The 70,834-nt window shown below is 37.3% G+C and overlaps 2 protein-coding genes, 1 non-coding gene and 1 pseudogene across 6 annotated transcripts; 1 reads left to right on the top strand and 3 right to left on the bottom strand.

The window, feature by feature from the left end:
* Positions 1 to 51,403: 51,403 nt before the first annotated feature.
* On the top strand, positions 51,404 to 51,505 carry LOC136415335 (U6 spliceosomal RNA). The gene has a single exon (XR_010752601.1). It is a non-coding gene; the product is annotated as a U6 spliceosomal RNA (small nuclear RNA).
* Positions 51,480 to 51,579, bottom strand: LOC136415329 (U6 spliceosomal RNA; annotated as a pseudogene).
* A 1,929-nt stretch (positions 51,580 to 53,508) lies between these two features.
* Positions 53,509 to 55,684, bottom strand: LOC136412212 (uncharacterized). Of its 4 annotated transcripts, none has more exons than XM_066395212.1 (6): positions 55,380 to 55,684; positions 55,201 to 55,338; positions 55,044 to 55,148; positions 54,842 to 54,993; positions 53,989 to 54,789; positions 53,509 to 53,939 (listed from the first exon to the last, which is right to left on the bottom strand). In XM_066395212.1, exons 1-6 carry the CDS (start codon positions 55,408 to 55,410, stop codon positions 53,556 to 53,558), a joined length of 1,611 nt encoding a protein of 536 aa, XP_066251309.1. In that variant the 5' UTR covers positions 55,411 to 55,684; the 3' UTR covers positions 53,509 to 53,555. The 4 variants fall into 4 exon arrangements, with proteins under 4 accessions (XP_066251309.1, XP_066251334.1, XP_066251319.1 ...); XM_066395237.1 differs by having other exon boundaries at positions 54,842 to 54,927; XM_066395222.1 differs by having other exon boundaries at positions 55,201 to 55,329.
* Positions 55,685 to 57,343: 1,659 nt separating this feature from the next.
* LOC136409115 (glutamate receptor ionotropic, kainate 2-like) lies at positions 57,344 to 64,476 on the bottom strand. Its single transcript, XM_066390440.1, has 14 exons — positions 64,307 to 64,476; positions 63,940 to 64,230; positions 63,681 to 63,888; positions 63,432 to 63,630; positions 63,248 to 63,377; positions 63,075 to 63,199; positions 62,803 to 63,027; positions 62,548 to 62,751; positions 61,637 to 61,721; positions 58,568 to 58,844; positions 58,306 to 58,513; positions 58,029 to 58,251; positions 57,862 to 57,977; positions 57,344 to 57,811 (listed from the first exon to the last, which is right to left on the bottom strand). Exons 1-14 carry the CDS (start codon positions 64,380 to 64,382, stop codon positions 57,413 to 57,415), a joined length of 2,766 nt encoding a protein of 921 aa, XP_066246537.1. The 5' UTR covers positions 64,383 to 64,476; the 3' UTR covers positions 57,344 to 57,412.
* Positions 64,477 to 70,834: the final 6,358 nt, after the last annotated feature.

The following is a 70,834-nucleotide window of genomic DNA, read 5'->3' as shown; positions in this document are numbered from 1 at the left end:
TACGATGGTTTCATCACTAAATTTGCTCAAATCGACCGATGTGGCTTATTTAGGCCAAATCTGGTAAAACTTGATTCAAATAGAACCAAATAGATGAAAACGTGCAGAAATGACTAAAACAGGCAAAACCGAACGAAATCGGTCAGAAATGATGGTTTCATCACGGAATTTCCTCAAATCGACCGATTTGGCTTATTTTGGGCAAATCTTGTAAAACTTGATTCAAATACAACTAAATTGATGAAAACGTGCCAAAATGACTAAAGCAGGCAGAAACGAGCGAAATCGGTCAGAAGCGATGGTTTCATCACGGAATTTGCTCAATTCGACCGCTTTGGCTTAATTCGGCCAAATCTGGTAAAACTTGATTCAAATAGAACCAAATTGATGAAAACGTGAAAAAATGACTAAAACAAGCAGAAACGAGCAAAATCAGTCAGAAACGATGTTTTCATCACGCAATTTGCTCAATTCAACCGATTTGGTTTATTTCGGCGAAATCTGTCTATTTTGACTTCATATTGCATAAAATTGATGAAAATGTGCCAAAATGACTAAAACAGGCAGAGACGAGCGAAATCGGTCAGAAACGATGGTTTCATCACGGAAGTTGCTCAATTCAACCGATTTGGTTTATTTCGGCCAAATCGTTCTATTTTGACTTCATATTGCATCAAATTGATGAAAATGTGCCAAAACGACTAAAACAGGCAGAGACGAGCGAAATCGGTCAGAAACGATGGTTTCATCACGGAAGTTGCTCAAACCGTCCAATTTGGTTTATTTCGGCGAAATCTGGTAAAACATGATTCAAATAGAACCAAAATGATGAAAACGTGCAATAATGACTAAAACAAGCAGAAACGAGTGAAATCGGATAGAAACGATGGTTTCATCACTAAATTTGCTCAAATCGACCGATGTGGCTTATTTCGGCCAAATCTGGTAAAACTTGATTCAAATAGAACCAAATTGATGAAAACGTGCAATAATGACTAAAACAAGCAGAAACGAGTGAAATCGGATAGAAACGATGGTTTCATCACTAAATTTGCTCAAATCGACCGATGTGGCTTATTTCGGCCAAATCTGGTAAAACTTGATTCAAATAGAACCAAATAGATGAAAACGTGCAGAAATGACTAAAACAGGCAAAAACGAACGAAATCGGTCAGAAACGAAGGATTCATCACGGAATTTGCTCAAATCGGCCGATTTGGCTTATTTTGGGCAAATCTTGTAAAACTTGATTCAAATAGAACTAAATTGATGAAAACGTGCAAAATTGACTAAAACAGGCAAAAACGAACGAAATCGGTCAGAAACGAAGGATTCATCACGGAATTTGCTCAAATCGACCGATGTGGCTTATTTCGGCCAAATCTGGTAAAACTTGATTCAAATAGAACCAAATTGATGAAAACGTGCAGAAATGACTAAAACAAGCAGGAACGAACGAAATCGGCCAGAAACGATGGTTTCATCACGGAATTTACTCAAATCGGCCGATTTGGCTTATTTCGGCCAAATCTGTCTATTTTGGGTTCAAAATTGCACCAAATTGATGAAAATGTGTCAAAATGACTAAAACAGGCAGAATCGAGCGAAATCGGTCAGAAACGATGGTTTCATCACTAAATTTGCTCAAATCGGCCGATTTGGTTTATTTCGGCGAAATCTGGTAAAACTTGATTCAAATAGAACCAAAATGATGAAAACGTGCAATAATGACTAAAACAAGCAGAAACGAGTGAAATCGGATAGAAACGATGGTTTCATCACTAAATTTGCTCAAATCGACCGATGTGGCTTATTTCGGCCAAATCTGGTAAAACTTGATTCAAATAGAACCAAAATGATGAAAACGTGCAGTAATGACTAAAACAAGCAGAGACGAGTGAAATCGGATAGAAACGATGGTTTCATCACTAAATTTGCTCAAATCGGCCGATTTGGCTTATTTCGGGCAAATCTGTCTATTTTGGGTTCAAAATTGCACCAAATTGATGAAAATGTGTCAAAATGACTAAAACAGGCAGAATCGAGCGAAATCGGTCAGAAACGATGGTTTCATCACTAAATTTGCTCAAATCGGCCGATTTGGCTTATTACGGCCAAATCTGGTAAAACTTGATTCAAATAGAACCAAATTGATGAAAACGTGCAGAAATGACTAAAACAAGCAGGAACGAACGAAATCGGCCAGAAACGATGGTTTCATCACGGAATTTACTCAAATCGGCCGATTTGGCTTATTTCGGCCAAATCTGTCTATTTTGACTTCATATTGCATCAAATTGATGAAAACGTGCCAAAACGACTAAAACAGGCAGAGACGAGCGAAATCGGTCAGTAACGATGGTTTCATCACGGAATTTGCTCAAATCGGCCGATTTGGCTTATTTCGGCCAAATCTTGTAAAACTTGATTCAAATAGAACCAAATTGATGAAAACGTGCCAAATTGACTAAAACAAGCAGAAACGAGCGAAATCGGCCAGAAACGATGGTTTCATCACGGAATTTGCTCAAATCGGCCGATTTGGCTTATTTCTGTGAAATCTGTCTATTTTGACTTCATATTGCATCAAATTGATGAAAATGTGCCAAAATGACTAAAACAGGCAGAAACGAGCGAAATCGGTCAGAAACGATGGTTTTATCACGGAATTTGCTCAAATCGGCCGATTTGGCTTATTTCGGCCAAATCTTGTAAAACTTGATTCAAATAGAACCAAATTGATGAAAACGTACAAAAATTACTAAAACACGCAGAAACGAGCGAAATCGGCCAGAAACGATGGTTTCATCACGGAATTTGCTCGAATCGGCCGATTTGGCTTATTTCGGCCAAATCTGTCTATTTTGACTTCATATTGCATCAAATTGATGAAAACGTGCCAAAATGACTAAAACAGGCAGAAACGAGCGAAATCGGCCAGAAATGCTGGTTTCATCACGGAATTTGCTCAAATCGGCCGATTTGGCTTATTTCGGGCAAATCTGTCTATTTTGGCTTCATATTGCATAAAATTGATGAAAATGTGCCAAAATGACTAAAGCAGGCAGAAACGAGCGAAATCGGTCAGAAGCGATGGTTTCATCACGGAATTTGCTCAATTCGACCGCTTTGGCTTAATTCGGCCAAATCTGGTAAAACTTGATTCAAATAGAACCAAATTGATGAAAACGTGAAAAAATGACTAAAACAAGCAGAAACGAGCAAAATCAGTCAGAAACGATGTTTTCATCACGCAATTTGCTCAATTCAACCGATTTGGTTTATTTCGGCGAAATCTGTCTATTTTGACTTCATATTGCATAAAATTGATGAAAATGTGCCAAAATGACTAAAGCAGGCAGAAACGAGCGAAATCGGTCAGAAGCGATGGTTTCATCACGGAATTTGCTCAATTCGACCGCTTTGGCTTATTTCGGCCAAATCTGGTAAAACTTGATTCAAATAGAACCAAATTGATGAAAACGTGCAAAAATGATTAAAACAAGCAGAAACGAGCGAAATCGGCCAGAAACGATGGTTTCATCACGGAATTTTCTCAAATCGACCGATTTGGCTTATTTCGGCCAAATCTGGTACAACTTGAGTCAAATAGAACCAAATTGATAAAAACGTGCAGAAATGACTAAAACAAGCAGAAACGGGCGAAATCGGCCAGAAACGATGGTTTCATCACGGTATTTGCTCAAATCGGCCGATTTGGCTTATTTCGGTGAAATCTGTCTATTTTGACTTCATATTGCATCAAATTGATGAAAATGTGCCAAAACGACTAAAACAGGCAGAAACGAGCGAAATCGGCCAGAAACGATGGTTTCATCACGGAATTTGCTCAAATCGGCCGATTTGGCTTATTTCGGCCAAATCTGGTAAAACTTGATTCAAATAGAACCAAAATGATGAAAACGTGCAGTAATGACTAAAACAAGCAGAAACGAGCGAAATCGGTCAGTAACGATGGTTTCATCACGGAATTTGCTCAAATCGGCCGATTTGGCTTATTTCGGCCAAATCTGGTACTACTTGATTCAAATAGAACCAAATTGATGAAAACGTGCAAAAATGATTAAAACAAGCAGAAACGAGCGAAATCGGCCAGAAACGATGGTTTCATCAAAGGAATTTTCTCAAATCGACCGATTTGGCTTATTTCGGCCAAATCTGGTACAACTTGAGTCAAATAGAACCAAATTGATAAAAACGTGCAGAAATGACTAAAACAAGCAGAAACGGGCGAAATCGGCCAGAAACGATGGTTTCATCACGGAATGTTCTCAAATCGACCGATTTGGCTTATTTCGGCCAAATCTGGTACAACTTGAGTCAAATAGAACCAAATTGATAAAAACGTGCAGAAATGACTAAAACAAGCAGAAACGGGCGAAATCGGCCAGAAACTATGGTTTCATCACGGTATTTGCTCAAATCGGCCGATTTGGCTTATTTCGGTGAAATCTGTCTATTTTGACTTCATATTGCATCAAATTGATGAAAATGTGCCAAAACGACTAAAACAGGCAGAGACGAGCGAAATCGGCAGAAACGATGGTTTCATCACGGAATTTGCTCAAATCGTCCGATTTGGTTTATTTCGGCGAAATCTGGTAAAACTTGATTCAAATAGAACCAAATAGATGAAAACGTGCAGAAATGACTAAAACAGGCAAAATCGAACGAAATCGGTCAGAAATGATGGTTTCATCACGGAATTTGCTCAAATCGACCGATTTGGTTTATTTCGGCCAAATCTTTCTATTTTGACTTCATATTGCATCAAATTGATGAAAATGTGTCAAAACGACTAAAACAGGCAGAGACGAGCGAAATCGGTCAGAAACGATGGTTTCATCACGGAAGTTGCTCAAACCGTCCGATTTGGTTTATTTCGGCGAAATCTGGTAAAACTTGATTCAAATAGAACCAAAATGATGAAAACGTGCAATAATGACTAAAACAAGCAGAAACGAGTGAAATCGGATAGAAACGATGGTTTCATCACTAAATTTGCTCAAATCGACCGATGTGGCTTATTTAGGCCAAATCTGGTAAAACTTGATTCAAATAGAACCAAATAGATGAAAACGTGCAGAAATGACTAAAACAGGCAAAACCGAACGAAATCGGTCAGAAATGATGGTTTCATCACGGAATTTCCTCAAATCGACCGATTTGGCTTATTTTGGGCAAATCTTGTAAAACTTGATTCAAATACAACTAAATTGATGAAAACGTGCCAAATTGACTAAAACAAGCAGAAACGAGCGAAATCGGCCAGAAACGATGGTTTCATCACGGAATTTGCTCAAATCGGCCGATTTGGCTTATTTCGGGCAAATCTGTCTATTTTGGGTTCAAAATTGCACCAAATTGATGAAAATGTGTCAAAATGACTAAAACAGGCAGAATCGAGCGAAATCGGTCAGAAACGATGGTTTCATCACTAAATTTGCTCAAATCGGCCGATTTGGCTTATTTCGGGCAAATCTTGTAAAACTTGATTCACATAGAACCAAATTGATGAAAACGTGCAGAAATGACTAAAACAGGCAAAACCGAACGAAATCGGTAAGAAATGATGGTTTCATCACGGAATTTGCTCAAATCGACCGATTTGGTTTATTTCGGCCAAATCTTTCTATTTTGACTTCATATTGCATCAAATTGATGAAAATGTGCCAAAACGACTAAAACAGGCAGAGACGAGCGAAATCGGTCAGAAACGATGGTTTCATCACGGAAGTTGCTCAAACCGTCCGATTTGGTTTATTTCGGCGAAATCTGGTAAAACTTGATTCAAATAGAACCAAAATGATGAAAACGTGCAATAATGACTAAAACAAGCAGAAACGAGTGAAATCGGATAGAAACGATGGTTTCATCACTAAATTTGCTCAAATCGACCGATGTGGCTTATTTCGGCCAAATCTGGTAAAACTTGATTCAAATAGAACCAAATAGATGAAAACGTGCAGAAATGACTAAAACAGGCAAAAACGAACGAAATCGGTCAGAAACGAAGGATTCATCACGGAATTTGCTCAAATCGGCCGATTTGGCTTATTTTGGGCAAATCTTGTAAAACTTGATTCAAATAGAACTAAATTGATGAAAACGTGCAAAATTGACTAAAACAAGCAGAAACGAGCGAAATCGGCCAGAAACGATGGTTTCATCACGGAATTTGCTCAAATCGGCCGATTTGGCTTATTTCGGGCAAATCTGTCTATTTTGGGTTCAAAATTGCACCAAATTGATGAAAATGTGTCAAAATGACTAAAACAGGCAAAATCGAGCGAAATCGGTCAGAAACGATGGTTTCATCACTAAATTTGCTCAAATCGGCCGATTTGGCTTATTTCGGCCAAATCTGGTACAACTTGAGTCAAATAGAACCAAAATGATGAAAACGTGCAATAATGACTAAAACAAGCAGAAACGAGTGAAATCGGATAGAAACGATGGTTTCATCACTAAATTTGCTCAAATCGGCCGATTTGGCTTATTTCGGGCAAATCTTGTAAAACTTGATTCAAATAGAACCAAATTGATGAAAACGTGCCAAATTGACTAAAACAAGCAGAAACGAGCGAAATCGGCCAGAAACGATGGTTTCATCACGGAATTTGCTCAAATCGGCCGATTTGGCTTATTTCGGTGAAATCTGTCTATTTTGACTTCATATTGCATCAAATTGATGAAAATGTGCCAAAATGACTAAAACAGGCAGAAACGAGCGAAATCGGTCAGAAACGATGGTTTCATCACGGAATTTGCTCGAATCGGCCGATTTGGCTTATTTTGGCCAAATCTGTCTATTTTGACTTCATATTGCATCAAATTGATGAAAACGTGCCAAATTGACTAACACAGGCAGAGACGAGCGAAATCGGTCAGAAACGATGGATTCATCACGGAATTTGCTCAAATCGACCGATTTGGCTTATTTCGGCCAAATCTGGTAAAACTTTATTCATATAGAACCAAATTGATGAAAACGTGCCAAAATGACTAAAACAGGCAGAAACGAGCGAAATCGGCCAGAAATGCTGGTTTCATCACGGAATTTGCTCAAATCGGCCGATTTGGCTTATTTCGGGCAAATCTGTCTATTTTGGCTTCATATTGCATAAAATTGATGAAAATGTGCCAAAATGACTAAAGCAGGCAGAAACGAGCGAAATCGGTCAGAAGCGATGGTTTCATCACGGAATTTGCTCAATTCGACCGCTTTGGCTTATTTCGGCCAAATCTGGTAAAACTTGATTCAAATAGAACCAAATTGATGAAAACGTAAAAAAATGACTAAAACAAGCAGAAACGAGCAAAATCAGTCAGAAACGATGTTTTCATCACGCAATTTGCTCAATTCAACCGATTTGGTTTATTTCGGCGAAATCTGTCTATTTTGACTTCATATTGCATAAAATTGATGAAAATGTGCCAAAATGACTAAAGCAGGCAGAAACGAGCGAAATCGGTCAGAAGCGATGGTTTCATCACGGAATTTGCTCAATTCGACCGCTTTGGCTTATTTCGGCCAAATCTGGTAAAACTTTATTCATATAGAACCAAATTGATGAAAACGTGCCAAATTGACTAAAACAGGCAGACACGAGCGAAATCGGTCAGAAACGATGGTTTCATCACGGAATTTGCTCAAATCGACCGATTTGGCTTATTTCGGGCAAATCTGTCTATTTTGGCTTCATATTGCATCAAATTGATGAAAACGTGTCAAAATGACTAAAACAGGCAGAAACAAGCGAAATCGGTCAGAAGCGATGGTTTCATCACTAAATTTGCTCAAATCGGCCGATTTGGCTTATTTCGGCCAAATCTGGTAAAACTTGATTCAAATACAACCAAATTGATGAAAACGTGCCAAAATGACTAAAACAGGCAGATACGAGCGAAATCTGTCAGAAACGATGGTTTCATCACGGAATTTGCTCAATTCGACCGATTTGGTTAATTTCGGCGAAATCTGTCTATTTTGACTTCATATTGCATCAAATTGATGAAAATGTGCCAAAATGACTAAAACAGGCAGAGACGAGCGAAATCGGCCAGAAACGATGGTTCCATCACGGAATTTGCTCAAATCGGCCGATTTGGCTTATTTCGGCCAAATCTGGTACAACTTGATTCAAATAGAACCAAATTGATGAAAACTTGAAAAAATGACTAAAACAGGCATAAACGAGTGAAATCGGCCAGAAACTATGGTTTCATCACTAAATTTGCTCAAATCGACCGTTTTTGCTTATTTCGGCCAAATCTATCTATTTTGGCTTCACATTGCATCAAATTGATGAAAACATGCCAAAATGACTAAAACAGGCAGAAACGAGCGAAATCGGTCAGAAGCGATGGTTTCATCACTAAATTTGCTCAAATCGACTGATTTGGCTTATTTCAGCCAAATCTGTCTATTTTGGCTTCATATTGTTGGCAAAAAGAACCATGCAAGGTGTGAGTGACCAGAATGATACACGTTGATAGTATATAAACTATTAGTATATTAAACAAGGAAAAAAGAGCTTGGTTGAGGTGACTCCGTAACCTCTTACAGGCGACGACTAACTAACTTATTCAAAGAAGTAAAGGGTACATAGAACCCGAAAATAAAAACACAACCTAGCCAGGAAAGAATCAGACATAAACATAAACAGTCTCCCTAGACGAAAGGTAATTAATATCAAGTATTTATTACCGAGAAAAGGGAGACTGTTCCCATAAACCATCTTTAATATTGTGATTTCTAACACATATTGCATCAAATTGATGAAAACGTGCCAAAATGACTAAAACAGGCAGAAACGAGCGAAATCGGTCAGAAGCGATGGTTTTATCACTAAATTTGCTCAAATCGGCCGATTTGGCTTATTTCGGCCAAATCTGGTAAAACTTGATTCAAATAGAACCAAATTGATGAAAACGTGCCAAAATGAGTAAAACAGGCAGAAACGAGCTCAATCGAGCAGAAACAATGGTTTCATCACGGAATTTGATCAAATCGGCCGATTTGACTTATTTCGGCCAAATCTGTCTATTTTGGCTTCATATTGCATCAAATTGATGAAAACGTGCCAAAATGACTAAAAGATGCAGAAACGAGCGAAATCGGCCAGAAACGATTGTTTCATCACGGAGTTTGCTCAAATCGACCGATTTGGCTTATTTCCGCCAAATCTGTCTATTTTGGGTTCAAATTGCACCAAATTGATGAAAATGTGCCAAATTGACTAAAACAGGCAGAAACGAGCGAAATCGGTCAGAAACGATGGGTTCATCACAAAATTTGCTCATATCGACCGCTTTGGCTTATTTCGGCCAAATCTGGTAAAACTTGATTCAAATAGAATCAAATTGATGAAAACGTGCCAAAATGACTAAAACAGGCAGAAATGAGCGAAATCGGTCAGAAACGATGGTTTCATCACGGAATTTGCTCAAATAGACCGATTTGGTTTATTTCGGCCAAATCTTGTAAAACTTGATTCAAATAGAACCAAATTGATGAAAACGTGCCAAATTGACTAAAACAAGCAGAAACGGGTGAAATCGGCCAGAAACGATGGGTTCATCACGGAATTTGCTCAAATCGACCGATTTGGCTTATTTCGGGCAAATCTGTCTATTTTGGCTTCATATTGCATCAAATTGATGAAAATGTGCCAAAATGACTAAAACAAGCAGAAACGAGCGAATCGGTCAGAAACGATGGTTTCATCACGGAATTTGATAAAACTTGGATATCACGGAAACCACTTAGAGCTTTCCTTTTTTTTTCCCGTAATCTACTCGCTTAGTAGTTCACCAATATTTTTTTTTTTTGGTGCGGAAATGCTTTGTTCAAAAATTTGCTTTTCCACATTTATTTCAATACTTGACTCTCTTACGGGACCGTGGAGCTAACAGGGGTGCTGGGTGGGATAAATAAAAATAAATTGAGGTAAGTTGAGGTAAGCTGAAGTAAGTTAAGCTAAGTTTAGGTAAATTTAGGTACCCGTGGATTGAGAAATCTATCGGGCGCGTCCCCCGGGTGGCGGATAGGGGAACGGCCAGGACTTCTCGCGAGGTCACTGGTTAGTGGGAGTGATAAGTGATGGCTTCAGACTAAAAACTGCAAGTCCGGAACGAAAACTTCCGCCGTGGACCAGCTTAACAAACCGTAAACAGCTGATGGATCTCGGCAACGGGGGCAAGTATGTCTTCGGGGCCGGGGTGGATCAGGTGAACGGGGATCCCTTCGGGGGTCGAGTGGTGAGGCCACTACACCTCCCAATTCTCGTGGCATGGCGCGCGCCCAAGAGATGCAAGGATGGGGGGGAGCCCAGTCCTCAGCGGCCTCGAAGGGGTCCACACTGTGGATACGGGCTTGGCGAGCGCGCGGTACCTTAGCTGGAATTGTACTTACCTCACAGAGTGCAACTTCTCCCAACTTACCTGTCGTCTGGCCGCTGCTTCCGGTGCTGGGAGGGAGGCCACAGGGCGGGTGAATGCAAGGGGGAGGACCGCTCGCAGCTCTGCGCAAGGTGCGCGCAGGGGGGCCACAAGGCCGCCGCCTGTAGAGCGGAGCGGTACTGCCCCCTGTGCAAAAAGGGGGGGCATAGTGCCGGGGGACCTGGGTGCGAGCCCAAGCCCAAGGTAAAACCCAAGGCCAAGGGAGAACCCAAGGCTAAGGGTGAGCCCAAGGCCAAGGGGGAACCTAAGGCCAAGGGCGAGCCCAAAGCCAAGGGATAACCCAAGGCCAAGGGGGAACCCAAGGGCGAGGGGTCGGGAGACACCCCGAAGACAGGGCAGAGACCGGTGGCGGCCTCCACCCCTAGGACGGAGCAGGAGAGGGGCGACTCCCCACCAACCAGCCTCCTGAGGTCGCTGGTGGGAGATGGAGAGGGAGACGCCGAGGAAAGGACGGGGAAGGACTAGGAGTGGATACGGGTGAGTGTGTGTGAGTGTGTATGTTAGTATGGGTGTGTCTGGGGTCATGGCGTTGGACAGGGAACTGCGGTGCCTGCAGATTAACCTGGACAGGGGCCGTCTCGCGATGGACCTCATGTACCAGGTGATCAGAGAGCAGGGCATCCATGTGGTGCTTAGTCAGGAACCGTGCGTGGCTGAAGGGAGCTTAGTACGGGACAGGTGCGACGATGCTTTCATCTGGCTTGCGCCGGGTGTGAGCGTGCAGTTAATCCACCGAGACCGGGGGTTCGTTGCAGCGGAGCTGGATGGCATCACTCTCGTCTCCGCGTACTTCTCCCCAAATCGGACCACTGCCGCTTGTGAGGCGTGGCTTCGGCGGCTGGAGGGGTATGTCAGGGGGCGGGACGGCAGGAAGGTTCTCATTGCGGGGGACCTGAACGCCAAGAGTGGGCGGTTCGGCTCCTGGGTGACGAATGCCTACGGGCGGGTCCTGGAGGAGTTCCTGGATGCCGTGGAACTCGTCCCCATCAACACCGGGGGCGAGTGGACGTTCGGGAACCGAAACGGCAGGTCGTTGATTGACGTGACCATGGCAGGTGCGACTGTGCATGGTTGCGTGCGTGATTGGAATGTGGAGGTGGGAATGGAGAATGGGAGTGGCCACAGGTACATCTCCTATCGCTTGGCGAGAAGGGGAACTGTAACTGTTGGCGTGGACAGAAGCGAGAAGAAGGTAGGATGGAAAGTGAATGAGAAGGGGTTAGGGCGATTGAGCCAGTACGTGATGGTGAATGATGGTCTGGGCGAAGTGGAAACTCCCGAAGGAATAGTTCGGGAGATATGCGAAGCTTGCGACCGATGTTTAAGGAAGCGCGAGAATGGAAATTCGAAACGTGAGGTGTACTGGTGGAATGAAGAGGTCGCCGAAAGGCGGAAAGCATGTGTGAGAGCAAGAAGGACGTGGACGAGAGAGAGAGGAAGGGGGCGGCACCGGTCTAGATCCGAAACGGACGAGACCGAGGCAGCCGACAGGTATAAAAGAGAAAAGAAGGCTCTCAAGGCGTCCGTAAGGAAGGCCAAGAGAGATGAGTGGAATCGTGTGTGTGCGGAGCTGGAAACGGACGTCTGGGGACTCGGCTACAAGATTGTGGCCGGGAAACTTGGCCGACTGAGAAGTGGTCCCCTGCCCACGGCAGAAATGCACAGGCAGGTGGACACGCTGTTCCCGGTGAAGCCGCGGGTAATGTGGGAAAAGGTGCGGGTAGTGCCGGATGACGTGCCTCGGGTTACGGCGGAGGAGATCCGCGGGGCGGTCGGGGAACTCAAGAGCCGCAAGGCTCCGGGACTCGACGGAATACCGAACGAGGTCTTGAAGCTGTATCTTGGGGCAGTGCCCCAGGGTATGGTGGGTTGCGTGAATCGCATCTTGACCTCGGGCGAGTACCCTAAGGTCTGGAAGAGGACTCGACTCGTGCTGGTGGAGAAACCGAAGCGTGATCCGGGTGCGGAGGCCACGTACCGGCCCATATGCCTAGTGGACGGACTCGGGAAAGTGGCGGAAAAGGTGGTCAAGACCAGATTGCTGGAAGAAGCGACGAGGTATGGGATGATTGATGAGAGACAGTATGGGTTTGTTAAGGGCAGGAGCACCCTGGACGCCATGCGGTCTGTCATACAGGTCGTGGAGGGGATCAGGAGGAAAAGTTACACGCATGCGGGCTTCTGCGTCATGGTAACGATAGATGTGAAGAACGCTTTCAATAGTGCACCGTGGGACCTCATCATGAATGTGTTGAGGAGGTCCCAGGTGAGCGGGTACCTCTTGAACGTAGTTCAGTCGTACCTGCATGCTCGGGTTTTGGTGTTGCCAGACGGGGGGGTCCGAGAGTTGTCGTGTGGGGTGCCTCAGGGGTCTGTGCTGGGCCCCGTCTTGTGGAACCTCTACTACGACGGGATACTGACGGCCGGGTACCCGCGTGGAGTCACTCCGGTGGCTTACGCGGACGACCTGGCGTTGGTGGTCACGGCGGGGGACGGGGAAACCCTAGAGGCGCGGACTAGGCAGGCCATGGAACTGGTCGCCGATACGTTCGAACGCATGGGACTTAGCATGGCCACGGAAAAAACCGAGATGGTTCTCCTGGCCGGGCGAAGGAAAATAAGGAGTATGAGTCTGAGAGTGGACGACGTCTTGTACGAGACGAAAGAATGCGTGAAGGACCTGGGAGTGTGGTTCAGCAGAAATGCTCGCTTCGGTGAGCACGCGCGCCGGACCGCCGAAAAGGTATCAAGAGTAATAGGGAAGCTCGAAGGTATATTGCCTAGAGTCGGTGGATTGGGGTATGAGAGACGGAGGTTGATGGTGATGGCGGCATCGTCGGTTCTGCTGTACGCAGCTCCAGTCTGGAAGACGGAGATGACGTGCGGCAAGTACGTGGCCATCCTGGAGAGGGCAAATCGTTTGCTTGCGCTCCGGGTGGCCAGTGCCTATAGAACGGCACCCACAGAGGCGGTGCTGGCTTTAGCCAAGATACCTCCGGTGCGGATTAGAGTGTTAGAGCGAAGTATGCTGAGCGAAGGTAGGAGCGAGGCGAAAGAATGGGCGATGAGAGAATGGGAGAAGGACTGGGAGAAGTATGAGGGCTGGATCAAAACCTTCATACCCCGGATCCGGATCTGGTGCGAGTGCGAGTGGAGTAAGAGCGGGTATGCGCTGTCACAGATATTTACCGGGCACGGCGTGTTTGGTAAGTATCTGAAGCGCATCTGGGTGGAGAGGATTGCGCGTTGCTGGTTCTGCGATGCGAATGAGGACACACCGGAGCATACGCTCTGGGAATGTCCAGAATGGGAGGGCTATCGAGTGGAGGCCAGGGAGAGTGGACTCGACCTGGACCGAAACAAGATAGGAAACGAATTGGTGGAAAGTGTGAGGAAATGGGAAGCATTTGAGGGCCTGACGGAGAAAATCCTGAAGGCCAAGATTGCAAGGGAGAACGAGAGGAAGAAAAGTGGGGTGCGTGGCCGTGTCCCCACCTAGTCAGGAAGATCGAGGAAGCCCCGATGTAATGCCGAAAGGCGGTCCCGGGGCAGAAGAGGGGAGGTGGGTTTAGTGGGTAGGCGGGCGACGTAATGGTCGGTCGAATCCCACACTACCCGGCTGTGGACCAAGTCGGGTGTCTTAAGAAGATTCCCTCCTCCTCGCAAAAAAAAAAAAGGTAAATTTACGTAAATATATAGCAAAATAAACTTTGTTTTTTTGGATTAATCTATTTATTAACGGAAATCACCATATTCCAAACGAATTATATTTAATAAAGCTTCCATTGGGTCGATATTGATTTTCCGACTATAGCGACGCCAGAGTTCTTCACACAGAACATCAGCGAATTGACTTTCCGGTATAGATCGTCCTTTCAATTTTCGCTTCAATACGTTCCACTGAGATTCTATCCTTTGTGTATGTGTCCCATCCTCAACAACAAACTCTTTGCTGTGATTTACCGTATGATGACTGTAGCCCAAATTCTTAAGGCCATCATACGCCTTCCAACAATCTGTCCACACATCGGATCCTTCAACTACATGTTTCTGAATGATGGGCAGCAGAACCTCCGCACTACGCTTGTTGTCAGGACATAGTACACAACGCAAATCTTCCGATCCTTCCGCTATTATGCATAGAACCCAATGCCCATTAAGAATCCTTCCCCTGTTATATTTTCTATGACCAAACATAGACTCGTCAATCTAAAATGTAATACTATTTATTTACCAATGTATTTATGTAAAATTGAATGATAAAGAGATTCTGGAACTAACCCGAACTAACCTGAACTACAACACCTTGACCTCCAGTTTTAGTCATTTGTTCCTGCATTTTGGAGAAAACTTCTGTTACCATTTATTTTGCTACATACTTACCTAAATTTACCTAAACTTAGCTTAACTTACTTCAGCTTACCTAAACTTATCTCAATTTATTATTATTTATCCCACCCAGCACCCCTGTTCGCTCCACGGTCCCGTAAGAGAGTCAAGTATTGAAATAAATGTGGAAAAGCAAACTTTTGAACAAATCATTTCCGCACCAAAAAAAAACATATTGGTGAACTACTAAGCGAGTAGATTACGGCGGAAAAAAGTAACGCTTTAAGTGGTTTCCGTGATATCCAAGTTGATCCTTTTTTTCTCTGGAAATCATGAAAATAATCCTAAGACTGATCCCACCTTTGGATAGTGCTTGTGGAGGGGAACATTTTGAGTGGTCGAAGGTCTGAATCGGACCAGAAAATTACGAGCGCGGAGCGTGCAAATTTTTAATAATTACCCGGTATATTTGACGTATGTGAATTTTTTTCACCGGAAATCATCAAAATAGTCCTAGGACTGATCCCACCGATGATAGAGCTTGTCGAGAGGAACATTTTGAGTGGTCGAAGGTCTGAATCGGACCAGAAAATTACGAGCGCGGAGCGTGCAAACTTTTAATAATTACCCGGTATATTTGAAGCATGTGAATTTTTTTCTCCGGAAATCATCAAAATAGTTCATCAACTGATCCCACCGCTGGATAGACCTTGTTGAGGGGAACATTTTGAGTGGTCGTACGTCCGAATCGGACCAGAAAATTCCGAGCGCGGAGCGTGCAAACATTTAATAATTACCCCGTATATTTGACGTATGTGAATTTTTTTCTCCGGAAATCATCAAAATAGTCCAAGGACTGATCCCTCCGATGATACAACTTGTCGAGAGGAACATTTTGTGTGGTCGAAGGTCTGAATCGGACCAGAAATTTCCGAGCGCTGAGCGTGCAATCTTTTAATAATTACCAGGTATATTTGAGGTATGTGAATTTTTTTCTCTGGAAATCATAAAAATAATCCTAGGCCTGATCCCATTGTTGGATAGAGCTTGTGGAGGGAAATTTTAAAAACCTCTGAAATTTGAGTTTCTGATTAGCAATTCTTCCTATATGTATAACACAGCCAATGTCTCATAGACTTTTCGCTCAACTCGAGATGAAATTCTTGCCAGAAGTAACAATATAAACAAAAAAAACGTTCCCAAATTTAAACCAGTGATAAAGTTACCTTAATTGAAAAAAGACAATGTGATTACGTACCGTAATACTCAACTCACGACTAATTTCGGAAACATTGCACTCCTGTTCGTACAAAAGTACTACGAGCCCTAACCACTATATGTTGGGACAAGCCTCATACTTTCAAATAATATACGTTTACTATTGAATAGGTTATTTAATTAATTTAAGATTTTAGGTACTTATTTATACATGTAAGCAACATATTATTTAGGTTTTTACAAAATCAAAATGCCCTAACTTTTTTGTATATACCATTTTAATACATTTTCTGCATAAATATGTTGGCCACTATATGTTGGGACAGGTACAATTTATTTCTATACACGAGTAAGGGGATCATCAAAGTAGGCGTTGTAACAAATGCAATAAGTTAGTTTGACAGCTACTAACAGTTTATTATAATAGGTTATAGCTTATTTATTTGTATTGTTATAACTGGTGGTTTAATAAGTGAACTTATTGCAAAATGGGTCGAGGAAAAGTTACAAATCTAAAAATCCGTGAAATTATAGTCCAAAAATACCATCATGGTATACCAATGAGAGATATTGGTGAAGAATTAAGTTGTATAGCAAAAAGTACTGTTTATAACATTATTAAAAAATATGGCGAAACCTGCAATATTGAAGTACGTGGAAAAAATTCTGGAAAACCGAAACTAGTTTCGGAACGACATCTTAGAATGTTAGTAAAAATTTGCAAATCTGGGCGGAGAAACACCCTTAGAGAAATCACTACATTGTGGAATGCACAAACAGGTCTTAAAATTGGTCGAGAATGCTGTCGGCAATATATCCATAAATGTGGCATGAGTTTTTATAAAGTTTGTTTGCTATTCCTAGTGTAAATGTTAAAATAAGTGAGTTAATTTTAGGCAAAAGAAAAAGCACTACTAACCTGTGTACAAAAGGAAAAAAGATTAGTTTGGGCAAAATCAAAGCAAGCTTGGACGGAAAGAGATTGGAGTAAAATAATATTTAGCGATGAGTCAAAATTCGACGTTTGTGTGGGATATTATTGAAAACGGGTTATTCGGACAAAAGCAGAAGCGTTTCACAAGGACTACCTCAAACGAACTGTCAAGTTTCCACAAAGTATTACGGTGTGGGGATGTATGTCCGCTAACGGGTTGGGAACATTCACTTTTATAAATGGCACTGTAAATGCCATTAAATATCACGATATCCTCCAAAACTCGTTACTACCGAATATTAATAAACTATATCCCACAACTGACTGCATATTTCAGAAGGATGGCGCATCATGTCATACAGCAAAATCCACCAAAAATGGTTTGGAGAACATAACGTAAAGGTTTTGTCGCATCCTGCCAGCAGTCCAGACCTGAATGTTATCGAAATGCTCTGGCATAAAATGAAACAGCAATTGAGAAATCATCCTCAGCGAACGGTCCCAGAATTACGTGCGAAACTTCAAGAAATATGGAACAGTTTCACACCCGAGTTTTGCCATTCTCTTGTATATTCTATGCCTGCTAGAGTTCGTGCTGTTTTAAAAGCTAAAAGCGATGTGACTAGTTACTAAATTTAATTTTCTTGGTGTAAAGATTACTTGTCCCAACATATAGTGGTTAGCATATTTATGTATGAAGTTAATTAAAATTGTTTAGTGCGAATAGTGCAGCCTTTTCTTTGCTTTAAATGACTAAATCATATGTTATTAATATGTATATGTCGGGGTAACATTAGGAACGTTTTCCATGTTTAACGTTATAATATTTTAGAAAATAAAAGTAGAAAGGCAAACTAACGAATTCACTACTACTCGACCGCCCTTCTGCCCTTCTATCTCTTAACTGCTTGTTCCTTTCTTCTTCTTAACTTTCCCCGATCGGGTGGTCCTTCAGACCCAAAAGGGAGTACCTGCTAGTCCCTGTTTCGCGTGGACAAATCCCACATGTGGGCACTTAATTATGTCGGTAGTAGTGACCTCGTTTGACAATGCTTTATCTTCAAGATGGCTTTGTCAGTCTGCCCCTCATCTATTATCGGTTCTAATGGTACAATTCTAACTTAAGGACTAATAAATCTCCGACACGGCCTTCCTGACATTTCACTCGTCCTCGGGTGATTCTAAAAATTCGAATAACGAAAAATCAGTTTAATTCGAATTATGATTTTTTTTTTGTCAGACAAACCCCTTTCCAAAACACACCCCTTTTTTTTTCTTTTTTTTTTACATTAACATAAAAGAGAGAGCAGATCCTTTGGTAATGTCCACTTGACTACTCATTCTGACACATAACTCCTTCACATTGCCTTCTACACACTACGCCGTAAACAACACTCAATTGTTGTTACTTGCAGCTATAGTTAGACATATGTAAGTTCACTTTAGTGTCTTCCAACCACAACGTCTCTTGCAACGTTTTATTCGCTAACGTCTCTTTCAACGTTTTACTCATTAACGTCTCTTTCAACGTTTTATTCGCTAACGTCTCTTTCAACGTTTTACTCATTAACGTCTCTTTCAACGTTTTACTCACTAACGTCTCTTTCAACGTTTTCGAGGTCCATATGAACATTACTTTCAGGCATCCTTCTCAAACTTTCATGTGCGTATTTGTATGTTCGATTATTATTTAGCGACTTCAAAATATACCGATCGCCCTCCAATACTTCAACTATAAGGAAGGGTCCTTTGAATTTTGGATCGAGTTTTGTCTGATGTCTTTCCTCGTTCTTGAGTAACACGTAATCCCCAACCTTGTACTTAATTACTTTAGCCCTTGTTCGGTCAAATCTTAACTTATCATAATCGGCCACTTCCTGCATAGCTCCTATTGCCCTATTCCTAAGTTCCTCAATGTTACAAGTTAAATTATCGTCGTCTACACTATCTACTACTAACCCCAACGGTCGAGCAACCCTTCCAACTAATAATTCTAAGGGAGTAGCCTTTACAGAACGATTGACCGTGCAATTCAAAGCCAACTGGATATCCTTCAGTGCATCTTGCCAAGATCTATCACTAGTTTCAACAGCTGTCATCATATTTTTAAGCGTACTCATAACCCTTTCCACTTGTCCATTAGCCCTACTAGTACCAGTTGCTATCAAATGTAATTTTATATTTTGTAGAGAACAAAATTCACGAAACTCCTTGCTCGCAAAACACCTTTCTTGGTCAGCAATTATTCGCGCAGGTACACCAAACAAAGAAATAGCGAATTTTATGGCTTTGATAGAATTGCTAGAATCAATATTTAGGGTGTGATACAAAAGGGTGTATTTGGTAAAAGCATCTACTAAAACTATCACATATTCTTTCAAATCACTCTTCCCGCTTAATTTTCCCGTTATATCTACGTGAATAGTATGCCAGGGAATTGCTACCTTTGGGATAGGGTGAAGTTCTGACTGAATTTTACCTGAACTTGACTTTGACAATTTACACGTGACACAGTTATCGACGAATTTACGAACATACTTCACCATATGTTCAAACCAGTAATGTTCATAGATTTTGTCTAAAGTTTTGTCCCAACCCAAATGCATAATTGATTCGTGTACCTGGTTAATTACAGACCATCTAAAAGCGCGAGGAACAATAAGCAGACACTTAGTCCTTCCGTTTCGTTGAATTTTCCTATGTAATATTCCAACCCTCACCTCATATGTTTTCGCAACATTTTCAGGTAATTCATTATTTTGAATCTTAGCCACCAACGAGACTAGTTCTTCATCTTTGCGCTGTTCCGCTAACAACCAATTACTTGAGATTTCGGCAAGGTTTACCCGTTTTTCTACTACTCTACTATAAGATCTCTCCGGGTGGTTCTGACTTATCGGAATTTGGTTTCGCGAAAAGAAATCGGCATGAGCCATTCGTTTTCCCTCCCTATATTCAATATCAAAATCATAGGCTTGCAAAAATGCCCACCACCTATGTACTCTAGGTGTTAAATCAAGCTTATTTCGCGAAGATTTTAGTGAGTTACAATCAGTAAATACTGTAAATCTTCGACCTTGCAAATAATGCCTGAAGTATTTAATAGCATTCACCACAGCTAGAGTCTCCAATTCATAGGAATGGTATTTGGATTCCGTGGCTGAGGTTCTTTTACTAAAATACTCTACAACTCGCGATAAACTATCTACTCTTTGTATAAGTATTGCTCCATAACCCTCTGCACTAGCATCCGTATACAATTCAATAGGAAATTGTGGATCAAATATCATCAAAACGGGCTCATTAGTCAATAATGAAATCACTTGTTTGCGAACAGACTCGTGTTCAGGCTTCCACTGAAAGACCTTTTTACACGAAGTCATCGGATAAAGAGATTTCATTATATGTGAGAATCTAGGAATAAATTTTCTAAAATATGAAGATAATCCGATGAATTGTCTTAACTGGGTAACGGTTTGTGGAGGTGGTAAGGAGATTAATGCTTCAATTTTTCTCGCATTTGGTCGGACTTCGCCGTTGCTGACTTCATAACCAAGATATTGGACGGTACTTTTGAGGAAGGAACATTTCTTTATATTGAAAGAAAACCCGGCTTTTGTGAATCGTTCTAATACCGTTTTCATTCGCTCAATTGATTCATTCACAGTCGTTCCTAAAATCATGATATCATCCATGTACACTACGACGTATGAATATGCGAGCTCTCCCAAGGCGTTTATCACTGCTCGTTGAAAAACAGCCGGTGCATTTTTTAAGCCAAAAGGCATAGCTAACCACTCATACTGGCCCTCTGGAGTGACAAAAGCTGTTCGCTCAATTGAATCTTCATGCACAGGAATTTGATGAAATCCACTTGCCATGTCCAGACATGTAAAGTATTTTGAACCAGATAACCTAGCGATTTGATCAGAAATAAGCGGCAAGGGGAATTTATCAGAAACCGTATTTGCATTTAATTCGCGATAATCTACACATAAACGATGTGAGCCATCTTTCTTTTTGACGAGCAACATTGGACTTGAGAATGGGGAACAGCTAGACCGAATCACACCTGCACCTAACAGTTCCTTAATTTTATCCCTAACCATTTGTTTCTCATCTGGACTAAGGCGATACGCCCTTCTTTGAACCGTTTTGTTCTCATCAATAAGCCGAATTTTCAACTCACCAGTCGAAACTCGCGTACGTGGAATTTGCCTAATAAAATAATCAGAAAATTCAGATAATACGCTCGTTAAAAGAGATCTTTCTTCGCCAACCACATCGGTTTCTATCATGTTCAAATCGAATTTGTCATCATTTTCTTCCGCTCTACATGCATTAACAGTTAAAGATTTAAAAATATCGACTTTATCTTTTGTTATATTAACGTTAAAACCTTGGCTAAGAATTTCACGACCAATCATTATATTGTAGTTTAAATAAGCGTCTGGTATTACATAGAACAAAATCTCAATTAAGGTTCCGTTTATAGTAACTTCGGATAGGATTTGAATGGTATTAAACACAGTAGCATTACCTATGCCTTTCAATGTTACTATTTTCTCGAATCTTTTACCAGCGAATTTACCAGCTACTTTTTCTACAATCAATGAACAATCTGCCCCAGAATCAAAATAGAAATGGTACTTCTCACCCGAATGAGTCAAAATTCCAGTTGGTCCGGAGACATGGCAAATATTGATCCGCTTCACATTGGCCTCCTTCTTTCCAGAAGACGTTGATGCAGTCACTTCACGGTTAGCACATCTCGTTGAAATGTGTCCAACCTCGCCACATTTGAAGCAGGTTACTGAATCTTTATGTCTGAAGTCTGTCGATGTTCGCGTAGCTGAGCCACTCCTTTCTTGTCTTTTAAAACGACAATCGGCAATTTTATGGCCAAGTTTTCCACAGCGATGGCACTTGACGTTCCATAATCTTGCTTTTTTTGAATCCAATTCTGCCGTAAGTTCTGGTATCTTCCTCTTTCCATACGAAAAGGCTTTCAATTCTTGTTGCAACTGCGTTCTTGTCGTAATTTTTGTGGTAAACAACGTACGTTGCAATCGACCATCGAACTTTGCAATATGAGCCAAAACTGTGGCTATTGCAATTTCTTCGGCCTTCATGGATTTCCATTTAGCCATTAGCGAATTCATCAAACGTGTACCGTATATCGATAAACATTCTCCTTCTTTCGGTTTACTGTTCAGGATAGCCGTTAACGTTGCAGCCGGTGTTTCAACGCCTTCAAAACGTTCGATGAATAGGTCCTTGAATTGTGACCAAGTGATACCCGAAAAACATATTTCAGGGAGCCATTGCGACGCACTTCCTTCCAAGGCCTTACTAAGTGCGATAATTAGTTCGCTTCCTTCCAATGGATTTTCTCCCATACACATATCCGCTGCTGCACACCAGGATAATGGTTCGGCTTCAGATTTTTCCGGGTTAAACTTGGGTAGAGCCACATTCATATTTTTCGCGGGTTGCGCGGCTTTCATCGCGTTAATTAACTGCAACGTATTTTCTCTTTGTATGTCCAATAAGCTACGCCACTGTTCTTGTGAAATCACTAATTGCGCATCCGATCCCACTTCTGATGTCGGGGTAACATTAGGAACGTTTTCCATGTTTAACGTTATAATATTTTAGAAAATAAAAGTAGAAAGGCAAACTAACGAATTCACTACTACTCGACCGCCCTTCTGCCCTTCTATCTCTTAACTGCTTGTTCCTTTCTTCTTCTTAACTTTCCCCGATCGGGTGGTCCTTCAGACCCAAAAGGGAGTACCTGCTAGTCCCTGTTTCGCGTGGACAAATCCCACATGTGGGCACTTAATTATGTCGGTAGTAGTGACCTCGTTTGACAATGCTTTATCTTCAAGATGGCTTTGTCAGTCTGCCCCTCATCTATTATCGGTTCTAATGGTACAATTCTAACTTAAGGACTAATAAATCTCCGACATATACATGTTAGAGTAATTAAATATTTTACCAATAGAATTACACTGAGTTCCAAAAAAAGTGGCTCACCCTATGTTTTTGTCAAACTCAAAGCTTTATAACTTTTAAACCAGTTATCCGAATTCAATAATTTTTTTGATGCTTTGTAGCCTAGCCTATTGGCTATTAATGTAAATGGAAGAAATGGATTTTGTATCTATATTCGTGGAAATTAATGGAAAAATCTAGATTCATGTTCTTTATCATTTTTTTACATCACTCTACGGATGACTGCGGCACTTGTGTTAAAAATCTTTAAACGTTGTTGGAAAGTGCCCTTTTTAACAAAAATTTCGATTTTAAGTTCATTGTCTTATATTTAAAATTGTCGAAATGACAGCATTCTTATTGGAATCTTGCATTTAGCAAAGAATCCACTCTTACCAATACATTGCTGAATTCAAGTAGGCTGTGAAAAAACAATTGCCTCCATATTTGACGTTTGATAAACATTGTGGTGGTGTCGTTATTGCCACAAAAAGTAATTTTGCGATTGAAATTAAAAAAAATGCCTATTACACCTGAACAAACGGTGAAATTGGTTACTTTAGTGAATGATGGTCGTAGTAAACGATATGCTGCTCGTGCAGTAGGAGTTTCTTTTACCACAGCGCGTAGAGCTCTTCAAAAATATGAAGAAACTGGAAACGCAGCTCGAAGGGCGGGCTCTGGTCGCCCCCGAAAAACAACTCGTAGAGACGATCGCTTTGTGAGGTTACAGGTTTTACGTAATCGATTTAGCACCGCAGTAGAGGCGCAACAAAACCTCCGACAAATTCGAGGGACCACAGTTAGCAAACAAACTGTTTGTAGACGACTGCAGGAAATAAATCTTAAAGCAAGAAGGCCTGCCAAAGGTCCTAAATTATCTCGAGAGCACCGCACAGCGCGAAGAAACTTTGTTGCAACCTATGGACAATGGAACATTCCAGAATGGTTCTTTGTCTTATTCACGGATGAATCAAGGTTTTGTCTCAATATGGTAGATGGCCGGAAGCGAGTGTGGCGAAGATTGGGAGAAAGATTCAACCAAGAGTTGTTTATGGAGCACCAGAATTTTAATGGAGGCTCAGTCATGGTCTGGGGTGGAATTTCGATGAACGGACGTACACCGCTTCATGTTTTTCCTCCTAGGCAATCAATGACAGCACAAATCTACATTGATGACATTTTAGAACAGTATGTGCAACCGTATGCTGAGTTAGTTGATCCTAACTTTATCCTAATGCACGATAATGCCAGACCACATGTAGCAGAAATCGTTAGAAACTTCGTAGAAGCTGCTGGTATAAACACATTGCAATGGCCTGCGCAAAGTCCAGATATGAACCTAATAGAACATCTATGGGATGAATTAGGACGCAGGGTGCGTTCCCGTGATAGGCCTCCAGCAACTCTAGAAGAAATGCGTGATGCATTAGTTGAAGAGTGGAATATCATACCTGACCAAGTCATACGAAATTTAATTTCCAGTATGCTAAGAAGATTAGAATCTCTAAGACCTACTAGAGGTGGTAATACCCGCTACTGAGTTTATTTAATTTGGTGATTTTGCCTTGTTCACAACACAATTTTATAGTAAACATGTTAATTAAACTACTGCCTTTTGTATTCACAATACTTTGCCTTTGATAATGTTTAGGAAAGAAGAAAAATAATGGTTCCAGTAAAAATGCTGTGATTTAGGCAATTTTAAAGATAAAACAATGAACTTAAAATCAAAATGTTTGTTAAGAAGGGCACTTTCCAACGTTTAAAAATTTTTAACACAAGTGCCGCAGTCATCCACAGAATGATTTTAAAAAATGATAAAGAACATGAATTTAGGTTTTTCGATTAATTTCCATGAATAAAGAAACAAAATCCATTTCTTTCATTTACATTAGTAGCCAACAAGCTAGGCTATAAAGCATCAAAAAAATTATTGAATTCGGATAACTGCTTTAAGAGTTGTAAAGTTTCGAATTTGACAAAAAAATCGGGTGAGCCACTTTTTTTGGAACTTAGTGTATAAGTCGATCCTATTTTTTTTTCTGATTTAATACACTGGGTCGACGGCCTAGTGTAATCCGATATTAATGATGTTAACATAAACAAGGGCCTGAGTGTGGTTCTAGGGAAAAGAGGGAAGAGCAGTTAAAAGGATGATTTTGTTCGGGCCTCTTGGCTCCAGATGAGTTTTTCTCGGTTTTTGTTGGAAAGTGAAAATAAAAAGTGCTGTCTGCGGAATAAAGTGTCTCATTTTCAATCCACCTACTAACATACGTAAGTACTTTAAATTTAAACTTAATGGAATGAACCAATTCACAGAAAACATATGCTATTTGAAAAAATGCAGCCTGTCTCAACATATAGCGGTTAGGGCTCGTATATTATGTTTAATGTTATTGCTCAGATTTGAAGGCATTGCAGTTGAACGATGAACTGAGAAAATCCTAAAAAATAAAATTGTCTTAATGAATTGGGCTAGCAATACATGTTTGTGTGCAAAATATTGATGTACATACACAAAAAGGAGGATCCAACAAAAAGTAATTTAGGTCAAGTGTGACAAAAAAAGTTATCCGACCCATACTACAATTATATTTCTGATCGTGGAATGAACGTTTTAAAAAATTAAAACTTTATTCATTAGAGCGATACAAGATTCTTTTACAACAACTACATCTAGTTTGAATATCAACTTATAACTAACTGACGGTTTACATGGTTCTGCCTTTTACAGTAAATATCTGCTGATATGGCTAAACTTAATATTCATCATTTTGGCACATATAATAGACGATGAATCATTTTCAGATATTACGAAGTAAGGCAAAATAGCCATATAACTGTACCGCAAGTTATTTTGATTTGAAACTGGTCGGCCACTTTTGTGGTCGATAGTATATTATATGGTCGTATCTATGAAACTTCTAATATCTAGTAATTTCTCTTTTTACAAATTCTCCCAGTTTGCCATGCTATAAAAGATAACAATGAAAATTAATTGTTTGTAATTTGACGTCATTTAGGTGCCTGAATAGATCTATAAACGAACTCAACGTCATAAATTTGGGTGCGTTTATAGGGTTTTTAGCAAGCAACTTTTTACGAATTTTTTTGGTTAGCAATGGTGATGAAAAAATTTATGTGATAGAATTTGAATAAAATAAGAGGTAACTAAATAAAGTTTTATTTTTCAATTAAGGTTTTACTAACTATTATAAAAAATTCGTTAAGTAACTAAACTATTTTTTTAATTCAAAAATGCCATAAAAAGGGCAAATCACAAAAAATAGTATAAAAAACTTCTTTCATAACCACTTGTTTTTTAAATTTGAATTTGTGCTTTAAAAACTGTTTTACAAAGTTTGTCTTTCAATGTACTATTAATAATATTAATTTACATCAAAATCACGTTGACTTACCAGTTCTCTTTTCAAACTTAACATTTCGTAATATTTCTGGTTTTGTAATTGTGCTTCTTTTTTGGAGTTGGAGTTCCTGTTCTTTTTTTTGAAGTTGGTAATACATCTTTACTACAAATTTATCATTGTCATAAATTTTTTTTTCTTTTGGTCTAAAAGATCTACCTGAAAATACATTATACAGTGAGTAACTCATCATGCAGATATTTCAAAGGGTGGTAGTACACAGTAAAATATGAAGAAAATGTTAATATTCCTATAGTCAAAAACGCAGCATTTTTTATATTCAGAGTGATAAAGTTAGATTTTTTCATTTTTTGCTATTTTTTTTCATATGTCTAAAGATAACGATATGAAAATTTGTTTCCTTATGCTTTTTACGAACATATATAGGAAAATATCAAAATCATTGATGTCCATATATAGAGTTTTATGTTTTCCAAGGTCACATACTATTTTTTGCTTCTTAACTTTTTTTCGGAACACCCTGTATGAATTTTAATTTCACATTTAGATTTCTTCTTCACTTCTTTTTACTTTCTGATCTCCTGCATTTTTTTTGTATCATTCACCATATGTGAAAAATTTGCATAAGTAACTACCGATGCACATTATAAAAGGAGTAAAAGAAGCAATAAAAACTGAAGCATTTCTTAATAAAAACAAAACTATAGGAGTTGCTGAAAATGTCTCCTTAATAAGATGCAAGATTCCACTCTGTGCCTCATACACTGGCAGATTCTTTCAAAAACACTAGAAGTATTGCAAATAATTTCACATAATTCCTCCACTGTGTCAATTGGGATTCAACATACTAATAATTTAAGATGTTACCAGAAAAAAAAGTCCATGCCATTCAGGTCTGGGGACCTAAGAGGTCATGATTAAGGTTCCCTCAACCAATCAAATAGTTGTGACATTGTTGGTTTAGAAACTCCCTTACTTGCAGATTACAAGAATGAGTTGGTGCACCATCATACATGAACCACATTTGATTCCTTAAGAGAAGAGGTACCTCCTCTTTTTTTTCTTGAAATGGGCAATCTTAATCATCATCACTTAATAAACACCTAAAGAACACTTTGGAAACACCAAAAAACAAAATTAACCTCAAATTTAACTTAAACTTACCTCCAGCTTACTTAATTTTTTACCCTTAATATTTAATATGCTAGGTAGCTATTTATGCAAATGTTTCGTAAATGGTGAAAGATAAGAGAATAATGCAAGAGATCAAAAAGTTAAAAAAATAATGAAGGAATTTTAATTTGAAATCAGAATTCATACAGGATTTTCCAAAAAAAAGTTAGGAAGTAAAAAATAGCCTAAGACCCTGTATATGGACACTAATGGTTTTGACATTTTCTTGTAGAGGCTCTTAAAAACCATAGAGAAACGAAATTTCATTAAGTTGTCTTCAGGTAACGAAAGAAAATAACAAGAAATGAAAAAAAAATGAAACTACCACTCTGGATATTAGCGTTTTCTTCTTATTTTACCGAGTACTATCGCCCCCCGAAATATTTGCTTGATGATTTATTACATCTTGTATTATTTGTAATAGTTAAACAATTAAAGAATTTACCATTGTTATTAATGCATTCTGATGATGGATATTCTGGATAAATGTGGGAAAACAGCTCACGACAAGAAAATTTAGAACAGCTGATGAGACTGAATGGAACAGCAGGTGACAGATGTGACAGATTCTATCAAGAGTCACCAACATGAAAAATAAAATGGGTTGTAATATTGGTTGTATACCAACAAAACCAATCATTTTAATATACTAATAAATTATTATGGAATCGATAGATTTTACACCTTCAAATTATTTTGTATCTATCGGTGTTTATATTCTAAAAATGTATTATGTTTCTTTCTGAATGACATGTCTAAAAAACATGTGTCAAGTAATTTTTATTATAATATTTTTTGTCAAGAATTTATTTAAATATGACTCATTTTAATAATTCGAAAATTTATTAGTTTTGTATTTAAAAACTAAATTGTTCTTGTTGGATTTCTGATACAAGTGTTCCCGTCCAAAATTCAATAGTCTATGTTCTCAAATTTATTGTCTGTAAGAGTCAAGTTTGTTCAATTTATGACTCCTTTTCTTAAAACAGAAGAAAGAAGAAAGTATGGATTTTTGGATCTTTTGTTACTTGAAGTTAATATTTCATCCATGTAAAGACCAGATGACCGGGACAATAAATCAAGAGAATGGTTGCAGTGTTTGACCCTTTTGATACAGATGAGTAGTAAAAGTGTGAGCTTTTAGTAGTTAGTTCGTTACAGATCTTTTGACCGTTAACACGTGCCTTCTGAATGAAATAAAGAAATTACAGTTCTAACAGAAACGATCTGTCTCAGATTCTTTTATTTCTATACCCCATAATCCAATAGTTCTGAATATTGCCATATAGTACAAACTTAAAAACAGGACGAAAGGCCTTGAGATATTTGCTTTGTAAATATTCTGTAGGTACCCTTAAAAATAGAGTAAAATCCTTAAAAATGTGTTGTGTGCTGAAGGAGTGTTACTAATAATAACATGGTTCCATTGAAAAATATTTTATTATATTAAATGGATGATCCAGATCTATCGCAGTTAAACAAGTCATATGACTTTAAGAAATTATTTATCTTCAAAAGTAATCGGAATTTTCCAAAATACTTCAAAATTATTCAAAATAGCATCAAAAAGTGAGCTATATGGTAAGCTAAAATGACTAACCTAAAGGAATAACCTAAAACTAAAACAGACTTTGATAATGTGCTTGATTTGAACAATACAAGTACATTATTTATGTCACAAATCCGATGATTAGCCATGACAGTCATCCCCCCACCCTTTAAGTGTTATTCTCTAACAGTATGTGTTTTGTGTCGTTGTACTGACAGATTGCTAGGGATAGAAGCATTAGCTTTTAAGATTTCACCCTGGATTCGAAGGATCACAAACATAAATCGCAATAGTTTCGACAATTAGTCTGGTTCGAACTTACCTTCATCCGGGTGAATCCGATCACTGGTAGCAGGGAGGGTTCTTGTCTCTCTCTTCAATAGCTATAAAAATTACGTGGACAGGCAACGACGATACATTATTAGCGAAGTATGAGTGGTGCAATTTGACTGACTACACTAGTCGTTATCGAGTCGTGCCTTGGATGAGCGATAACGTAGAAGCGTCTTGAGAACGATATGGAGCATCAGAAGGTAGAAAAGGACAGTAGGACGCGCAGGAGCAAAAAAAAGGACAGCATTAAGGGGTCCAAAACAGAACATCAACGGCCCCTCTCTGACTACACTATCAGCCCCAAAAAGGAAACGCTCCGTGACGCAACAGTATGTATGTCATATTATCCCAGAGGTTTACAGGCAGACGCTGCATCAGCAGCCTGGATCAAAGGGTACCGCTTCGGCCATAAAACTGATAGCGGCGCAATAGAAGTACCAAAGACAATTAATCAGTTAGAAACTTTTTCCGTGTGAGATTCGTTAGATTTGCTCAAACTTTCAACCTGTTAACATCACAGCAATAAAGCCCAAAAATCCAAGAATTTTGAATCACTAATTCCCACCAACCAAAACCTACAATATTCGTTTAGTAAAACATAACTTGTATAGGTCGTTCCATTTCACATACGAATTTTCGAATTTTTTCAAAGCCACCTTCGATTTTTTTATGAATTGCAGAAGGTTACAAGACCTTCCATAGTCGTCTTAATTTGTGTCTTCAACAGAACGGAGGACATTTCGAACACATACTTTAGATGTGTAATGGTTGTAAGATAATTGTAATTATAAAATAAGTCCTATAAATAATTGTTTTGTTATAGCAACCGTAGTTTTTTAATCAATTTAATTACTATTGGAATAATTTTCCGCGAACAACTCTTGAAGTGTTAGGAATTGCGACAGACATGTAATTCGAAAAATGTTTGTTTTTGAATTCTACATCGAACTAAATTAAAATATACGGGGGTCCCAACTTAAAATTATTAGATTTATGTATCCCGCCAGTCTAGATCCAAAAGGAATAAATAATATTAGGTATCAATTAAAGCAAACGTCTAGACCCATTAAGAATATTGATGACTAGATAAAATAAATAAAATGTGAAATAGGACGTACATGCCCCATACAGAAGAGGTGTGTAAGTCAGTTAGTCTAAAGAGGGACGCTGCCCTTGCTTCTCATATATATATGAAAATAAAACGCTCTAGCTTGTATTGATATCTAGTGCTGTGTTTCATTGACACCCATTTTCCTATGAAAATCAAATAAAAATAAGAAAAATAAAACACTTTGAAGTTTGAAAAATGTGACACTAAATTTTGGAGACCCTGTACATTATCGATCATCGAAACTTTTTTAATAAAACTATTAAACCATGCTTAATAAGCATCTTGAGTAGTTTCTTTACATAGACATTATCTCTATTTTTTATTATTTTTTCAAGCTAGAGGCGCAAATGTAATTTTTTTCAGTTTTTAATTTTTTTCGCTGATATTATTTAACCGATTTCAACAAAATTTTAGGAATATGTAGACAATCATAGAAAGCATTTAAATGTGAAAAAAAAATAGGGTGTTCCATTAAAAAAAAAAGTTCGGTATCGTCACACTTTTTTGGGACACCCTGTATAATTAGAAATATTTTCCTGGAGTACGTCCTAAGACACAGGTAAAGTATACAAAATATCGAAATCCTACTGTCAATGATAACCGAGCTATAGGAGACGGGAGGTGAAGTGCGCCACCCTGTATACATAGCTACAATGTATATGGTGTAATTTACTTTAAGATATCACAATATCGAATAATAAGCGCTCTATGAAAAACATGTCTATTATGAAAGTTTAATTATTCCGCGGGGGAAATACATTGATGCTAAAATTACTGCCTCTCTGCTCCTCCTTGTGGGGGGATGGGGGGTAACTTTAATTTCTTAAATGGCATCCCCTATTTTTTATTGCAGATTCGGATTCTACGGAAAAAAAACATGTAGAATTTGTCTGGTACATTTTTTTCCATTGACGTTAGAGGCGTTATAATAAACGAAATTTAATTTTCCTTTCACTTAAGATTTACCAAAATATTTGATGAAATCTGCTTTAAAATCAATGCAAACAAAAAATTTTTTCAATTAGTTTTTAAAGTAAATGCTCAAAATAATTGCCTTCAATTTCAGTGCACTTATTAATTCGCATTTCGAACGACCAAACACAACTGAGAAGTTCGTCTTCTAGAATTTCAGCACAATCATTTCTGTTGCGAACAATCATATTCTCACGTGTTGTTGGTACTCGTTTATAAACTTTGTCTTTAAGATAGCCCCATAAAAAGGAATCTGGTGAAGTGAGATCTGGTGATCACGCAGGCCAGTTCACCGTGTTAGGGCTTGTGTAGAAGACAGAATATCCGATAATTATGCTCATCTATTAGTTCAATTATTTGTATTCTACATAAGCCTAGACTTAAATCTGTGATTAGTATTTAAGGAACCCGTGTGCTGCGCTTATGAACGTTACTCGTTTTTTAGTCACTCTTGTCCGTATGACCAGATGTTGGTACAGTTAAATTTGGGTTTATGCAAATTCGTTTTTTTCTTAAAACTTTATTACATATATTGAAGCGAGTACACTGAAGCAAACTTAATGATTAACTTGCATCTGGGCGATCTAGTATTTATAATTAAAGATACTGCTGAGCTAGATTCAGCTACATCGTACAAGATGAATCATAAAAAAATAACAAGGATCATGGAAGTGACCATATAACTGTACGCATTTCGTTTGAACTAAAAACTAAGTGTGTAATAAACCTTCTCGCCGTCCTTTTATGCGTACCAGAATTTAGGCACGTTCTCGTTTCTGGTGTCCATCGCCCTCCAATAAACCCTTAATTATGCTGTTAAAGATAGTTAAGGTACAAGGACAGATCTAGGAGAAGTACCGATGATGACCTCTTACTTTTTAGTACGCCTATGTACGCTTACCATTTACTCTAGTATTTAAACTTTTGCAAGAAGAAAAATTGCTCTCTTCTTGTGCGTCTTCGTCGACTCTTAACTCTGTACTTTGTGCATTACACGTACGCGAATGCTTTATTCACGGTTCTTACACACGTTTAATTAATATACTAGTTAACTTATCACGGAAAGTTGTTACTCCTTTTGCTAAATTGCTCGAAATTGTTGATAAACAATAAACCTTAATTACAGTTAATTTAATTTTTTGTTTTATTTTTATTATTATATAATTATAATTAATATAATTAAGTTTTTTGTTTTCTTCATTTGCACAAACACGGTGTCTCTGAGACCGCGAACTCAGGGTGGTCCTTCGCAATCATCCAGTCCATTGCTAACTAGACGTATTAAGAATTTGGCCACGTTTAATCAACATTTTATTACCATAAATCCATGAATAAATACGCCGGGCTAGCTCTATCGATCCAACGATCACTGAATACATCATTAAGGACTTCTCGTGCTACCATTGAATTGTATACTGAACAACTATTATGCTGAAACCATGTGATGTACCTCACTTCTAAACTCAAGTCTTCAAAAAAATCTATAAATCAATATTCATAATTTAGATAAATCTAACTGAGTAAAATTAGTTGTTTCTTCAAGTTATTCCTTTTTTTATACGTTTAAATCAAAAACGCAAAGAAATAAAAATGTGTTATTTTTATTTATCCCCGACAACACGTGAAAATAAGATTTTTTAACCCTCCGTTAGTCGCATGAGTATTAATAACATCGTAAGTCGTGCTGTATCTTATAGATACATGTAGGTTTTTTTCCGTTGTCTAGGGGTTTATGATTTGGAGAGTTTCGGTAATGGTGTGTTAGGGATAGTTATTGACCTTTCAATGATAGCCGCGTTAACTTAACGATACGAATATATTGTATAAAACTTAGCACACATTTACAAAAGCGCGGGCACGACTCCTGAGTCTTCAGTCCACGAGGAAGCCAGGAAAAAGAGAGCGATCCGCCTTCTCCCTAACCTTAAGTATTAACATCCATAGTCGTAAACCATGAGCGTACCATGTCTAAACAATACTTAAAGGCATCAGGACAGCCCTCCGCATGGAGCCGTTGCGTCCACATCTGGCACCCAGCCCTTGGCGAAGACTTCGCCAAAGGGAATCAGCATTGCACTTCCCATGCCAACAGAGCGTCGTGGAAAAAATTTAGGGTACCGGATGACGCCAATCATGGGCGTATCTTAAGGGTAAATCGCCCTCGTGCCCCATTTCTTAATCCTAACTTACAGAATAATATTAACAAGCTATGTACAACTAAGCGGTCTGATAAGCGGATCCCACATACATGTAACAAATTATTGTTTTTATTGGACATATTTACTTAAAAAGTCAATAAATAGGTTTTATTTACACATTTTTATTAATATAAATTCATAACATTCATTAACTAAATTAATTCAAAACATGTTATATAAGATAGAGATTAAAAAAAAACTACTCATTGTCAGGAATATCACTATATACTTCCATATTCAAACAGTTGTGGCATATTGTGTTTGCATGTAATTTTAAACACAAATGCACGCCACATTTTTGACGGCTATCAAAGTAAGTGAATTTTTTTAATTTAAATAACAAGACTGACATCTTTTTTTTTTTGTTTATGTCAGTTGATGTGTTAGCCTCGAGTAAAGCTTCTCTTGCTACTGGAGGTGTTTTGGACTGCATGTATTCTTGAAACATATTTTTGATGTTCCTTGGCAAATTTGTCATCTATGCTCTTCTTCTTAGTTGTTGATCTAACAGTACTAAGCCCAATTTTTATTGATATTCTCACCGAGAACAAAATTCGTTTTGATTTCTCAAAAAAATTACTCTAAATATACCTAGATACTTGCAACATGGACCACATGAAAAAATATCACCACGGGCTACCTCTTAGTAGATCTCTCAACGTTGTATGTAACACAAAGTTTGTCTACGACATCGACTCAAGACTTTGTTGAATTGTAAAATTTAATGATTTCAGATTTTTTGTCCGTATCGCGTGCAACTTCACTGAAACCAATGTGCACACTGGAAAGAAAAGCAACTGTTTTTCCTCTCTTTGGAACATATGAAACTAAAGTTTAGTTTTTTTGGTAGCCAAAAATACTTTCAAATTGTTGACATCCCGAGGCAGACACAAATGCACTCGAAATTTCTCTTTTGTTTTTCCTAATTGTTCCGACAAACGAAAGTTTTTTTCTTTTCTAAGTTTCTTACTAATTATAAACTTGTGAACCAATTGTTAGCTGTTATATTGCGACCAGATCCAAAAATTGGCTCTGCCAGTCTCATAACCACATCAGCCGAAGAATTGCTCTGTCTAAATGCTCCCTTTGGTTGTTGCCACAATAAATCTCCATATTTGCGGTTTAAAATAATTTTGCATCACTTAGACAGAATATCTTTATGACATATTTATTAAGTTTTGAAGGTATGTACTGTCTAAAGTCACACCTTCCACGAAATCCAGGTAGCATTTCATCTATTGTGACATTCTGTCCAAGATAATAATGTATTTTACAATTTTCAATAAAATGGGTAAAGAGATTTCTAACCGCTACAAATTTATCAGTGGCACGTCGTTGTTCTCTAGTCTGCTTATTGTCAAATCTTAGATATCTCATTAAGAATCTATGTAAATCATTTTTCAGACATTACCGTTCTAAAAATATCAATTTCTAGTCCATTAGAATCGCAGAAATCGCCTAATGTCGATATCCTCCTCGAAAGACTCTTGCTAAGTATAGTCGCCCTAAAAATGCTTGAATTTCTATAATATCTGTTGGCGGACAATTTCCAATTTTTTTGTATTTTGTCTTTTGTCTTTGTAAAATCTATATAATGATTTGTATACTCCACTATTGTAGTTAGTATATATATTGTTACTAAAAAAGAGATTCCAACATTCAATTTCTGTTTTGGACTTCAATGCGATTTGGTCAATAATTCCCGGTACTTTTACCATAATATTATGTCGACACATACGTATTGGTTTGAAAGAAATTTTATTCCACTACGTCCCATCTTTACTTAGAATTATAAACAATCCTCATAAATATAATACATACAAAAATATTTTTTATTTACCAAGAAAATAGTCTCCTTGTTGATTTTCTGGTTCATATTAATCGGTAATGATCTCATGATCTATCTCAGAATCTATTGATCTAGTTTCTATGTAGTCCCCTATTTCGGAATCGTCGGATTCGTCAAAGTCTTCTTGAAGGAATTTGATCGGGTCCTTTCTCGTCAACAAAAGCTAGGCGATTCAGATTTTCAACGTACTGTGCATCATTTAGGTCAAATATTCTTTTACTCATCTTTATCACTTGTAGAAATAATAAGTAAAGTCACTTATTCGGGGCGTCCTCAAACGTACGATACAAATTTTTTGGTGAAAGTTGTAATGGATCTTTTGAACACTAACTCAAGAATAACTTATAAAGTGTTGTGGATATGCCTGTCATAGAATCTATAGGTCTCAAATAATCGCAATTTTTATAAAAGCTAAAGAAAAATATTCGTTACAGGGTACCGTCTAGTGTTTTTCAGGATTTTAATGTAAATTCTTGTTAATTTAAGGTAGTTACGCATAGGATAATTTAGAATTAAAACGTGTAATCGTCGAGCACAACATCCTCGTGATACGCCTATGAGTGTCACTAGTTCGAAAGTAACTCCTGCTAAGTACAAGGTTTTTTCACCCATTATCCTTGGATAATAGATGAGTTAAGTGATGGAATTTACAGCGGTTTCTTTGTCGGGACTAGTACTAGGTTGCAATCACGATTACCTAAAGACCCAAAAAAGGGCAAATCGCGCCTCCCAAGCGTTAAGCTTTAACGCGGCAAGTAGTTATTGAACCAATAACTACCCCATAGTCTAAGTACGCCTATGGTTGTTCTCCAGTAGATGAGGTATTTAAGAATTTGCAACAGGAGACAGAGCTCTCTTGCAATCTTGCACCCCCGAGTCTTAGGGCCTTGCTCTTGGTTCTCAATTATCGGCTCACGTGTCCTCTTACTTGTTAAGTGTCTTCCGTAAATGAATCAGTGAAGTGGTTCTCGGAGGGCCGAGCGGAAATCCCGGAGGAAGTATCTGATTCCGACTGGTTGGTCTCAAGACGGACTCTTCGAAAGTATACAGTTGACACGCCGTAAAACAGTGAGTTTGGGAAGTGTTAGTGCTACATCCGGCAACAGAAAAGAGACACACAGGTTAGTTGTAGTTTACCTAACATAAGAACGGTATTGTACGATTAGTCTTAGGTTGTAGAGTGTGTTTATTCGTGAATCGTGGTACCAAGATGTTGATTAGACGTGGCCTAATTCTTGATACGTCTAGTTAGCAATGGACTGGATGCTTGCGAAGGACCACCCTGAGTTCGCGGTCTCAGAGACACCGTGTTCGTGAAAATAAAGAAAACAAAAACCCTTTTTTAACGGTAACGAAGGTTTATTGTTCACCAACAATTTCGAGTAATTTAGCAAAGAAATAACAACTTTTCGTGACAAGTTAACTAGTGTACTAATTAACCGTGTATAGGAACCGTGAGTAAAGTAATCGCGTACGAGTAACGTGCAAAGTACGGAGTTAAGAGTCGACGGAGACGCACAAGAAGAGCACGAATTTTCTTCTTGCAAAATCTTAAATACTAAAGTTAATGGTAAGCGTACATAGGCGTACCAGAAACTAAGAGGCCATCATCGGCACTTCTAGATTTGTCCTTGTGACTTGCCTAACTTTAACAATATAATTGGGTTTTATTGGAGGGCGTTTATGACCAGCATCAAGAACGTGTCTAAATTCTAGTACACACAAAAGGTCGGCGAGGAGTTTTATTACATAGTTAGTCTAAGATCAAACGAAATGCGAATCAACATCTGGTCATACGGGCAAAGTGGCAAGAGAAACGAGTAATGTCCATAGGCGTAGTACACGGGTTCCTTACATACTAGTCACAGATTTTATACTAGGCTTATGAAGAATACAACTTATGGGACTAATAAATTAAATTAATTATCGGATATTCTGTCCTCTACACAAGCCCTAACAGAGTGTTCTGTAGAGAATTTTCTTCCTTGTAATCCGGTTAATTTCGAAAGTTTCCTAGGTTAAGCTGTAAAAGTACGGTTAAGGGATCTTTTAGAAAAACAGGTGGTACCCCTTGATAAACAAAAATTATACGTGATACATTTTTTTCTATCATAAATAAATTCATTATACAGTAAAGAATGGCCTACGATAATTCAAGAAGCAACAAGCAAGGTTTTTTCGATTCGTTAAGAAGCGAAGGGGATGACTTTCCAAGTACCATTGAGGAAAGGGTAAGTGTGGCCGACAAGGCAGGAACAAGATTGGCCCAGACGACATTGGTGCCCTGCCCGCGACTTTCAAATGATTCCAAATTCCACAATAGAAAATCGCAATACGTCAACGCAAGGCTTTTTTCATGATATGCAACTCGGCGTGTCAATTAATGATAGTTATTCTTTAAAGTACTTGGGCCACGGCGACTCGAGTTAACGCAGTTCAAATATTTGGAAAGTGCAAGAGAATAGGTACCAAAGTGATAATATAACTTGTGAATTTCACAATATCTCAACACGGGGATTGCGGCATGTTTTAGAGCTTGGCGAGTCGATTAATGATAGTTATTTTTTTAGGTACTTCAGCCATGTCTGACCGAGTTAACGCAGTTCAAGTATTTGGAAAGTGCAGAAGAATGAGTAATAAAGTAATGATTTAACTTGTGAAGGTCACAATATGGCAACACAAGGTTTGCGGCATCTTATAGAGCTCGGCGTGTCTATTAATGAGAGTTATTCTTTTAAGTAATCGAGCCGCGTCGGCTCGAGTTATCGTAGTTTAAGAATTAGGAAAGTGCAAAATAATAAGTTATGATGTACCTCGAAAACTCCACAATATGTCAACATCAGGTTTGATGAATGTTATAGGGTTCGTCGTGTCGATTAATGGTAGTTATTCTTTTAGGTATTTGAGCCACGTTTGCCCGAGTTTTAACCATGCCAATGGCTATCCTGCGGTGCTCGCGCTCAGGGTGGCCAGTGCCTACAGAACGGCACCGACCGCAGCGGCATTGGCCAAAATACCTCCGATGCGAATTAGAATAGTGGAGAGGAGTATGATGTGCGAAGGTTGAGGCGATGTGAAGGAATGGGTAATGAGAGAATGGGAGAAGGATTGGGAAGGGTATGAGGGCTGAGTTAAAACCTTCATCCCCCGAATCCGGATTTGGTATGAGTGTGAGTGGAGTAAGAGCGGGTATGCGTTGTTGCAGGTATTTACCGGGCACGGTGTGTTCGGGAAATACTTGAAGCGCATCGACGTGGAGTGAAGTGCTTCCTGCTGGTTCTGCGATGCGGAAGAGGATACTCCGGAGCACATGCTTTGGGACTGTTCAGAATGGGAGGACTATCGTACGGAGGCTAGGGAGAGGGGACTCGACCTGAACCGAAACACGACAGGGAATGAATTGGTGAAAAGTGAGGGAAAGTGGGTAGAGTTTGAGGGCTTGATAAAGCAAATCTTGAAGGTTAAGATTGCGAGGGAGAACGAGAGGAAGAAGAGTAGGGTGCGAGGCCGTATCCGCACATAGTCCGGAGAGCAAGGAAGCCCCGATGTAATGCCGTAAGGCGGTTCCGGTGCAGAAGAAGGGAGATGGGTTTAGTGGACAGGCAGGCGACATCATGGTCAGTTGAATCCCACACTACCCGGCTGAGGAACAAGTCGGGTGTCTTAAGAAGATTACCACCTCCTCGCGAAAAAACAGCTTTACGAGATGTAGTTGAAAGCGGACCAAGGTCGAGGACGGACGTGCAGAAGTAAGCTCCGGAGAAAACAACATTTAGTTTTTGCACAATTAGCGTAACGCAGTATTTTTCAACGCTAAGTGAGAAAAATAGTGTTTTTGGTAGTGCGAAAACTGGAACAGTCAACGTGCTCAACTTGACGACATTTCGCGTAACTAATTTTTAGCGTACCGCTAATTTTTTAACGTTATTTTCTGTTTTAGCGTTAAGAGGTGGATTTGCGGAGTGTTCTCTCAGGTAGAGGTTCCTGCAGCTCTTCCCGGATATATGTATACAGGGTGTCCTGAAAATCAATGTCAAAAATGGTATCACGAGATTATTTGGGTCAAAACATAAAGATTTAGGTCAAAAGTTATTTGAAGAAAGTTTCTCGTTTAGATGCTATTGGCGATCAAAGTTCTAGAAAAAACACATACTTTTTGCTATATCTGGAGAATGCTTCAATGAATTCTAATGAATCCCATTGTGCCTTTATTCATTAGAACAGGGATTATTTTCTTGCAACATTCATGTCTTTTCGTAATGTGAAAGTGGTAAATTCTTAGCCATCTTCGTACAAAAATAATCAGAACTTTTCATTGGGTAGCTGCATCATGTCGTTTTTTTTTCTGATGATACATTAGCCCTTTCTCTAACTTTTCTATCTCTTGGAAATTTCTCGTACGGTTAACATTTCACGTCTAAAAAAATTATTTTCTTTCCTCATACAGAACAACAACTTACCATTCCATCGATAATTATCGATATTTGTCGATGTGAACACTAACGTCGCTTATCGAAAATATCATAAAAATTAATCAAAATTTTTTTCAAGTTTCTTTTGGGTCACTTTGAATATCTGCTATGATTTTTTTAATTATTGAATTTTTCATATTTATCGTTTTTTATAGATTATTTAAATTGTTTTTTTATTTTAAAATTTTTTTTATGAATTCAGTCTTTTGATCTATATACATATACAGGGTGTCCCAGAAACATTGGTACAAATTAGTACGAGATGAAACAGCGTTGAAAAATAATGCGGTTAAACCGAACATGTCTCATATAAAACTTGGTTATTTTAGATTTACAGGATGTTAAAATAATTATTATTGTTTTGTAATTTGTCGATAAATCTTACATTTTCCAATTTTTGGAGATTAAATTTTGAATAGGGGGGGTTTTGGGCACGACAAATTTATCTAAAATATCTATTTTTAACTAACATATAGGTGGCGCCACCTACGTCGTACATGTATTTGGAAAACTAATATAACTTTTTAAGAGAACCTCGTAGATTAATTTTTTGTATAAATTTGGATAGAGTAGACCCTGTTCCAAAGAAAAGATACACTTAAGAAAAGTACGTATCTGGAACAGTTTTCGAGATATTTTCGGGTACATTTTCCGGTACATATGCTATGTTTTCCTAGTAGTAATACTTTTTGATAGGCAGGCCATGATAATATTCCGGTGTAGTTTTGACAGTTGTTGATGCAACATATTTTGTTTCAAGTTTGACGTTTAAGTTATTTCTGATTAAAATTTATCTTTGAATAGGAATCATCTTTAATAATTTTTAGGCGACAGTTTCCGACCTTAAGTTCTCTTAGCATTTGAAAATGCCCCGACGTAATGAACTTACAAACCTTGAGATGAGAAATATGGTCTGTGTGTATGCTCAAACGAATTTTAGAAGTCGCCCCGCTGCTGGAAGATATTTAGAACTCTATCCCAACAATAGACAACCTGATCATCGAACTTTTAAACGATCTACGATAGATTGGGAGAAACTGGCCCTTTTAGTTCTAAACCAGATAACGGAAGGCAAAAAAAATGAACCGTGGACAAGGAAGAAGTGCTAGTTCGTATAATGGAAGATCCAGAGACCAACACTAGGCGACTGTCTGCTGCAACGGGTATCAGTAAATCTTCAGTATCCAGAATAATACGCAATGAAAAATTATATCCCTATCATTTCATTCCGGTGCAAAATTTATTGCCAGGAAATTATCAATTCAGAAAAGATCTTTGCTACTTCTTGCGCGAAAAACAAAATCAGAACCCACTTTTTTTCAATAAAATATTATTTACGGACGTGGCAATATTTACCCGGCGGGGGATATTCAATTGACGAAACAATCATTATGATGTGATGCAGCCTCAATTAGTGCGAGAACACCATTTTCAACATGAGTTTTTCATTAATGTGTGGTGTGGGATACTGGGAGACACGATTTTGGGACCAGTTGAACTTCCTCCAAGGCTAAATGGAGAACATTACTTAAATATTTTAAGGAATGATTTACCCTTATTTTTGGAAGATGTTCCTTTAAATGTTAGAAAGAGAATTTGGTTTATGCACGACGGAGCGCCTGTCCATTATCCTCTACAAGTAAGAGAATTTTTAAATATTAATTTTCCCCACCGATGGATTGGTCGGGGTATTAAACAATCTTGACCAGCACGAAGCCCTAACTTGAACCCACTTGACTTCTTTTTTTGGGGACATCTAAAATCTTTAATATACAAGGACATACCTAACAGCAGAGAAGAACTGTGGAATAACATTCAGAAAGGGGTAAACGAGATTAGAAATAAAAACGGAACTCTTTTCAGGGTGAGGCAAAATTTTAGATTAAGACTTAGAAAATGTATTGAAGTGGATGGCCAACATTTTGAAAATATACTTTAATGTGATTGTATTATTCTTTTTATTATTTTAGTATTGAAATTAAGTTAGGTAAGTTTCGGTTTAATTAAAATTAATTAAATAAAAAATTGGCAAATTAATTTATAATACATACTTTTACGATGAGTTTTTCACATATCATTAAAATACATTTTTTTTAGTATTTTAAGAACGACGCTACTTTTATAATTTGCTGTCAGCGAACTCATGGCATATGCACTTAAAAATGTACCCGAAAATATCTCGAAAACCGTTCGAGATACGTACTTTTCTTTGGAAAAGGGTCTACTCTATCCAAATTTATACAAAAAATTAATCTACGAGGTTCTCTTAAAAAGTTATATTAGTTTTCCAAATACATGTACGACGTAGGTGGCGCCACCTATATGTTAGTTAAAAATAGATATTTTAGATAAATTTGTTGTGCTCAAAACCCCCCCTATGCAAAATTTAATCTCAAAAACTTGCAATATGTAAGATTTATCCACAAATTACAAAACAATAATAATTCTTTTAACACCCTGTAAATCTAAAAGGACCAAGTTTTATATAAGACATGTTCGGTTTAACCGCATAATAATGCGGTTAACAACGCTGTTTCTTGTCCTACTAATTTGTACCAAGTTTCTGGAACACCCTGTATATTTAATATAATTTTTTATTTATTGGGTTGTCAGTGAATTTATGCATACCTATGTTATAAGTGGTATTTATATATTAAAGTTTCTTTGCTTTGAAGTTTCAGAAGAACTTAAGTAAAATGCAAGTTTTGGCGTAAAATATAAATATCTTAAATAGAAAGTATTAATTGTGTGTTGTAAATAGCGCGGGTTTTTAGTATAAATAAAATTTGTGCCAGCAGTTGCGGTTACACAAATTATGCAACGAAAGTTTATTGGGTGTAATTAATTTGTAAAGTTAGATTCAATATGATTGTATTAGGCGAAATTTTAAAGTTTGGGAAATTTAGAATTTAAACGAGACCAGTAAGGTTTAAGAAAAACTAGGATTAGATTCCCTATTATAAAAATTAAAGTATAAAACCTTGTTGGGTCCGTTACTGGGTGTGAGTCTCGCTCTCTTTCGTTTACTGCACTAGCGCCACTCTAGCGCTCTCTCTCTACCGCCGCCTAGACAGTACGTGGATCTTCCCGCATTGTCCGGCGACGTCGAGAAGGGTCAAGTCCTTCTAGACAACACGGCCAAGGTATATAAAAGGTCGCTGGGAAGTAGCACGCATTCATTCAGAGACAGAGTCAGATTAAGAGTGAGATATAGTATCGTGTTTCAAGTAAGAACGTTACAGTGCAGTGAATTGTTCTTTAGTTGTTAGTCGTTATTTGTATCATACCTTGGGTATTAAATAAATTAGCTCCCCAAACCCAACAATCTTAAATTATTAATTGTTAAGTTCTTGAAAATTAATAAAGATGACGGTATTTTAGTCTATTCAGAAGAACCTGCCCTGTGATTGATAGTCCACGATTTAATTTATTTATTAGGTGTACAACTTTGCTTCCGCCGTTTTTTTTCCGAATTTCGCGATTTTATTGTAAAAAACTAATTATACCTTTAGGATCCAAAGTATTGTCCATCGCTGGCCACTACTTTCTCCCATCTTTCGGGCAGCATACGAATCCCGTGTTGAAAAAATTGGACATCTTTTGAAGCGATCCACGATTCTATCCAATTTCTTACTTCTTCATAAGACCGGAAGTGTTGGTCAGCTAGCCCATGTGCCATGGATCGAAACAAGTGATAATCAGAAGGAGCTAGGTCAGGAGAATATGGCGGGTGGGGTAGGACTTCCCATTTCAATGTTTCCAAGTATTTCTTGACCACTTGCGCAACATGGGGTCGAGCATTATCGTGCTGCAAAATCACTTTATCATGTCTCTCGTTGTATTGCAGCCGTTTCTTTTTCAATGCTCGGCTCAAACGCATTAATTGGGTTCGATAAAGAGCACCTGTGATTGTTTCAGTTGGTTGTAACAGCTCATAATATATTACGCCGAGTTGATCCCACCAAATACAGAGCATGATTTTGGAACCATGAATAGACGGTTTGGCCGTCGACGTGGAAGCATGGCCGGGATATCCCCAAGTCTTTTTGCGTTTGGGATTATCGTAATGAACCCATTTCTCGTCCCCAGTCACAATACGATGCAGAAATCCCTTCCGTCTTTGCCTTGCAAGCAACTGTTCACAAGCGAACAGACGCCTGTCAATATCTCTTGGTTTCAACTCGTACGGCACCCAATATCCTTGCTTCTGAATCATTCCCATGTCTTTGAGGCGTTTTGAGATTGTTTGTTGAGTCACTCCCAATGATTGTGCCAATTCTTGTTGACTTTGACACGAGTCTTCGTCAAGTAATGCTTCCAAGTTCGCATCTTGGAAAACCTTCTTTCTTCCACCGCTATGTTGGTCTTCGACGTGAAAATCACCGTTCTTGAAGCGCTGAAACCACTCACGACATGTCCTTTCACTAATAGTGGCTTCCCCATAAGTATCTGAGAGCATTCGATGAGCCTCAGCAGCAGATTTCTTCATATTGAAGCAGAAAAGTAAAACCTCCCGCAAATGACGAGAATTTGGCTCGTACACTGACATTTTCAATTGCGAATAACTTTATGATGAAGACACAAATAGACTAATATTTTTATGAGGTTATGTTAACAGGTGCCCAAGGCTCCTGCATGCCCACATGGGGTTATTTATTTCGATCATTACTTACCGCTACATACATCTATTCAAAAACGGCGGAAGCAAAGTTGTACACCTAATAAGTTTTTAGCTTATATATCGCTATGGGTTAAATATTTTTACGGAATTTTAATGTTCGGGAGTTTGAGAGAAAGAATATCAAGTCGAGATGTAGCTTATATTTAAGAAGTGGATTACATTATTTTTATTTTTGGTTAGTGATATCGATTATTATTTTTTAATTATATTATATTATAAAATAGATTTGAAAGTAATTAAAAATAAAAAATTATGATTCTAGTTGTATAATATATACTATCGGCCACAAAAGTGGTCGACCAGTTTCAAATCAAAATCGCTTGCGGTACTGTGGATCGGATACCTCTTTTTGTCACACTTGACCTAGATTACTTTTTGTTGGATCCTCCTTTTTGTGTATATATGTACATCAATATTTTGCACACAAACATGTATTGCTGGCCCAATTCATTGAGACAATTTTATTTTTTGGTATTTTCTCAGTTCATCGTTCAGCTGCAATGCCACCAAATCTGAGCGATAATATTAAAAATAATATAGCACTTTTGTATGAACAAGGGCATAATATTTCCCAAATTAGTCGTGAGTTGAGTATTACGGTATGTAATCACATTGTCTTTTTTCAATTAAGGTAACTTTATCACTGGCTTAAATTTGGGGACGTTTTTTTGTTTATATTGTTATTTCTGGCAAGAAATTCATCTTGAGTTGAGCGAAAAGTCTGTGAGATGTCGGCTGTGTTATACAGGGTGTTCCAAATTCGATGTGCTATTATTGCTATCTCTTAAACGGGAAGAGTTACAGGGTCGGTTAAATTGGAAGAAATGTGTTAAATTTAATACTCTTCTAAGAACCGAAAACAATGTTGCCGAATGATTGTTAGTTTCTGAGTTACTGTGAGAAAACTAAAATTAGGTCGAATTTAATTTTCTAAATGAATCGATAAGTAAAAGTTTTTCATCAAAACGTTTGATATAAGAACTTCGTAGTTTTCTTATGTCTACAAACCAGTAAATTTCAAAATGTTAAATGTTCTTTAGCTTTTGAGACAATGAGACAACAACTTGAGTTTTTCAAATATGGACCTGTGCATGTTTCGGCGATTTTTAAAAGTTCTTAATAACCCCTTTACAACGATGTATCTGTTTGGTCCAAATTTGACGCGTGTACGTGGTTGGGTCGATTCACCCCTTTCGATACGATAACCGTGAACTACGTAAATCGTGGACTGGATTGATCGATTATGAAGGACCATCCTGAGTTCGCAGTCTCAGAGACACTGTTTTCGCGTATAAAAGAAACTAAACCTTCTTAACTTAACAAAGGTTTATTGATAACATTAACAACTATACAATATCGAGAAATGCGTTATTTAAAGAATGTTGACGAGAATCTAGCGCGTACGAGTCCGTGATGAAGTAGCGAGAAAAGAGAGCTTCTTCAGTTTCGCACCCTCCTTAAGTACTGATACGGAGGTGTAACACCCATAGATGTACCCTCGATAAGGCCCCATTAGCGGCTTCTAGGCTACCTTGTCGCGTTAAAGCGTAGCACTTAGAGGCACGATCGCTGGGCTTTTATTGGAGCCCAGTCATTGTATTCGTTTGGCGGTACCTTTAATTTAAATTCGCAATGTTAGTCCGACAAAGAATAGTGCTGGAAATCCCAATCATAAAATAACTTCCCTCAACCGAAGACGGGTGTTAAGCGCTGGGAATTCCAACAGTATTACCCAATGGCTGGGGTTGTCCATGGGCGTAACATCAGTTTTTTAAACTCACTTTGAACATTTAAACTAATAAATAACCCATCCATAATCCATGATATAACAATATGTCGCAAGTCCTAACAGTATCACAAGATGGAATTTTTTATATCTTAATTTAAAAGAAGTAATTCTGCATTTTTTCTCTAAATAAGCTAAGCTGGTCTTGGAGTGCCAAGCAAAAAATGCAATTATTATGCCTCAAAAATGTTATGCAGGCAAATGAATTATCAATTAAGCTATGCGATTATAAATTTTTCAACGATAACAAAAATAATAATCCAACTCTTAATTTAAAATGAAACTAAACATCATTTAATGAACAAATGGAGTACTGAATAACTCTAATACAATCAACAGTCATTGTCAATATCATTTTTTACTGATTATAAGTGTTCAAAATGATCTCCGTTATTAAGAAGACAGTATCGAGCATTTTTTATAACTTTTTTTGGATATTTTCTAACATACGAGGAGTTAGTTTTTGACAAGCAGTTTGAATTTTTGTATAAGTTCCTCCACATTCTGTGATATTGTTTGATAGACCCTATCTTTGATATCACACCATGGAGAGATCCATAGGGGTTATATCCGGGGACCGTGCTGGCCAGTTACTGTTATTATAATACTAATTTATTATCCATTTTCTGTGGTTTGATTGATAATTCATTTGCCTGCATAACATTTTTGAGGCGTAATAATTGCATTTTTTGCTTGGCACTCCAAGACCGGCCTAGCTTATTGAGAGAAAAATGCAGAATTACTTCTTTTAAATTAAGACATAAAAAATTCTATCTTGTGATACATCGTTGTAAAGGGGTTATTAAGAACTTTTAAAAATCGCCGAAACATGCACAGGTCCGTATTTGAAAAACTCAAGTTGTTGTCTCATTATCTCAAAAGCTAAAGAACATTTAACATTTTGAAATTTACTGGTTTGTAGACATAAGAAAATTACGAAGCTCTTGTATCAAACGTTTTAATGAAAAACCTTTAGTTATCGATTCATTTAGAAAATTAAATTCGACCTAATTTTAGTTTTTCACAGTAACTCAGAAACTAACAATCATTCGGCAACATTGTTTTTGGTTTTTAGAAGAGTATTAAATTTGGCACATTTCTTCCAATTTAACCGACCCTGTAACTCTTCCCGTTTAAGAGATAATAATAATAGCACATCGAATTTAGAACAACCTGTATAAGAATAATTGCTGTTCAGAAACACTAATTTGAGAGGTTTTTTAAAATTTTTTTGCCCGTGCAGTTTTGATCTCGTTTCAGAGGGAGACCGTCCATCGCTGGATCACCCGTTATGGGGTCGAAGGTCACGTAGACGAGCAACCCACACCTGGTAGACCCCCCAAGTTGTCGGACGATCAGCGGCAGGAACTGGTCGTCGATTTTCCGGAATGTGGTTTCCGACGAACATCCCAGTACGCTGTACGTTCGGATGTAAGTATGGAGACCATCCGAAGGACTCTTCATAAAGAGGGTCTTCATAATCGGCGACCAGCAACGAAACTTGCTCTGACAGAGCAACATAAACAGGCCCGCTTAGCATTTGCCCAAGAGTATTTAAATTTCGATTGGGCAAATGCTATTTTTGCTAACGAAAAAACTTTTTTTTCAAGCGAAAACGGCAGGCTACATTTATGGCGACCTCATTATACTCGGTACGATGAACGCTATATTGTATCAAACAGAAGGTCCGGCCGAATACGGGTTAACTTCTATGGGTGGATGTCTGCTGATGGTCCCGGCGAACTGGCAAGTTTTGAAACAAGGGCGAATTCTATTGAGTACGTTCAGATGCTCGACGAAGTTATGCTACCTTCTGTTCATACTTTGTACTCTGTGGCAGAAATGCCTGTCATCAATTATGTTGATGACAACTTTAGGATACATCGCGCAAACTTCGTGAAGGACTGGTATGACGAGCATCCAGACATAAATAATCTTCCCTGGCCTGCATATTCACCAGACCTAAACCCCATAGAAAATTTATGGGGTCTAATGGTTCAAAGGTGGCACAATAACAATGAACGTACTGCCGAAGATTTGATGGCACATTGCAACCAAATTTGGAATGCGGTTAGAGGTTCACCTTTTTGTCAAAACCTTGCGAGTTCAATGGGCCGGAGGCTACAAGACGTCATCGACGCCAATGGGGGAGTAACCCGCTATTTGAATTGTTTATTTTTTAATTTTGTCATTTATTTATATAAATTTTAAGTTTATTTTCTCTCGATCGTACTGTATTTCCGAAAAAAATGTGTCTTGAAATTTTCCCTTTTAACGTACGCATTACGAAAAACGCCGTTTATGTCATGTTTTGTTTAAAGAACTTTTGCTACATAGAAATCACTTGATTGTTAAGTGAGAGGTAGGAAATTACTAGCCGAATTGATTTATTTGAAATTATCATCCTAAAAATATTCCGGCAAATTTGGTATTCGATGTAAAATTCTAAATTTATTCGCTCAACACAACGTGTCTGTTGGGTCTGTGAGTCATTTTTTGTGAACTGATAAAGCGCCTTCGCTCGGAATACGCGTCAAGCGATTTTGAACCTTAGCGTGGTCGACCACTTTTGTGGCCGATAGTACATATGTATATGTACAGGGTATTTCAAATTCGACTCTCACCATTGGGATCTCGGAAACTAGAAGAGATACGAAGAAGATTAAATAGGGGCAAAGTTGTATAATCTAGCGTTTGATCGAATACCATTTTCAAAATTTTAATTTTCCAAGTACTTCCGAAGATATCCGAGAAAAACTAAAAATTGGAAAATCCATTTTTATTTTTTTTAGCGTTATTTGACAAGGAAGGTTAAATCCATAAGCACATTTTCATTGCCACTATTTCTCAGCTACACGATGACATATTCAGATTTGCCATCCGACGTTTCGTCTTTCGGATACCATTATCAACTTTGTTTTTTCTTATGGGTGCTATATTGGATTTTTCGACAGAAAAATAGTGCGTTTCATTCTGATTTCATTGATATAAAACTTCTTATAATTTAATTTTTTAAAAGCCGAAATATTTAAATAAAAATAAATGTTACATAGTTGGCCTTGACTCGATCGACAAAAAAGACTTTCTTTTGTTCGCGATATATGACAGAACTCCTCCAACGAGAGTAGAGTGTGTGCAGATTTCCCATGAAAATGAGCTTCAGAAATGAAGAGAAACGAGATATGTTAAGACGTTAATACAAATTTGATAGGAACAGTACGAAAACAGCTCAAATGTATTTTGAATTATATCCGGGAAAACAACAGCAGCATATAACATTATTTAAAACTTTGGATGAACATTTCAAAAGGTCCAAACTCACCAAAATGACCAAAAACCTAAAATGAAGTATGAAAGCAGAATGGAAGAAGATTTTCAAAAGTACCAAACTCAGCTAAATGTTGATCCAAAGTTTTAAATGTTTTATCTGTTATATACTGTTATATACTGTTCCTATCAAATTTGTAATAAAGTCTTAACATATCTCGTTTCTCTTCATTTCTTAAGCTCATTTTCATTGAAAATCTGCACACGCTCTAATCTCGTTGGAGGAGTTCTGTCATATATCGCGAACAAAAGAAAGTCTTTCGATGGAGTCAAGGCCAACTATGTAATATTTATTTTTATTTAAATATTTCGGCTTTTAAAAAAGTAAATTATAAGAAGTTTTATATCAATAAAATCAGAATGAAACGCATTATTTTTCTGTCGAAAAATCCAATATGGTGCCCATAAGAAAAAATAAAGTTGATAATGGTAGCCGAAACACGAAACGTTGGATGGCAAATCTGAATATGTCATCGTGTAGCTGAAAAAAAAATGGCAATTAAAATGTGCTTATGGATTTAACCTTCCTTGTTAAATAACGCTAAAAGAAATAGAAATGGATTCTCCAATATTTAGTTTTTCTCAGATATCTTCGGTAGTACTCGGAAAATTAAAATTTTGAAAATGGTATTCGATCAAGCGCTAGATTACGCAACTTTGCTCCCATTTAATCTTCTTCGTATCTCTTCTAGTTTCCGAGATCCCAATGGTGAGAGTCGAATTTGAAATACCCTGTATAGATAGAAAGAAGGGCTAATTCTTTTTTAAGTATAATACCCTTTTTAATAAAATTAATTATTCTAAATAGATAATTACCACTTACCTAATTTGCTTTAATCTAGTAATATGTTAAAAATTACCTTCACCTTCCACCTGACATCCACCGAGTCTAAAATAAATAGTATCTACTGCACTATAAATATTTTCGGCTAGAATATTATTTATTTCCATCCTTATCCTATGTTTAAGGTCCTTAATATTTTCAGGTCTATTTTGATATACCCTTTCCTTTAAATACCCCCATAAAAAAATGAAGTGGTGTAAGATCCGGTGATCTTGGAGACCATTCAGTAGGACCATGTCGACCTATCCAGCGATTTAGAAAAAATTGTTTCAAGTATCTCCAAACATTTAAACCGTAATGTGGCGGAGCACCATTCTGTTGGAACCATATTCTTTCATAGGGGATATCTAGATCATTTTCATTCGGAAAAATGACTGCTAACTCAGGTATTAATTCCTATGAGAGGAAATTCAATTTTCGCTGAGCAGTAAGATTTTCGTCGTAAAATATGGTCCTAAAATTCTATTATTAGTTATGCCAGCCCACACATTGACTTTTTGGGGATATTGTGTGTCCTTCATAAAGTCTACTGTACATAATGGACACTTTTAGTTTTAGAGATTTTTGAAAAATTCAAAAACAAGGCTGTTCTTATTAAATTTAGAAACTACCTAGATGAGGAAAAATTGAATTTTCTCAAAAAGTTTTCTACAAAATATAATGTCTTACGGGACCGTGGAGTGAAAAGGGGTGCTGGGTGGGGTAAACAAAACATGATTTAGTTGTACATTTGCTTTGGTTAGGTTGGATTAGATGGTACTCGCTTCGATGGTACATATACTAAAATTGGAAGAATACAGAAAAGATTAGCATGGCCCTTGCGCAAAGATTACCACCTAACCTAATCTTCATGATTTTGCGTGTCATTTTTACACAGGGACTATGCTAATCTTCTCTGTATCGTTCCAATTTTCCAAAACCACGTTTTGGTTACTCTACCTACCTTACCTTACCCCACCCAGCACCCCTTTCCACTCCACGGTCCCGCAAGACCCTTTATTTCGTAGAAAATCTCATTTTTCCTCATCTAAGTAGTTTCTAAATTTAATAAGAAAGAGCCCTGTTTTTGAAATTTTCAAAAATCTCAAACTAAAAGTGTTCGTTATACATTATATATAATACGTTATACTGTGGATCTCCCTCATATATTTTCTGTGGATTTTCAGCAAACCAAAATTGATAATTCTGTCTGTTAACAGTGTCATTTAAATAAAACGTAGTTTCATCAGAAAGGATAATATTTTGTGAGAAATTGTTATCATCACATCTTGCCATAATTTCTTCACAGAATTGTAATCTTCTATTGTAATTATCCTTAAGAAGTTCCTGAACGACATGCATTTTATAGAGGTGATAACCGTCGTTTTTTAACAATCTCTGTACGGAACTCTGACTAGTATCGTAATTAAGAATTAGGCTATTTCTTGATAAATGTAGATTGTCATTCACTGCTAGGAGTATATTAAGTTTTTTATTTTAACCTAAAGCTTGTGGTCTACCAGTTTTAGGTAAATCCCGTATAGTTCTACGTTCTTCAAATTTATGAAATATTTTACTGACAATTGATTACACAATAGGATTTTCAGGATACTTTGCATTAAATAACACATAAACTTCTTTTTGACTCCGTACTTTATCTCTGCAACCCAACATTAAAATTTCAATTCACTGTCTTTCTGAAAGCACTATAATTATTAAGAAACACTTTTATTAAGATACTTAAAAAGGTTTCTTTCGTTAAATTTCGAAAAATACTCACATGTCGTGACAATCAATAGTAATAAGAACCAAAAATCGATGCAAAAAGAATTTATTTTTAACTTCAGGCATTAAAAACATAATTTTTTTCTTCTTGTTGGCATATTTTGAGTCTCCGTAGAGAACAAGAAATATACACTTCTACAGAGTAGTGAGAATTTTATTGAGTAGGTCCTTATGGTACGAGTGGAAAAAATGAACTAACTTACAAAAACTAAAAACCAGGCCAATGCAATTGACCTGCCAACTAAGGTTCTTAAAATTAGACAAAACATATGTGCAAGCAACAAGAAAGAACTTTCACCAAGGACTACCCCAGTCGGACATCATAAATAAAGGATTGCCAGATGAGTTCGCATATGGCCCTTCTTAGAAAGAACCCAGAAAATCTCTAAATTCTTGCAACATGAACAAAAGACAAGCAGAAACAAAACATTCAAAGTACAAGCAGTGTCGCATCATAATTTCAACACTTCTATTGTGGTAAATTATTGTAAATTGCTTAGCTTTTTGATAAGTCATAACAAGTATTTAGGAAAAATTTAATAATGTAAATTTTATCGAAACGGAATGAGCAGATTCAGATTTTTTTGGTACCACCGAATACACTTTTTGAAGACCTTTCATAGAGCCCTCATATGACTTAGGTTGCCATTTAAAAAAAAAAGTTGGGGTAACTGGGAATGGAGGGGTTCTAAATAAGAGATGAATGTTATCACCAAAAGTTGAATAGTAATTTCACTGAAGTTACGTGTTTCAGCGTTTTTCGAAAAATCATTCATAAAAAAGATATGAATTTTATATGAGACATTTGAATAACCTTGTATGATAATAGTATATGTATATTTACGTGTGGATAAATTCGCGATGAGACATTTTCCTAATTGAAATGCGCAAATATCATTTTACCAACAAAACGAAAATATTGTATAATAACAACAGTAGAGAATTAGTGATGAAACTCATGATGAATGATTGGGGATTATTGAAAGCGCCATTAGGAAATTCTCCATGGAATTTAGATAAATTGGTAGTCCTTTCTTTAAACCCAAAAAATATCTCTCCATGCAGCAGGAATTGCTTTAAAAAACTCTAAAAAGATCTTAAAGCAGAAACAAAAGTATATTAAAGCAAAAAAGTTACATTGTTGTTACGCTACTGAATCCTCATCTGAAGGCTCATAGAGGGCTCTAAAGTCAGTTATATGAAGAAAACGAGCTTGATGAGGTTTCACTAAATCTTCAGATTTATTCTCGTTTTTGCGCAGGTCACTCAGAGATTTCGAAACAGGACGTTTCCTGAGAAGATACAGAGAGTCTACATGCTTCAACCTAGTGTTTCGTGAAGCTACTGCTGGAGAACAATTCCGTGTCTCATCCCGATCTTCATTGAAGGCACTTTCCCAGAATTGCTTCTTCTTCTCCACCCAATAATTTCGTCTTTTATTTAGGATTTCTGTATCAACCTCATTTGAGTTTTCAGACGAAGAAGAAACTGAAGAATCATAAGAGCAGGATTTTTTGAAGTGTGAAGCCTGCGAAAACAGACTTAAAAAATATGATTTTTATGGTTGTTGTGATTACCTTTCTTCGTAATTTAGCAGGAAGTTTTCCAATAACTTTGTCTTCTGGCACAATATGCCTTCTACATACTGGGGAAGCACTATTGCTGTGGCTAAATACTGGAGAAGCTCTAGTGATGTTACAGGGTGTCCGAAAGCAGCTGTTGGCGAATTTTTGGAAGCAGGAATAGTGCTGCTCTGCAAAGTATATGGTCCATGACTTGGGGGCGATATTCACGGAAAGATCCTGAGTTTCCCAGAAGCTGTTGAATGATGGCTTGGCAATTTCCTTTAAAGGCAAAGAGATTTGCCTACTTTCCAACGAAATCCTGGCATAGTTGACGACGTTAACGAAAAAAGGGCTCCCCATAACGCTCTCATGATCATGGCTTAAAGTAATTTCATGAACACCGCAGAAATTTGCAATATAAACGACTTTTACTCTGTCTTTTTGCACCTCAATTTGCAGCTCTATTTTCTTAATTTCTGACTCAACTTTGAGCAAATTATTTGAACTTTTTCTTTGTTTGATCAAAAGCTCTAAGACTGTGGTCTTAAATTTCGATGAAAAGGGTCCCGCAAAGCATACTTCCACATTAAACAAGCTGACTAAGTCTTGAGTTGAATAAATGAAAAATTCGGCCTCCTTGTATTGTTCTGCGGTATAAAGCCCCATCCCCCTTGCCAGAAATTTAGGGGTTGTTAAGCGATATAGCAATCGCTCCCTCTCCAATACATTTATTGACTTATAAACAACTGACAAGTAGTTAAGAAATCTATTTTTAAGGGTTGGAGTAAGTGGGGATGAAAAATCTTTGAAGACCTGAAATTTATCGTTGTATAGAAGGTGATGATTGAGTGCTTTTCAGACTTACAGGGGCGATGCCTAAGTACTTGAAAGCGACTTCTTGGGCATGGTTAGGGGGCTGATTCCAGTGTCTATAGGGGTTGGAGCAGGCCCCTGGAATAGCAGAATTTATGAGAGTGCAGAGAAGAGAGCCATCTTGCCAGAAGTCAGCAAGACCACCTAAGGTAAGAAACCTTAGCGAAATTTGCTGTAATTGAAGTGAGAAGTACCTGAAAGGGTGTCCAGGTGGGATGACCATTGTCGAGGAAGCCGCTGCTTTGCCCAATCAATTATGTTTCTTCCGCGGCTGAAGAAAGGATAGGGAACTGATATTACTGCGAAAGTAGATTTGCATTAAACTTTACGGTTGAGCAATCAAGCACTTACCTGGTAGGCAAGCCCCATCAATCTGGATCAAAACCCGAGTCAAAAGCTCTTTTCTTAGCCACACGGTGATCAGTCCCACCACTGGTAGAAGCACATATAAGAGAACTGAGGCCATTTTTTGATAGCCCCCTGCAAAGTCTACGATAACTAACTGGATTTCGGACTACTATTAAACTTACCAAAGAAATTGAAGTTCTGGAACCATACCATTCTGCAGGACTATTATCCCTCGGCTTAAACCCACATTTATGTTCTTAGAATTCCGCAAACACATTAAATTTTTTTATAGTTATTAGGAATATACTGGTTTTGAACCGCAAACGCTGCCAACTGTATCTAACGTTGTTACGGCTTCATCGCCGGCTTGGAACAACATGAAAGGCTTTCTTTCGCATTTGCAATTTACTTTGCTAATATCACATACCAGGACTTTTACATAAGAATGTGTATTCCTACGTATTCCCTTTAAACCATTGAGAAACTAAAAAAAATCCTCGAACTTGCAGACTTTAACAGTTTGTGAGATATTTATCTAAAAGCTCATAAATATATTATTTAATGAAATAGATTTTAACAATAATCGATCGGCCCTGGTAAGTTGGAATTGAATACACTAGTACCTGCTAATGTGTAATATAAACAATTACAAATAATAATAATTATGAGTGATTATAATTTTCGTGTCAACCAGTTCTCTCCCGCTCGAGAGCCTTTCCTTTCGAGAGCACACATATTCCTTTTCACTCTAATTGCCACTATTTGTTATGGTAATTATTACATTTTTGTATGTGTAAAGATATCAAGGTGGTTGTCGATTATACAAAGAATTTGCTGGAGAAATTATTCTTATTGCTAACAAACGTGGTCTAAGAAGCTTAAAAACTCTTGTAATTGGCTTAAAAGGATGATTTGAGTTTGCGTTCAAGACACGAATAATTCTAAGTGAACTTAGCGTTTTAAAATCATTGAGAAATATGGTCACACTAAATAGGAGGATGAGAATGTGTAAACTTTAATTGTGGCACGTAGTTGCCAATATTTTTCCATTGAAAATATAAGACAACAAGCAATTGTTTGGCACAGTTGCATTTGAAAATGCTCTTCTAATACCACCCTTTCGATGTGGAAATTATATATTTTTTGGTTTATGATAAAAAGAAAAATGGAGGTAATCTCCATTTGTCATATTACTTTACTATCTTTCTCAATTTGCTGTCAATTTCAGCCTAAAAAAATTGAAAAACCGTAGTATTCAGTGCTTTCTTTCCATCTTAATTTAGCTAAAATTGTGAACTAAAGGAAGAAAACAATGAAGCTTGCTCTCTCGAGTCACCTCGACAATGCCGCACTCACTCAAATTTTGAACTAATCGGTGAAGAATACTCGAATATTTAAACCAGAAAAGCGATGGAAATATATCATTTAAACAGCAATTCTAGAACTTAATTTCCTTGATTTGATTAATCTTAAATCTAAAAAGTGTGAAGTAAAGTCCTCATCCATTAACTAAATTCAACTTTCAATTATCCATTTTCAACAACAACTTTACCTCTTATACGAATCTCATATTCTAAGTCGAAAAAGTGAGGAATGCAGACATCATCTGTCAAGTAAGTTCAAGTTAATATTCTTCCTCATTGTGTTGGAACTTTGTGTCAAAAAAATTAGTTAAACATGTTTTTCATCGTGTAATTTGAATCATTTTTGTTTCTTTGATTCTATTTAAATAATGAGTCTGTGACGGAGTGAGGAATTCAGCCCTTGTTTGTCAAATAATTTCTTCCTCTCATTTGATAAACATTTTGAGTGAAAATGGTGAGGGAAACGTCATTTAAAGAGCACTTTCAAGTTTCCTACTGTTTGGTCTAAAATCTTGCCTGAAAAGAGTGAGAAAAACTTTTCTTGGTATCACCTTAGTGCAGCTCCCGTTTTTTGTTATGTAGCCGAAATTTTACCCAGAATAGAGAAGAAAATAACTCTTATTTGTTTGGTCACCTCCCTCTATCTCTTTCTCATTTTAATTAAATTTAAATCTCAAGCGAGAAGTAAGCAATCCTCACTTCCCTACTGAATTCAATTTTACCTATCTGTAATTTAACTGGAAATTCAAGAGTAAGGAAAACAACTATTTTCTCAAACAAGTAGCATCTTTAATCAACTTAAAGAAATGGTTTAAAACATCTTACGCCTAATCTACCTCAGAACCCTCCTCTTAAGAGGGAGAATCAGTCAACCTATCCAAGGAATGACTCAAAACGAATCCATAAGGCCGCACTGCATTCCCATTGGATGTAATCCGGGACTGCTCAGACTTAGTTTTAGACCTCTGACTGACCGTTTTGGTTTGAGACTCCTCATGTGACTTCTCATCCGCATCAGATCCTTCCAACACCGGCTTTACATTACTACCAAACTTGAAGAAGAATTTCAGTTCTTTTTTTAGGGTCGTACCAAAAGGAATTTTGGTCTTTTTGCTGAGTCTCATGATGTAAAAGGTGTACTCAAAGAGTACTAAAACAACCCCCAGGATGGTACCAAAAATTGTTACATAGAAAATACCCTCTACATTTTGTAGGTCTAAGGGGGTAGCTTCTGCGTCGTCTGTGGGGCCCTAAAAATTAGATTTAATTCGTGTTTATCTTGGGGTTATATGTTATATACCGTGCATTGACCACCACCTTTCCTTTCTTCCCACCATTTCTTCCGGATCTTCTCAATCACGCCCGAAGATTGGAGTTTGAGGATTGCAGTACTCAGTTTGTTTCTATAGCGAGAGTCTGAGAAATTGTTTTAAGGAAGAAATAAAGAAAAATTATCCATTAGCAAACCTTTCTTCAAGGCGATTCCGTAGCCCTTTTCATCCAGCGGATCTCCCACCCTCTTGAGGTTGCAATGCCTTTGAGTATTGTAGTCAATAGAGGTGGATTCCATGAAGAAGGCGTATCTCATGGTTTCAGCCCAAGCCACACCTTCCTTGTTCTCTAGAGGCATGTCTTCAGGATGTTCCCTCATGTGTCTGCCGATTTGTAGGTAAAGTTCATTGGTGCTGCTCTAATGTGGGTAGTATATTAATTCCTTTGGATCATTCGGGATTTGAGTAGGCACCTCAAAAAATTCCATCGTGGCTCCATTCATTTTAGAACCATAGCGAATGCCGTATTTATCAGCGTTTTCGATCAGGCTTTTCACATCTGTGATCAACTCTATGTTGCTTTCGCTCACGAGGAAAGAGGCCAAGTTGGCAGTGTACGAGGACACCATAATGAGGACGAAGAACCACCATACTCCTGATACCAGTCTTGTAGGTATGGCTCTAAAAATGACTACAATTAAAAAACAAATGTACAGATTGAACATTATAACGTACATTGGAGCAATTTCTGATCCCTGTTGCAACATAGCACCAGTGGCGAACCATACGGAATTAGACATTGTGAATTGGTTGATTAGATACTCGGGTTCTTCCACGCAAGGGTACGGATTGTTCCATTCATCGGGGCAAATTCTGCCCAAGAGGAAAAAGGAGAGAGAAACTACAGCGAAAGCTATTGCGAGAGCTATCCATGTGTCTATGGCAAAGGGCTCGGCGAACGAGAAGAAATTTGGTGGGGATTTTGTGGGTTTTTGAAAGAGAATGCTAATTCCTAAGGAAAACCATGTAAGTTATTATCTTGACATTATTTTGAACTAAATTAAATATTTTTTAATAATTTTATTCCTTACAATCATCAGAAAAATAATATTTATTGGTGCAAGTTTGCTAAATTATTTCACCATACTATCAAGATTCTAGGCCACCTGGTTTCTTTATATTATTGATAAAATGATAGTTTTTGTAATCAAAACTAGTGACTAAATGGAATAAACGCCGGTATCTATACTTCATAACTCAGTTAAGAAATGGGACTAGTAATAATAATAATATAGTTTCCGGGCGCAGGTTGAACTTTTTCAAATTTAGGACATTTTGTTCGTAATTTTTATTCGAACAACAAAATGAGAGAAAAAGCAACATGCTCGAGGCTGGTTAGAAAATTTTGTATTGTTTAACTAATGTCATATTCCTGAACATGGTTTTGGGGATTTAGCGAATGCAAAGAAATTCAGTGGTGATTTTGTAGGTTTTTGAAAGCGAATGCTGATGCTCAAAAAAAGTTATGCAAATTATTATCTTGTCACTGTTTTGAACTAAAAAATGGGTTTTAATCATTTTATTCGTTAAAAGTATTAGAAAAGCCAGAATGATTAAGAATGATAGTTAACAACTATCCATTCACCATAATATCAAGATTTTAGATTGAAAAACCGTTTTAATCAATTTTCTTAATATACATAGTAGTTCGGAACATAGTGTCATAAACTTAATCACGTATTTTAGGTCCCAAAATATGACCAAAACTTCAAATAAACATATATCGAAAAGCGCTTCATTTTCGATGTACAATGTGTGAACGGTTGGTTCCTGAGGATGAAGATTTTTATTAATATTTTCGAAATGTTTCTATATGAGTTAATGAAATTTTGTACTTCATTATAACTTTTTATGTTCTTTCTTAATTTCTATAAAGAAATTGCTACATTTTTTCAAGGACGGGAATACTTAGGAGTAGTGCTTAAAAAGTTCATAAACTTTTTTATACTTAATTTCATTAACGATTGTATAAGAAAAATATTAATTTTTAAGATTTTTACATAAAAAAGATATTTTGATTCGATGTCAAAATTTCAAACAGTTTTCGAGAAAATTGAGATTTAACAAAACGGTGCATACTACGTTTTATTAAATAAACTTTAGATTTAAAGCTCTTTTTTATGAATTTTCTTTAATAATTATTATAACTAAATACTATTTGACAACGAAAAACCAAAATATATTAATAAATGCTGTCAGGTACGAAAATGTCAAAAATATGTTTTATTTCATTTTAAGGCCAACTGGGTTTTAGAGATTTTGATTTTCAACAAGAGTATCTTTTTTATACCGGGTGAGCCAAGAAGGTGGCTCACCCTTATAACTTTTTTGTTTTTAGACATACAAAGTTGAAATTTGGAAGGAAGCTATAGGACAGTAAAGCCAATTGAATGACATTAATGACTTTTATCTAGCACTTCCGGTTTAACCGGAAATGACCTCAACTTTCGATTTTTAAATGTAATGCCCTATAAATTTCGACTTTTTTAGAATCTAGAGGTCATTTCTAATCTAAAAATATGTAATTAAAAAAAATAATTTTTTGGCGTTTTTTCGTGTCGAGCTACGCCATTGAAGTATATATATTAGGTACAATTTTGGGTCAGAATTATGGGAAAAAATATTAATTTGTCATTTTATTGAGTATTTTTGCTTTTATGAGCAATTTAAATACCGAGAAACATATAACGTATTTCACGGTTAATGTATTTTTTTCTGAATTTGAAAGTTTTTAATGAATTAACGATTTATTTCTAAATGAACATACGTTGTGTTTAGTATCAAAAAATTCAGAAAAAAATACTCTTTCAGAAAATCGCAATGAGTTACTATGTTGCCATTTGAAAAACAGAAGATAAATGGGAAAAATTGTTTCTCGGTATTTAAATTGCTTATAAAAGCAAAAATACTCAATAAAATGACAAATTAATATTTTTTCCCATAATTCTGATCTAAAATTGTACCTAATATGTATACCTCAATGGCGTAGCTCGACACGAAAAAACGCCAAAAAAAAATTTTTTTTTTATTATATATTTTTAGATTAGAAATAACCTCTAGATTCTAAAAAAGCCGAAATTTATAAGGCATTGTATTTAAAAATTAAAAGTTGAGGTAATTTCCGGTTAAGCCGGAAGTGCTAAATAAAAGTCATTAATGTCAATCAATCGGCTTTATTGTCATATAACTTCCTTCCAAATTTCAACTTTCTAAGTTTAAAAACAAAAAGGTTATAAGGGAGAGCCACCTTCTTGGCTCATCTGGTATAATAACATTGAAATTTAATATTTTTCCTATAAAATTGTCAATAAAATTAAGTAAAAAAAATTTAGCTACTTTTTAAGCACTACCTCTTATGTCACCTGTTCTTGGAAAAATAAGACAATTTTTTCATAGAGATTCAGAAAAAACGCAAAAAGTTATAGTAAAACACAAATTTTCATTAATTTACTTTGAAAAGTTTCGGAAATATTAATAAAAAAAACAGCAGGAAGCAATCTTTCACACCCTGTATATCAAATTCAAAGCTCCTTTCGATATATGTTTATATGAAATTTTCGTCATATTTTGGGACCAAGAATACCTGGTTGGATTTATGACACTACGTTTAGAGGTACCTTGTATATTGAGGGGAAATTATCAGTAAAAAAGGGGAATAAAAATAACGAGATATTCCAGTAAAATAATTTCAATTTCGTTGAAAATAAACTTAAAAATTTTAAATCAAGTTACATTTTTCCTTACCCAAATTCATGAAAGGTATTGTAAAATCCACAGCACTAGCCCTAGCTGATGTAATGGTTAAATCTGTAATAGCCATATCCGCAGCCTGCACACAAAAATAAACATTCTCTATTATAACTATTCATGTAAATAAACATTTTCAAAAATTACATTAGCCCTTTATTAGTGTCTATATTCAAAACCAAATATCATCATTTCTCCCTCCTCATTGTTATCACCGTCCGCTTTTTCAACCGTCCTATTCTTGCCCGCACACTCCCAAATCTTCTCTCTCTCTTCCACCTTAATGCTTTGTTCCACGCATTTACTTCCATTACTTCTATCAACAATCTCTTATATCTCTTTCAATATAATCAAATCTAATATTTAAGCTTGTTAGAGCGTCATGGAGCTGGATCATTTGGCAAACCTTCGAAGGACTCTCCTTATCCAGCATGCAAGCTACCATTGATAGTTTTTTCCATGTGCACCAGCGCATTATAGTCTTCAAAATTCCCCCTCAGGTTTCAAAGAAGTGAAAATCAAGTTTAACTTATTAGGACCATTTAGCATTTCCTAATTTTCCAGTAATGCTCGTCATCTAATATGGGAATAATGACCTCCAGAAGGAGGGCTAGAGGGAAAATATACTAGAGGTAAGTTCTGTCCAAGCATGGAAACACCTTTGAAAGGGGTTTTTCTTGGAAACTTTTGGCTTTTGCTTGGAAGCGAAAGTCCTTTAATGTCGCTCTTTGTTCTATTTGAAATTTCCCGCAAGGATTTTTCTAAAATTTTTCCCTACTAGAGCTAAAATTTACTAAGAAAGACGATAGATTTCGATGGTGTTTTAGTTATAAAAAGGTCTTTCATGATGGGCCAGACACGTTAATCATACTGATACTTAAAGGTTGATTAACAGTAACAATTCTTACCCCATACATGACCTTCCCAATCATGCCACTCCACTGCCCATTGGCCTCTTTATTCCCATTTTTACCATCGTGCTGTACGATAAAGGTGTAATTGAAGCCTTCGATGAGAGACAACTCATGGATCAAGTCAATGCTGAAACCTTCATATCTGTCATTTCCCACCAGATTTTCTGAGGTCTCTTTTAACATTCCATAAGGCTCTGTCTGTGGAAAATTAATTAATGTGGTTTTAATTTTATTTCATGAGAAACTTACTAAGGAAATCACAACGACAAAAGTTCTGTTCCTCATGCTGTCCTCATCAACAACCTCCTCAACCACATGGTGCTGAGGCACCACAATGAGGCTCTCCAAAGTGGAGTTGTAATTTCCCACATTGATGATTCCCCCTTCTCTTATTTCATACACTTCCAGCCCAAAGGTGTTTCTTTGGCCCTCATTGTTGAATTCTATAGTTCCAGTCAGCCCTTTGTAGCTGGACTATTGTGATTTTAGACTATAATATGACGAGGTAATTACCAACTTACAGCCTTAAGGATATTCACAAAGGAATATCCAAACTCCCAACTGTTAGCCTGGTCACAATCCAGAGTTGGAGGGGGTGTGGCTATAGAAAGTTTCTTCAGGGTTTCATAAAACATGTGAACCGCATCTGAAAGCTGGTCTTGAACTTTATGAAGAGACCCAAAAGCTCTCTTACCGAACATGAAAGCAGCCTCAGTTTCCAGTTTTGAAGCTATTTGAACCGGCTCGTCCGTTGGGTCTGTGTTCGAAATTAGGTCCTTGCTGACCTCTTGCACGTAGGTTGAGTCCGGATTTATGAGTCTAATCTAAAGGGTTTAGTGGCTTATTTGAGTGTTAATAAGGAATTTACTGAGATTTACTCCAGTGATGTTGGTCTGGCTCCACTTGAAAGGTGAAAGTTCCTTGGTGTGTGCATCCAAATTAGTGAGGAAGTAGCTGTAGTCGCTAGTCATTAAACCAAGCTGCTGGCACTGGACCAAAACTTCCACCAAGTTGTCTAGATGGCAATCAACCACTAGGTATTTCTGCTTCGTTTTCCAGACCCTTTTTAAAGCGTCCCTGGAACAAGCATTTTTGTACTCTTTCAAGCAATGCAACACAAGCCTTACCTATAATTCCCAGTGCCGTCCCTATCCAGCTGCTCCACAGTCACAACAATCCCTTCTTCTTTTGCCAGCACTACCAACTCAGACATTCTAAGCAAGCTCTCATCATCCTCGTACAACACAGTGAAGGTCTTCCATTCCCACTTCTGGATGATCTCCCAGTAAGCTTTGGTCAGCAAAGAGGCCGATGGATAGAAGTTTATGGCAGTTCCTGATTTTCGATTCATGTATAGATCACCAGAAATTTCCTACGTCAACTCACCAGTTCGTAGTGGATAATACATCCATCTAGTCAACATATGGGGGATTTCTTTCTCGTCGCAAACTGACTGGACTGAGTTGATGTTTGCCAGGGATTTAGGCCCGAATATCCCCACAATGCTATCTCTCATGGCGTCGCACGTGGTTTTAATGCTGCCAAAGGGGTCCTGATCAGGAAGGGTTTTGTAGAGGGCTTGCAGCTGCAAATCTTCCCCTTTTTCGTTGACTTTTGCAATTGCCAGATTAAAGGCTGCTCGCATTAGTTCGTTTTCGCCCTCCTCAAAGAAACCTCCTTGGAATAATTATTCGATCTAAGATTCTCATTCTCTATCTAAGATTCGATTGTTATGACGTTTTTGAAGACTCACCCAAATTGAAGTTTTCCCCATGGGCACTAACGAAGAACGATAAAATTACGATGAAAATTTTAGTTTTTGGAGGCATTTTTCCTACATTATATCAGGTTGAAAGTGGACTATAATAAAGCTCGAATATTGACACGCTTTTCAGGAGCACTTTTAGCACTGCGACTCGTCCGTTTATTTTGGAATAATCTCGCTCTGGAAATCTAAATATATCCCCCGAACATTTCATGCTCAGTATTCAGATATTTCTCTGCCAACTTTTGATCGACCCTAACTTCCTTTAGAAACCGTATAATCAGGTCACGATGTTTACAATAATCGTTTTCATCCTGATTTTCAATGGCTGCAAATAACTGCAAGAAGGCTGAACTGAGGATAGCGATGGGACCTTTTGACCTGATTCCTTGAAGTTAATCGGTATGATTCCGGTATTGTTTTAATTCGTTGCAATGTCGCTGAAAGCGAAAGCGATTGAAGGTGTATTGTTCGTCTTTTATGGTTGTCCTTGTGTGATGTATTATGCTACCGGTATGTGGTTGATGGTGTAGTATTATTTGAGGGGTCTTTTCATTTAGTAATGGAAAAATTGTGAATGCTGTGAAATGCCCCCTGTTAACTTTTTAAATAATTATAATTTTTTTAAAACTCAAAAGCAGCATTAAACAGGACAAAAAATACTATCTTTTACGTATATTTATTTTTCAAAATGTTGCTTACGTCACTGGTAGAACAAAATGGCGGATTTTTTAAAATTAAAAGATGTGTCAAATTAAAGGTATTTCAAAACTATACTGAGGGACAAAGAAAGGTAAACATCCAGTGTTTGTATTTTTATTTCAATAATATTTTGTATGCTAAAGTGTTTTGGATCCAACAACAATTCATAACAATTTCAGCCTTCTCTACACAGTAATCTGCCCTTCACTTTTTTTTGTATTATTCCGTGTTGTAAAGAATTTGTCTCTACATTTGTAGCTTGACCCTTGATCGTTGAAAATCTTATTGTTGAGTGTTCTTTAAAGGCGACTGCTAAGCCTCAAATACGTAGATTTGGGTACATTCCTCAGTTTAGTGACTTTGAGAGAGGGCGGATTGTAGGGTTATGCGAAGCAAGTCTTTCCGTTAGAGGAATTGCCACAAGAATCAACAGATCCGTACGTGTCATTTTGACATGTTATCAGGTATAGACGAAAGAAGGTCGTCAATACAGAGCTAGAGACACCGAACGTCGTAGGGGAATAACCGAACGTCAAGACTGCCGTTTTACACTTTTGGCTCTTAAGAAACCGTTTTAGTACCACTCGAAGGATTGCCCATTAATAGTCTGAAGACCACGGAAAGGTGATTGGAATGCGTACAATATATCATCGGATACAGAGTTTTGGGCTGTTTTCTTTTCGTCCCAATTGGGTGTTATCTCTAACACCCGAGCATCAACGTAATCGCCTGCAATGGTTCAGAGAGAGACAACAATGGGATCAAGAATGGAACAGTATTGCTTTTAGTGATGAATCCTGTTTTTGCTTGTGGATGCATGAAAGTCCTGCAATGGGTAAGATGGCGACGTGGCTAAAGACTTCATTCACAGTTCAACATGGAGAGGCATGTTCATCATACCGTGGGGATAATAGTATGGGGCGCTATTGCATATGGAAGTAGGTCACCTCTAGTGTTCATTAGAGGTAACATGACAGCCCTTCATTACATTCAGGAAATAATGGAATCATATATCTTACCATATGTTGCGACCATTCAAAAGGTAATTTTCCACCAAAACAATGCCGGACCACATGTGGCTAAAGTGACGCGGGACTTCATGAACTAATACCGTGTCACCATTTTACTATGGCCATCAAGATCACCTGACTTATCTCCTATCAAACACATGTGGAGTATAGTAGCTCGCAGGTTCTTGAATTTAGAGCATCCCCTAGCACATTGGCAGCATTTAGGTATGAAGTAGAAGAAGCTTGGAATGAGATATTGCAAGATGCTATTGACCACCTCATAAGAACAATGCCTAGGCGTCTGAGTAAGTATATAACTAACATATTATTGAATAATTTCATGTCGTGGTCAACCGATTTGTCTCAAAATGTTATCAATTGTTGTTGGACCCAAAACACATTAGCATGCAAAGTATTATTGAAATAAAAATAAAAACACTTTCTTTGTCATTCAATATACATTTTAAGGTGTAATAAAATTCACAATCGATCGAGTAATTTTAGAGAAAAAGAGTTATGAATAGAAAAAAATTAATATAATATATGCAATACTAATTCAGTTTAATAAAACATGAACAAAAAATTATTTGTTGTTGGTAGAAAATTAATTAAATTAAATACTCGAAATGTGCACCACTTTGCTCCTAACAACAAGGTAGGCTGTCACCAAAGTTTTGCCTTACATTAAAGAAGGTTTGTGGTTTAATACCAGGCTAGTCCTACCCGACCTGACATATAGATAGCGATTTTTTTTCTACAAAATTTGGCTATATTATAGAGACCTAACCTTAGAAATCTTATGTTTAAAGTTTGAAGGTGCTACATTGATTTATGTTTGTTTTGGGGCTGTTTTTACTAAACGCTTTTAGAGATTTTGTGAACAATAGAGAAAATTGACCATCAATACGTGATTCAATACTTTCATTTAAAAGGTCTTAGTTCATCTAACATCAAAACGGAGTTAGATCCTATTCCGGGGGAATCTGGTCCTTCGTTAACAACTGTAAAATATTAGGTGGCAGAGTTTAAATGCGGTCGTACAAGTTGTCAAGACGAACTTCACAGTGGTCGACCCAATGAAGTGAACAGTCTAGAAATTGTACTGGAAGACTGTTGGCTAAAGTTGCGCGAGTTAATAGACATGATAGGCACTTCAAAAAGTACTTTAAGTCGCATTTTGACTGAACAATTGAATATGAAAAAGTTGTGTGCAAGAAGGATGTCGCGATGACTCACAATTGAACAAAAATGGACTTTTGGCAAAGTTTCGTAGTAATGAAGCCGAGATTTTGTGTCGATTCATAATTATGGATGAAACATGGGTTCACAATTTCACATCTGAGACGAAAGAACGGTTAAAACAATGACCTGAAAGGGGAGAATCGGCTCAAAATAGGGCGAAAACTGTTCCATTCGCAGGAAAGGTGATGCCATCAGTTTTTGGAGTGTACGTGGGATCATTTTTATTGACTACCTTCCTAAAGGAAAAACAATAAATGGAGAATATTATACGAATTTATTACGGCGTTTGAGTGAAAAAATTAGGAAAAAGTGACCGCATTTGATGAAAAAGGAAGTCTTGTTTTATCAAGACAAAGCACCAGTCCACACTTCCGTTATCGCGCGGGTCAAAATCAATCAATTTGGTATTGAATTTTCTCCTCGCCCACCCTATTCGCCAGATTTATCCCCCTTAGATTATTTCCTATTTAGAAACTTGAAAAAATAGATCGATGGAGAGATTTTTTCCAATAATGAAGAGGTGGAGTCCGATACCTATTTTGAAATATTCGCAAGTTTTTACTGTAAACAAGACATATAAGCCCTGGAATATCACTGTGAAAAGTGTGTCAATATCAAAGAATACTATGTTTAGAAATAATTAAATTTTTTTTTTTTTCTTTACGTGTCAGGTTGGGTACTTCTGGGACTATCCTCGTAGATCTGCAAACTTCTGTAATTCGACGCTTTCATTGCATTAAAAAACGATTTTTATTGGACTAAAGAACTAATTTACAATAATCAGACTTGCAACTACTCACAAAAAATTATAAGGAATAATGATACGGTTTCAATAGTTAAAGGCTGTTTTATCTTGTGATCCTAATGGGCTCCACTTGCCCATCACTCCAGGCGACTTTGTACGGGATAATACAATAGGATAAGATGGGACAAAATGCAGATGATCACAGAATAACGCAAATTACGATACAAATGGCTATATATTATAACACGACATTGAAAAACAATAACCAGAGACCAATTTGTATTGCACTTTACATTTTTTTTAAATTTATAACTTTTTTTTGTCAAAAAGAAATCGATCAATTTTAAATTTCATTAAACCATTAAATGTTGTTTTGAAATACCTTTAATTTGACATGTCACTTGACCCGTTTTAATTTTAGAAAATAGACCATTTTGTTCTACCGGTCATGTAAGAAATATTTAGAAAAAAAAACATCAAAAGACATTTTGTTCTATTTAAAACTGCTTTTGAATTTTTTTAAAATAATAATTTGTTAAGAAGTTATAAAGAGGGAGGTGGACAATTTAGAGCCGTACGTTATAACCGAATGATTTTGTTTTTGTTTACATACTGTTCATCAATCATTCGTTTGAGGCCGATCGATGAAACAAATTTCCGAGATATCCATGATCAAAGAGAGTAGATTGGAAGAGAGTAAGTGTACACCTTCCCCCCTTCAGAGATATTGTGCAAAATTGTTAAACTTTTAAAGGGAAATTTTTCCATAGATTTTTGCGTTGGGACCCTGGATATCTTTTTCTTTAAGCTCTAGGAATCATGCAAATCCAGTTTTTAAGGGTGTTTTATTTTTTTAAAAATGGGTACTAAAATGATCCCATATCTCAGAAATTAAAAGAGACACTAGAATCCGTTGCAGTTTTCTAAAGTTTATGGAAACAATTGCTCCACGCGTTCCGGAGATATTGGCGCTCAAATATCGAACACTAGTCGATACTCCCCTTCTCCCGTCGTCTCCTTTCAGGAATACTGAGAAAAATCAATTTAAGAAATAATCTAGAAAATTGCAAGACCTTTGGAACCACCAAAATTGGATAGTGTATGTTCGGCGTGGAATTAGTTAAATCTTTTCCTCATATTGAATAAATAGGATTGTTTTACAGTGTGTTCGTTTGAAAATTTGTCACCACAAATATTTGCGGCGGCAAGTTACGATGTTGTACAAGCGGAAATACATATGAATCTGCTGAGTAAGGTGGTCCTCCAGTTGCGAGAGGGGACACTACTGACATTATGTGCGTAAACTAATTGTTACCCATTGCCATCCTGCTAGCCCGAGATAATTATTCCGATTTTGTTTAGCATTGTGATGCATCATATTGTCATCTACATATAGCGAATCACATTAGACACACGAGCTCTTTAGAGGACCTTTCAGTTGCACAAACGGTATCGTGATATCCCTTTTAGTTTGCTATACAAGTATCCTAAGGCCTCAACTAAACATCATATTTCGAAATTTCACTTTAGGAAATTTAACTATAAAATTCAAAGGCGTAGAATGCAGGGTTGTGTCAATAGCTAAACCAGTTTGCATCAACATTATTACGGCAAAATTGAAAAAATCGCGATAACTCTCAATTGAAGAATTCGCCTTTGGTGTTTTAGAGAGGACGTATCCTGAGGCCTCCTCCAAAAAACCTTAAAAATTGGGTTGAATGTTTTTTTTAGAGGCGTAGAGAATGGGATTCTGACTATAGCAATGTTAACTTATAATCGTTTTTTCTGAGCCAAAATATAAAAAAATAAGAAATGATTCTCAAATAAACAGAGGAAGCACGGAATATTTTAATTTAGAGATCTTTGAAACCATTGAACTTTGAATTTACTGTCAGCACGTGTATGGAGCGGTGTTTATATGAAAAAATATATTTTTAAATAAATTCCTTGCAAACATTAATGCAACTTTTTTAGCTTTCACTCTACAAATTTGTTAATTAAAAATGCTCTAATCGACGAAAGAAGATTTTTTTAAATTTAAGTGTATTTGGAGGCAAGGAGCTCTGGATCTATTGTGGGGGCCTTTGATAGAATTTATTTCACATGAGCAAATATACGTTTCCCTACATTTCCTGTAAAAATAATTACCGTACCAGTTTTAGATTCCACTCTGAAAATTTACAAATTAAAGATGTTTGTGTCGGTAAAAAAATGGATTTTCGAATTTAGCTGCATTTGGAGGTATGGAACTTAGAAATTGCTGTCAGCACGTCTGTTGGGAATATTGTTTACGAAAAAGCATATTTTTTATGTATTTTATGTAATTTCCAGATTAGAAATGCTCCAACTGATGTAAGAAATGTTTTTTTAATTCGCCAGCATTTGGAGGCAAATAACTCTAGTTCTAATATTAGCGCTTTTAGGGAAAATCTATTACAAAAGCATATATTTCTCTCCATTTTGTGAAATTTCATTACCGTAACAGTTTTCGATTCAACTCTGCATATTTCCAAATTAAAACAAAATTCCATGGCAACAAAAATAAAACAAAACGGAACCAATTTTTAAAAATGGAACAAAAATTCAGTGATGTGTCATCACTGAGCTTTTAATGAGGACTTATCCTCCAGCTTTCGCGATAAATTATAAAAATGTAATTTGAATACTACTACATTCAGAGAGGTAGAGAGTGGGATTGTGCCAGTGACAGAGTTAATTTGCAACAATTTAGTTAAGCCAGATGTACATCGGGTGATAAAAATCGATTTTTTGGAAAACGGTCTATACTAAGATGAAATACGAGGACTTGTTTTACTT

The sequence above is a fragment of the Euwallacea similis genome, chromosome 1 (genome assembly GCF_039881205.1).
Source record: "Euwallacea similis isolate ESF13 chromosome 1, ESF131.1, whole genome shotgun sequence".
NCBI lineage: Eukaryota > Metazoa > Arthropoda > Insecta > Coleoptera > Curculionidae > Euwallacea > Euwallacea similis.
This window is presented reverse-complemented; position numbering and strand designations above follow the sequence as displayed.

Bases quoted from the DNA above. Each gene is read 5' to 3' on its own strand.
- LOC136412212 (XM_066395212.1), bottom strand. From the start codon at position 55,410: ATGGTATGGTTCCAGAACTTCAATTTCTTTG. The intron at 55,339-55,379 runs GTAAGTTTAATA...TAGTTATCGTAG, and splicing joins CCAGAACTTCAATTTCTTTG to ACTTTGCAGGGGGCTATCAA. The intron at 54,790-54,841 runs GTAAGTCTGAAA...GATAAATTTCAG, and splicing joins AGTACTTAGGCATCGCCCCT to GTCTTCAAAGATTTTTCATC.
- LOC136409115 (XM_066390440.1), bottom strand. From the start codon at position 64,382: ATGCCTCCAAAAACTAAAATTTTCATCGTAATTTTATCGTTCTTCGTT. The intron at 58,252-58,305 runs GTGCCTACTCAA...TACCCACATTAG, and splicing joins CCACGATGGAATTTTTTGAG to AGCAGCACCAATGAACTTTA. The intron at 57,812-57,861 runs GTATATAACATA...TCTAATTTTTAG, and splicing joins AAGGTGGTGGTCAATGCACG to GGCCCCACAGACGACGCAGA.